The sequence below is a fragment of the Callorhinchus milii genome, unplaced genomic scaffold (genome assembly GCF_018977255.1).
Source record: "Callorhinchus milii isolate IMCB2004 unplaced genomic scaffold, IMCB_Cmil_1.0 Scaffold79, whole genome shotgun sequence".
NCBI classification, from domain to species: Eukaryota; Metazoa; Chordata; class Chondrichthyes; order Chimaeriformes; family Callorhinchidae; genus Callorhinchus; species Callorhinchus milii.
This window is the reverse complement of record NW_024704820.1, coordinates 158,787-229,773: the sequence shown is the minus strand read 5'-3', so window position 1 is coordinate 229,773 and position 70,987 is coordinate 158,787. Positions and strand designations below refer to the sequence as shown.

General features: G+C 42.2%; 1 protein-coding gene across 1 annotated transcript; it reads right to left on the bottom strand.

Moving 5' to 3' along the window:
- Positions 1-21,755: 21,755 nt before the first annotated feature.
- golph3a (golgi phosphoprotein 3a) lies at positions 21,756-63,542 on the bottom strand. The gene is made up of 4 exons (XM_007897162.2): positions 63,269-63,542; positions 40,381-40,512; positions 34,898-35,012; positions 21,756-24,351 (listed from the first exon to the last, which is right to left on the bottom strand). Exons 1-4 carry the CDS (start codon positions 63,458-63,460, stop codon positions 23,927-23,929), a joined length of 864 nt encoding a protein of 287 aa, XP_007895353.1. The 5' UTR covers positions 63,461-63,542; the 3' UTR covers positions 21,756-23,926.
- Positions 63,543-70,987: the final 7,445 nt, after the last annotated feature.

Here is a 70,987-nt window from a genome sequence, read left to right as displayed (position 1 = left end):
ATCCAGTTGTATACACTGCAGCCCACTAATGGAGAATGGAGAGCTGCCCTTCAGATGAAACATTAAACCACGGTCTCCACTGCATCATGGCTGCTATTTCAATAGAGAAAGGAGTGTCTACCCAAGATAAATCGTTTTGAGATCTTTATAACTTATATAGGAGAGTTCTTTCCTTCAAAATACTTTCTTCCTGGACGTGATGCCTCCGTCTCTTAGAGGTGAGTCCTCAGTCCACAGGGCACAGCCTGGCACAGTAAAATTCCCCACAGTGAGTCAGTGCCAGGCTTTGCCGTGGTCGTTTAATATATGGAGGCACGAGCTGACACCAACAGGAAATAAACTTTGCTTTGGCTCTGAGACAATGAGCTCTGAAAAGGAGAAGTCTCACAGAATATATTGTAAAGTGGATTTATTTATTTATTTATGAAGCAGAATATATTGAATATATACAAAATATATAAGAATATATTGTAAGTAGATGTATTTACTTTTTGTTTATCGTTTGTTTATTTTTTTATTTATTTATGAAACAGCATCTGGTTCAGTGGCTTCTTCCCTCCAACATTCTCCTCCTCTCAGTCTCTGCTACTGCTTCACTTTACAAAGATTTACAGAGAATGTACAGGACGGAAACAGGTCAATCAGACCAACCAGTCCCTGCCAGTGTTTATACTCCACACAAGTCTTCACCCATTCCTTACTCCCTTCCATACCCTTCTATTCACCTCTCCCTCGTGTGAAGTGACATGTGATAAGCTATGAACTGTTTTATGTTGATTTCCCTGATAGAAACAAAATTGGTTATTCTCATTATGATCAGCATTTTCTCCTGAAGACACTTCTTTAGGCAAACTGTGCTAAATATTGTACAGCCTCTCGACTTGAAAGGCACTTTCCAAATTGAAGGATTATTATTATTGTATATCAATAACATTCTAAAATATTTTATTTGTAGATTAATTTAGGAGGACAGGGGACAGCACTTGTACTGGAAATCTTCCAAAAAATCGAGTCATTTAAAGAGTTTGAGTAATAAGCAATCCTGTTTCAGCGCTTTGGAACGTCCTCCCGACGTGAAAGGGCTCTATAAATGTAATTTTTGTTGTTGTTGTTGTACAAACTATTAAAGTTGTGTCTGGTGTATTACGTGTAATATTAGTATTGATTCAGGTAAATCCCTATGCTGCCACTGCCTTTTAGTCCTTATTAACGATGCAGATCTTTGTGTTTTATTCTTATCATTTAAGGATTAGTTAATGTTGTAATGCCTTTAGAAAGATTAATTATGTAGGATATTTCTTCCAACCCTAGATTTATCTTTCCCTGTGTCCAGATGAGCTTTTGGTTACAAATTGGAATTTTTTTTTTGACACACGCGGAAACCATACTGTGCTTCAAGTCCAAACCAAACTAGAGTTTCACGCATCCCACTTACACATGGAGATTCCAAGATATTATCGAAAAAGAATGCCATTCTCTCCCTGAAAGGAAGCATCCTGCTTACTAATCTGGAGACTATTAGGTGAAGGCAGAGCCAGGCCTGGGGACCCCAGAGTGTGTGTCTTCACTCTAGAAGACACAACAAGTTGCCAAGAAAAGAGATGCACCAAGGGGATAAGGACAGGGAGCAACTTAGGGAAATTTTCATTATTAGAGAATTGGTGCTAGGGAAACTGTTAGCACTAAAAAGTGACAAATCCCCTGGACCGGATGGCTTGGATCCCAGGGTCTATTTGGACTTCCAGAAGGCATTTGATAAGGTGCCACATAAAAGGTTAGTCCAAAAGATAAGGGCCCATGGAATTGGGGGGAGCATATTAACGTGGATTGGGGAATGGTTAACGGGTAGGAAACAAGGAGTAGGGATAAACGGGTCCTTTTCAGATTGGCGGGATGTGACTACTGGAGTGCCACAAGGATCAGTTCTTGAGCCTCAGCTATTTACCATCTACATCAACGATCTAGATGAGGACATTGAAGTTAATATAGCTAAATTCGCGGATGACACAAAACTAGGAGGAAGTGTCAACACAGAGGACGACATTAAAAAAAATGCAGCGAGACATAGATAGGTTAGGTGATTGGGCAGGTAGGTGGCAGATGAAGTATAATGTAGGGAAGTGCGAAGTCATCCAACTAGGTAGCAAAAACAGTAGAGCGGGTTATTTTTTGAATGGGAGAGATTGGAATGTGTTAGTGTCCAGAGGGACTTGGGTGTCCATGTACACCAATCACAGAAAGTTAGTCTGCAGATGCAGCAGCAATTAGGAAGGCAAACGGTATGTTAGCATTCATTATGAAAGGATTAGAGTATAAGAGTAGGGAAGTCTTGCTGTAACTGTATAGGGCCCTGGTGAGACCACACCTGGAATACTGTGTGCAGTTTTGGTCTCCTTATTTAAGGAAGGATGTACTTGCCTTGGAGGGGGTGCAGCGTAGATTTACTAGGTTAGTACCAGGGATGAAGGGGATGAGTTACGAGGATAGGCTGACCAATTTGGGCCTATATTCTCTAGAATATAGAAGAAAGAAAGAAAGAAAGAAAGAAAGAAAGAAAGAAAGAAAGAAAGAAAGAAAGAAAGAAAGAAAGAAAGAAAGAAAGAAAGAAAGAAAGAAAGAAAGAAAGAAAGAAAGAAAGAAAGAAAGAAAGAAAGAAAAGAAAGAAAGAAAGAAAGAAAGAAAGAAAGAAAGAAAGAAAGAAAGAAAGAAAGAAAGAAAGAAAGAAAGAAAGAAAGAAAGAAAGAAAGAAAGAAAGAAAGAAAGAAAGAATTGCATTTTTATAGGGTTTATATGACTTCAAAACATCAGCAAACATCCAGAACATAATTAATCAAACATCAAAACATCATTCAAAACATCAAGCACTTTGAGAGGTCTTCCTGATGTGAAAGGCGCTTTATAAATGTAAATTGTGTTGTATTGTATCAACAGAACATACAGTAATTATTTTTAATTACGTTTCAGTGTACTGAATTTTGTAGGCAATTGAGGCAGCCACATTGGTTAATTCTATCTGGAGGTATGTTGGTCAAGACACCTTTTTGAATAGCTTCAAGGGATCTTCAACGACAACATGAAATTGCATTTATATTGCATCTTTCACGTCGGAGGGATTTTCCCAAGGAGCTGGACAATGAAGGGTTTACAAGAATGCTTCAAATTGAACCAAACCAACAAGGAGTATGGAAAAGTCTGTGGAAATCTATGTAAAGTGATATGATCTCTTAGGCTAAGTCTAGGTGGATTTTCAGGCCTCCTGCTTTCATATATGTATTTGTTACTAGCTACTCGTTTTCATAATAGCTATGGTAATATGTGACCACAACCGTGACAGATATATTGGGCATTTTTTTACCTTGGAGATAAATATATCTAAATCTAAATTAATTCAGATAATACAAGGCAGCATTTCTTAAATATTTCAAATAATATTTCACTCAGATTGACAGCTATAGCATTCACTCACAAACAAAATGGATATAAAATGACATAGAAATATCTGTCTGAAGATGAAATGCATTATCTTTCAAGTATCAACAATCAGGATCAACATCACAACATCGATAGATGCTTTATTCATCGAATTAGTGATTGGCTCTTTATTAATGTTTAACCTCAATCACAAAATATCAACAAATACAAAGCACAACTTTTCTATGTCCTATTGAAACCCGTGTATGATTTGGGTATTAAGTTTAGCACATAATCCGTGTAACAGGTTGAAATCCAGCTGTGGATAACTATCCGTACTCCTTGTCGGTTTAGTTCAATTTGGGAGCTGGACAATAGCACGGAGACAGGCTATTCAGTCCAACTAGTCCATGCCAGTGTTTATGTTGCACATGAGTCTCCATTCACTCCTTATTCTCCCCCTCCATACTCTTCAATTCCTCTCTCCCTCATGTATATATCCTGCTTTCTCTTAAATGCATCTATATTGTCTGATTCAACCACTACTTCGGACAACAAGATCCACATTCTCGCTACCCTTTTTGGTCAGCTAACAAAATACATTTTCTTGATTGAATATTTCTTGATATGCCATAAATCAAGAAATATGCAATCAAGAAAATACTGGAAACAAAACATTGATTTAAAAGAGACTGTGTCTTGCTGCACCCTAAATTATTGATTTAGAGTTTCCTTTTTCAATCCACTTTAAAATTTTATACACAAAAACATTCCCTGAGCTATCCTTGTGAGTATCTGTCCTGTAGCTCAGGGTTAGAGGACTCGCCTTGCAAGCGAGACACATGGGTTCAATTCCAGTCAGGGCGAAACCTTGGGCAAGTTTCTTTACTCCACACGCCTAATAATAATCCCTCCAAAAAAAACAATAATAAATTGGTCATTCTCAATCCACGACTGTTTGTGGGTCACTGCTGTGCGCAATTGGCTGCCGCGTTTCACCCACAAATATACAGTCAATTCACTTTACAGCATATTCTGTGAAGCACTTTGAGACCGAGAAGATTTGAAAAGCGCTATATCAAATGCAAGGATTATTATCTTATTCGATGTCCTTCTCATCATTGCCTCTTCTGCCAGTGGAAAAAGCTTCTCATTATTCAAAGAGGAAGATAGAAGAAAGTAATCTATTCGAACATAGCTAGCGTGAGAAAGTAAGGACATTGGATTAGGCAGAAAATATTAGTCTTTGGAGCGACTTTAAAAATATAGTTCATGACCGGTCTGCTTCATGTTCCCCGACCTATCTGCTCTACCATGGGTGGACAGACTATCAGCCATTCTGTCCCTGCCCAATGGAGTTCAATACCAGAGTCCTCTCCGACTCCTCCCTCCCCACATTTAACGCCCACCTCAAAACATACCTCTTTGATCATGTTTTTGGTCATCTTTCCCATCCCCTTCCATTCACATCCCAAGTTCAGGTGCCCATCCAGCTATATTGAGCACTTTGAGACATCCTCCCCAAGTGAATAGCTCTGTATAAGAGTAAATTTCATTGAATTGTAGAAAACTTTAGTGCCCATAATTTGGCAAATTCTTAAACACAGTCTTCTATTTAAGAACTACAGATTACAACAACAACAACAAGATTACATTTGTATAGCGCCTTTCACGTCAGGAGGACATCCCAAGGCGCTGGACAGAGTACGGCAATTCAGACCCGAGCTGGGGTCAGGGGGGAGAAGGGAGGAGAGGGGAAAGGGGGCGGCCTATGGCATGGTCGAAGAGGAGGGTCTTGAGGCGGGACTTGAAGGAAGCTAAGGAGGGGGCAAGGCAGAATGATTGGGGATGGAATTCCAGAGGTTAGGGGCAGAGTGGCTGAAGGGTGGGTCGGGGGACGTGGAACAGGCCAAAGCCGGCTGAGTGGAGGGAACGGGCGGGTTAGGAGGTCACAGAGGTAGGGCGGGGCGAGGTCATGGAGGGCTTTGTATGTAAGGACAAAGATCTTGAACTGGATCCTCTGAAGGACAGGGAGCTAATGGAGTCGGGCGAGAGTGGCGGAGATGGGGTCATGGAGTTTGGCGCCGGAGAGGTCACAGGCTGTAGAGTTCTGGATTATCTGCAGCCTGTGGAGGGAGGAGTTGGGAAGGCCGACAAGCAGGGCATTTGCATAGTCGAGCCTGGAGGTGATGAAGGCATGAACAAGAGTTTTAGCGGCCTGAGAAGTGAGGTAGTGGTGGAGTCGGGCGATGTTATGGAGGTGAGGGAAGGCAGAGTGGGTCATGGCTTGAATGTGGGGGAGAAAAGACAGTTGAGGGTCAAACAAGATACCTAGCTAAGTACTAAGTATTAAGTACTTAGCTACAAAGCTAAGTAATTCCTACTCCTAGGAGTCCTGTAGCGTAGTAGTTAAGCATTCAACTCACAAGTGAGAGGACCCCAGTTCGATTCCCAGGCACGACAAAACCTTAGGCAAGTTTCCTTACTCTACACGCTTCTGTTTACCAGTTATTAGTCAATTGGCAGATCGCTTTCGAAGGTTATAATCCCTTAAAAAAAATTGGGTCACTCAATCCACAACTTTTTTGGGATACTGCTGTGTGCAGTTGGCTGCCGTGTTTTGCTCACAATATATACAGTTAATTCACTTTACGGCATATTCTGTCAAGTGCTTTGAGACATCTCAACATTGTGACAAGGCTCTTTATCAAGGATTATTACTATTATTATTATTAAAACTGGATTTAGCAATTTGCCAAAGTTTGAGCTCTCTGAATTGCTAAGCAAATAAGAGTAAATCTAAACCCAGGTGGAGTTCCTCACCCTTAGTGCCAATGTTATCTCATGTATGTGGGATGGTATTTGCATACAAACTTATCTGAAGCTCAGAGGTCAAAGAAAATATATAGAGTTAGTAAGAAAAAACAAATGCCTTGAAAAACAGTGGTGATGAGTGAAAATGGAAACTAAGAGCTTTGTTTCAAAGGCAAATAAATGTTGACTTCTGTCACCTTCTGCCTAAGAAGATATTAGTATTCGAGTTTTGTAACTTGGCATAAAATGTTTAAGTCGCATTTTAGAATGTCCTGCATTTGGAAAATTGTTACATTGAGTCTTTGAAGTTGGTTTTCTGCAGTTTCTTTAAAAGAATAAAACAGCTTGAAAATGAAAGCTGTATTTAAGAAATTGGAAATATTCTGTAGACTCTGACATGTTACGTTAATAGAGTAAATCTGGACCCAGATGGAATTTCTACCCCGGAGAGAGAATACATAAAAAGGGAAGGAACTTAAGAAGAGATCATAGCAATAGCCAGCGTGTGAGAAACAAGGGAAATATGAAGAGGAAATAGAGGCAGACATTAGTTTAGAAATTAATGGTAAGCAGGTGGTAACCAAATAGTTAACCATATACCAGGGGAATAAAAAGTCTAAGTGGCAAATTACATGGCATTTGAACATTTTGTTTCCAGGTTATTTGTGAAATTACAGAATTTCTGAAACATTCTCCCAAAATTGGTCCAATTCCGAATACTGTGCTTTATCAGATTTGAATCTCAAGCCAAAGTCTTAATCTTAAGACAATTGTCTACACTTTGTAAAATAACTCAATTCCATCTTAACTTAAATAAATAAAATAACAATTTCATCCACGACTGTTTGTGGGACACTGGTGTGTGCAATTGGCTGCCGGGTTTCGCCCACAAATATAGTCAATTCACTTTACAACATATTCTGTGAAGCGCTTTGAGATGTCTAGAAGACGTGATAAGGCGCTATATCAAATGCAAGGATTATTATTATTATTAATGGACTTGGAAGCTGGTTCTTTTTAAGAGCTCTGGAAAACCGAGGGTTTCTGCATGTCTCAGACACCCAGCTGACCAACAAGAAATATCTTTTTAAGGGAGCAAAAGAGACCACTGTAAAACTAGAATAACTTGCACTGTTATGCACAAAACACTCCGTTAAAACCAAACTACAGTCGCTGGCTAATTCACAACGATTCCTCGTGTCTGAAACTGGAAATAACAATGTAGACAGTGGAGAATGCAAAAGGTCAAATAACTTTAATAGCCAGAGGATACTGTCTATGGCAAGACTAGAGAGGTATTTGTAAAATGCCATAGCCTGCCCTTAGCACAGTACAACAGTCAACATTTAATAGCTCAATGCTCCACATCCGTAAGATGTTTCATTAAAATAATTTCTTTCTTAAAAGTAAAATAGGTGTAATTAGATGTAGAACTTGAAGACACTATTGAGGTCAAGGCCGCTCACAGGTCCCTTTCTATCATTGATAAAATTGGAGGATTACAAAATTTGGGTTCTGACTTTACACAAATGCAAGAAGCAAACCAAGTGACATTAAGTGAAGTGATTGGTGGAGTTCAACAGAATTGCTATATAGAGGTAATTGCAGTCAAAAAGAGGATGCAACATTGAGCAATTCCTAGCCATGCACAAAGGACATGTACAACACCAGAACTGTAACACTGGAGGCACGTGAACCAATACAAACAGGTCAATTAATTCTCCTGTAGGTCATCAAAGTCCAATGTGTGAAATTTCTGCAACCATAGACCACCAAGAAGGTAGAACATCAGGTATAATTCTGCCATAATTTTAGCTCCTGAGTTAATAGAAGAACAAGAATAATACAATTTTCAGCACAGAAGGAGGTCACTTGGCTTATCGAGACAAGATTGGACCTAATTTATCTTTTGGAGGCAACTATTCTGATCCCAATTTTTAAAAAAATCCCTTTTAAGAGTTTGTGGATATATCTTCTGACCAACATCCCCGTCATGTGGAGTCCTGTAGCTCAGTAGTTAGAGCACTCACCTCGCAGGCGAGAGACCTGGGTCCGATTCCCGGCAGGGCGAAATGTTGAGCGAGTGTCCTTACTCCATGCACCTCTGTTTACCTCGCAGTAAGTAAGAACCCGGCTGTTAGTGGATTGGCGGATCACTTTTCCGGGGTTATAATTCCTTCAATGATACAACAACAAGATTCCATTTATAGAGCGCCTTTCACATCGGGAGGACGTCCCAAGGCGCTGGACAGTTGGGTCAGGACCCGAGCAGGGGGGAAATGGTCAGGGTGAGGGGAGGGAAGGGAGGGAGCGAGGAGGGGGTAGAGAGTCAAGAGGGGAGCTGAAGGCACGGTCAAGAGAAAGGTCTCGAGACCGGCCTTGAAGGAGGAAAGGGAGGAGGCGGCGAAGGCACTGAGGGATGGAGTTCCAGAGCCTCGGGGCTGAGAGGCTGAAGGCCCGACCACCGATGGTGGGGCGGGGCATGTGGAGCAGACCGGAGCCAGAGGAACGGAGGGTAAGGGCAGGTAGGTAGGGGATAGTAGGTCGGAGAGGTAGGAGGGAGCAAGGCCGTGAATGACCTTGTAGGTGAGGATGAGGATCTTGAATTCGATCCTCTGGGGGATGGGGAGCCAGTGGAGGCGAGCGAGGGTGGGAGTGATGTGGTCCTGAAGCCTGGTGCGGGACAGTACACGAGCTGCAGAGTTTTGAATGACCTGCAGCTTGTGGAGGGAGGTGCCGGGAAGGCCGGCGAGGAGAGATATGATAATGATGATAATTTGGTCACTAAATCCACGATTGTTTGTGGGATACTGCGGGGCTCTATTGGCTGCCCTGGTTTGCCCACAAGATATGCAGTCAATTTACTTTACAGTATATTCTGTGAAGCGCTTTGAGACATCTCATAGATGTGATAAGGCGCTGTATCAAATGCAAGGATTACAATTGTTTTCTTATCATTCAACACCAGGGTTTCCAGTGTAAATTCTAAAATTTTAAATTCAAAAATTCTTTGAAAGATGCAGATTTAGAACCCAGATTATAGGAAAACTGGAAGGTACAGTGGGTTTAATACATACAAGATCAAACACTGTCCTTAAGATAGTCACTACACAGTCACTACACTTCACATTAATTCATGTCTATGCTTCACACAATTTACTGTATTTTCTGTAGGGAAATGAGAAATGTCGGAGAACATAGGTGAATCTAATAGAAGCCATGCAAACAGTGAATGATTATATGAAAGTAAAGAGGAAGAATATACTGACCGATATAAATGAGTCAATGACAAGAAAGCATAAATTCAGGTTTATCCCTGGAAAACAAAGGGAGATTAAATCAGTCATCAAGGGCACGTATACTAAGGGCAGCATTTGGAACATTTCTTTTTAAAAACTGTGGAAAACCAGCTTTCATAGCAAGGCTGAACTTAAGAATTTTTCAAAATTCTTCACCATCTTAAACATTATAAAATTCTCCACCACAATGAAGCTGAGTCCATAACAGTAATTAAAAAGAAATTGTGCTCAGGTAAATATATTTAAAACAAACAGCTTTAAAGGGGAATGAGGAATTGCATTAATGCCTTTTTAAGAACTGCAGAAACTGATTTCCATATTTATTATAACAATAATAACTCTTGCATTTGATATAGCGCCTTATCAAGTCATTGTGATGTTTCAAAGAGCTTCCCAGAATGTACTGTAAAGTTTATTAAGATAATAGTAAATAAAATACATTGTAAAGTTTAAGATAATAATAAATAAAATACATTGTAAAGTTTAAGATAATAATGATGTTTAAAGTTAATTTATTAAAGTCACATAATATTTTATTATTATTGTTATTATTATGTTAAGACTTCAGCTAAAATTTCAAAAATCCTGCACCATCTTAAATCTTAAAATTAAGACCATGAGAAACTTCTTGCCTCTAATGTCTTCCCAGACATTGAGTGAGGTCAGTGCAGGGAGATATCCTTAATCTGCAGTGACATTTTGTTTATCATCCATTAGAACCAAGATGTATTGTGTAAATTTCATGTCGCATTAGATTGGAACTACACTTGACGTGGAGTCTGTTTCTGTGACCTAGAACAAAATGTTAAGAGATCTCCTTGCAAGGCATAAACTATACTTAAAATTAAATCAGTCACCAGCAATGTGTACACTCAGGTATTAAGCACGACATTTCTGTTATAAAAATTGCAGAAAACCAGCTTTCATAGCGAGGCTGAATTTAAGAATTTTCGAAGATTTTTAACCTTCCTAAACGCTGAGGTTAAAACCATGAGAAATTTCAGGCCTCCCTGACATTGCGGGAGGTCAGCGTGGAGAGCGACATCTTTAACCTGCGGTGACGTTATTTTTATCATCCGCAGCTGCAATGTGTAAATGTTATGTCACATTAGATTGGAACAATGCTTGATGTGGAGTCCGTTCCTGTGGTTCAGTACAAATATCACATGTTTAGGGACCTCCTGGCAGACAGAAACTATAATTAAAATCAAATTAGTCATTAATGTCATGTATGTGCAGTCACTAAGGCAAATTTATTATATCTATAATAAACTTACAGTAAACATATATGTAGGAACATGGGAATACACAGCATCGGAAAAGACCATTGTGGTCTATTCTCCTGGGCAGTCTCAAAGTAATGAAACAAAAATAAATCATACATTACTCAATGCCTCCTAAACCTCTAATCGATCTATTTCTCAACAAGCTATGTAATTACCATTTCTGACACAATCGTTTTCTGCATTGTCTCTTTTCTCTTGCTCTCTTCCACTATTTCTCATATGTGGAGTCCTGTAGCTCAGTGATTAGAGCACTCGCTTTGCAAGCGAGAGACCTGAGTTCAATTCCAGACAGGGCGAAACCTTGGGCAAGTTTCCTTACTCCACACAGAGCCTAATAATAATCCCTCCAAATCCAAAAACAATAATAAATTGGTCATTTTCAATCCACGACTGTTTGTGGGACATTGCTGTGCGCAATTGGCTGCCGCGTTCGCCCACAAATATACAGTCAATTCACTTTACAGTGTGTTCTGTGAAGCGCTTTGGGACGTCCTCCTGACGTGAAAAGCGCTATATCAAATGCAAGGATTATTATTATTATTATATACACCTCTCTCCATCTAATCAAATCTGAACAGTCGCCTCTTTTTGATATAAAATGTTACTGCGTCAAATTAGTTTCTCTGTGTCTTCCCATTATCTTACACCTCGCTCTTGGTTCCCAGCCTCCTCATGCTGGGATGTGGTTCCACAGGTGATGGTTGCCCTCAGCTACCGCTCCCAAGTGGCCAGTGTTCATGTGTGTGAGGTTCGGCTGTGAAGCCTGACATCTCCCTATCTGGCTGCCACATCAGGAGCAGGAACCCTGGCTGGTTGTCCTTCCCAACCCTGAGTAGATCAAAGCTAATTTTGCCTTCCCATTTAACCTGAGTTAAAATCGGTAAGCTCAACACGCATCAGCAAGCTCCCAGTGTGAATGCTGTTTCTAATATTTGTCCAATTCCCTTTTTAAATGCTAGTATGGAGCATTTTCTTAGTAATAATAATCCTTGCATTTGATATAGCACCTCATCACGTCTTCCAGACGTCTCAAAGCGCTTCACAGAATATACTGTAAACTGACTTTTTGTTTTGTGGGTGAAACTCGACAGCCAATTGCGCACAGCAGTGTCCCACAAACAGTTGTGGGTTAAGTCACCAAATTATACTTATTTTTGATTTTGAAGGGATTATTACTCCCAGAAAAGCAATCCACCAATCGACTAACAACTGTGTTCCTACTTAGTGCTAGGTAAACAACTTGCTGTATAATGTTTGCTGGGCCTCTCAGACAGACTATCAAGGGAAACATCTGGCAACCTCCGCTAGATGTTATTCCACTTAGAGCACGTGTGGTCCTAGAGACTGTGGAATTACTCATCATGTCTGAACACTTAAAATGTTTTTAAAAAAATATTTGCTTAAAATAACAATTATATTTTACATGTGTGGTATAAATAAATCATACCACTGTTAACAAATGATCATAGTGGTCCATTTAAAGTTGCTAATAACTCAACTATTGAGCGACACTGATGAATTATGCTGACAGCCACACTTGTGAATATATATATTATATATATATCATATCTCACTGGTGGTCAGATCTATCACACACAGTGTCTGTCACAACTCATGGAAATTATTTTGACACATCTAATACAGCACAGATCATCTTGCCATCCTTGCCAAATTAGGCAGCCCATTCGGACCCATCAGACATACAAGGAAGGAAAGAGAAAAAAAAACAGTAAAAATATTTTCGATTTGGAGGAACCTATGTGTTAATGTGCAATGGGCAGAAATTGGAAACATTGATTGGAACTACTTTAAACTCACGACCTTGCTTGAGAATTACTGTATTGAGCTACTTCAATCACAGAAAAATTCTCTTTACCCCCTCCATCTCCACCGCCCCACCCCAAACAAGCAGTTCCAAATGCTTCACAGCATATACTATGAAGTGTAGTATATGTGTATTTGTAGGCTCACAGGAACATCGCCCAAGCAGCTGAAGTGAGTGACCAACTTTATTTGGGGGATTGTTGGCCAAGACATTGGGAGAAACTCCCTTCTATTTTCAAATAGGGCCATAGGATCTTTAACATCCATCTGAACAGGCAGATGGGACCTTGGTATAACATCTCATTGGAAGAATGGCACCTCCGATAATGTATCACACTCCCAACACTGCACAAACCTAGACTATATGAATTCCAAGTCCTGGCGTGGGGGTGGAATCCACAACCTTCTGACTCATAAGCAAGAAGCTATTAAATGAGCCAGGCTGATGCATCTATTATGAACAAAAAAGGAAGACTGTTCTCTCATTTTAACAGTCTGATTCATTCTGTTTATTACATTCTTGACTGTGGGTCAGAGGGTCAAACACAACATCAGGACTTGTGCTCATAGTTGACCTGCAAGGTGGCAGTATTAGAGACATGTTAAATTGTTGGAAGGTGCCATCCTTTCGATGAGACATTTTACCAAGGATCCACCTTCCTAATCTCAGGTGGATGTTAAAGATCCTATGACTTTATCCTCCTCTTCAACCGTGCTTTCGATTACCCTGCTACACCCCCTGTCCTCCACCGTCCCCAATCCTGACCCCCCAGCTCAGGTTCAAAACACCGACTGTCCAGTGCCTTGGGACGTCCTCCCGACATGAAAGGTGCTAATACAAATGTAATTTTGTTGTTGTTGTTATGACACTATTCAAGAAAGAGATGGATGTTTCTCCTGGAGTCTTGGCTAAAGTCCTGGTCATTCACCTCATGGTTGTTTCAGGGACCTTATTGTGCACAAAATGGATGCCATGTTTGCCATCATTACACTCGATATATATAAGGCACTGTCAAAATACTAGAAATGGGAAGTGACATTTCCTAACTTGTATAAACACTGGAGGTTTCTCCCATTATATAGACAAAAGGATCACTATTCTTAGCAATGAGTGGAATATCATCAGTGTTTACGGAAAATTTAGAAAGGAACAAAAACACACTAAAATAAATAGGCTTTTGTATAAATAAGACTGGAATAAAGTTAGGTCTCAGTTCTGTGCCTACAAATAAAATTAGTCATTGCACTTTACAGTGAATCCTGTGAGGGATTTGAGATGTCCTTCTGATGTGAAAAGCACTACACCAAATGCAAAGATTATTATTATTTATTATGGAAGACAAAAACAGCCCATATCCTCTTCTACATAAAACAAAGTAGGTCTGAGAACATTCTAATTAGGCATTGATAAAAANCATAGCATATAAGGTGCGTTAACTTCAGTTTGCCAATGATGCAAAATGGGCATTGTAGATAGAACAGCAAATGGCAAAAATAATGCCCACCATCCAAACTATCCAGATAATTAGATGACTCTATAATCTCTCCACACATCAACAACAACAAAATTACATTTATAGAGCGGCTTTCACGTCAGGAGGACGTCCCAAAGTGCTGTACAGTCAGGTGTCGGGGCCCAAGCATGCGGGAGGAGTGGTGTAGGAGTGCGGGAAGGCAGAAAGGTGGGAGGGAGACCAAAGGCACGGTCGAAGAGAAGGGTCTTGAGACGGTCTTGAAGGAGGTAAGAGAGGAAGCAAGGCGAAGGGACCGGGGGATGGAGTTCCAGATTGTGGGGGCAGAGAGGCTGAAAGCTCGGCCACTGATGGTAGGGCGGGTCAGGCAGGAGACATGGAGCAGGCCGGAGCCCAATGAACGAAGGGAGCGGCAGGTTGGTAGGGAGTCAGCAGATCAGAGAGGTAGAAGAGAGTAAGGCCATGGATGGCCTTAAAGGTGAGGACAAGGATCTTGAACTCGATCCTCTGGGGGATGGGGAGCCAGTGGAGTCAGGTGAGTGTGGGAGTGATGGGTCAGGGAGCCTGGTGCATGAGAGTACACGAGCTGCAGAGTTTTGGATGATCTACAGCTTGTGAAGGGAAGAGTTGGGAAGGCCGATGAGGAGGGAGTTCCTGTACTCAAGCCTTGAGGTGACAAATGCATGGGTGAGGGTTTCGGCAGCCTGAGGGGTGAGGCTGTGAAAACATCCTGCTTTTATACACGTTAATGAAAATTGGGTAGTTGTAATTGTTTCTGCACTGAAGTAATGCATTACGACACATGCGTTCACTGTTCCAAGCAAGGGAATTAATCAATACCCTGTAACTGAGACGTCTTAAAGTGTTTCACGCAACTACTTTGATGCGACCGTTATTGGGCAAATTTAGCAGCTAATCTGTGCCAACAACATTCCACGAGCAGGAATAAGATCAATATTTTTTTCTGGTGAGAACTAATGCCATCGGATCTTTTAACATCTACTTGCTTATTAATAGGGAGATAGATCCGATCATCAGAAGATTGGCCTTTGAAACAATGCAGGATTCCCTCAACGCTGCACTGGAAAATCAGCTCAGAGTGCTTGTGATAACAATGGGTATTAATAACCAGAATGCCTGGCGAAAACAATTATTTTGTCTTTTGATAAAAAGACTTCACCTAATACCCTCCATCAGAAACCATTTTTGCTGTTGTAATAATCAGAGACAAAGGCATTAGGCCACCCCGAATAACTCATAAATCACGATTTGTTGCTGTCCTGGTTGGTAGCACTCTCACTTTGTGATGTGATTGGGGTTTGACTCCAACACGAAGACCCTAGCTCATAATTTGGGTTGTCACAGGGCATTAAGCGTAACACCTCTCGTGATGAGCACCACAACTGGCACCGCCTTCCATCACCTCCGGAATATCGCCAGATTACGGCACTACCTCACCCTCACGCTGCTGAACCCTGTTCACGCCTTTGTCACCTCAAGCTGACTATGGGAACTCTCTCCTCGCCGGCCTTCCCGCCACCTCCCTCCACAAGCTGCAGGTCATTCAGAACTCTGCAGCTCGTGTACTGTCCCGCACCAGGCTTCGCGATCACATCACTCCCACCCTCGCTCGCCTCCACTGGCTCCCCATCCCCAGAGGATTGATTTCAAGATCCTCATCCTCACCTACAAGGCCATTCACGGCCTTGCTCCCTCCTACCTCTCCAACCTACTATCCCCCTACCTACCTGCCCGTACCCTCCGTTCCTCTGGCTCCGGTCTGCTCCACGTCCCCCGCCCCAACCGCCCTACTATCGGTGGTCGGGCCTTCAGCCTCTCAGCCCCGAGGCTCTGGAACTCCATCCCCCAGTGCCTTCGCCTTGCTTCCTCCCTTTCCTCCTTCAAGGCCGGTCTCAAAACCTTTCTCTTTGACCGTGCCTTCAGCTCCCCTCTCGACTCTCTTCCTCCTCCTCGCTCCCTCCCTTCCCTCCCCTCACCCTGACCATTTCCCCCTCCTCTCTCCCTCCCCTCACCTGACCATTCCCCCTGCTCGGTCATGACCAACTGTGCAGCGCCTTGGACGTCTCCTGACTGAAAGGCGCTCTATAAATGGATCTTGTTGTTGTTGTTGATGTCAGCTGCTAATGGAACCATCAAAGGTGACCAGAACTTCAGCTCAACAGAAGACAAAATTCATGAATAAAATACTCAGCAGTAATTATTCAGGAAACATAATGCAACATTCATAGAATCTTATGTAGATGTGAACAATTAATGTCTAGGACCAGTGTTTAGATGCACATACTGTTTACGGATAACCTGAGCGATTTCTTTTCGAGAGAGGCACAATCTCATACATGGGCTTTTCAAGTGTGGAAATTTCTCACTGGATGTCAACCACTCACATTGCCAGGAAATGGAAACATGCTTCAAAAAGAAATTCTGCTGTTCTCTGCACATCTCCCCTGGAAAAATAGGAAGACAGATAACAGCTGTGTTTGCAATATATGTGTTTATACGGAATTCTGCAAGTTTATGAAAGCATGTAATTTGTTTTAGTTTGGTATGTTTTTACGAAACTTTGAACATAAAAGGCACACATCAGTTCATGTTTATCCACACATTCTTCTGTAACCAAACATGCTCTGCACTGGTACTTTTACTCTGGCAGTTCTGTTCCACTTAAGAGGAACAGATTTTACAAATGCTTCAGGAAACTCCTCCAATCCTAATGCATAAACATGCTACCTAATGTGGTTCGAATTCAAGATCCTCATCCTCACCTACAAGGCCATTCACGGCCTTGCTCCCTCCTACCTCTCCAACCTACTATCCCCCATACTTACCTGCCCGTACCCTCCGTTCCTCTGGCTCCGGTCTGCTCCACATCTCCCGCCCTAACATCGGTAGCCGGGCCTTCAGCCTCTCAGCCCCCAGGCTCTGGAACTCCATCCCCCAGTGCCTTCGCCTTACTTACTCCCTTTCCTCCTTCAAGGCCGGTCTCAAGACCTTTCACTTTGACCGTGCCTTCAGCTCCCCTCTCGACTCTCTACCCCCTCCTCGTTCCCTCCCCTCACCCTGACCATTTCCCCCCTGCTCGGGTCCTGACCCAATTGTCCAGCACTTTGGGACGTCCTCCTGACGTGAAAGGCTCTATAAATGAAATCTTGTTGTTGTCCTACAGCAGCCAGGGCAGGATTTGGGCTTGGGTCCGTGCTGAGTTAGGTTATCTTTGCCAGAGTGGCAGTCAGAGCACTATAATCGGCCTCAATATCAGCTAGGGTTCCACTTCCGATCCCTATTCAGTGGTTAATCTGACAGCATATAGATGAGGATCTGCGGTTCATTTGCATGCTCAACGCATTCAGTATTATCAACGAAACCCAACTGCAGAAAATCTGTCTCAAGCCTTTTATTTGTGTGGGCAGATCAGTCAGGTGTCTGACACATGTTGAAAATCATTTCAATACTCAGAGTATCCAAACCAGAGTTCCATGCATCCCACCTACACTTGGAAATTCCAGAGTTATTTATTGAAATGGAATGTGCATTCTCCCCCTGGAGGGAAGCACCCTGCTAACCTAATTTCAGAAAGTGTTAGATGCCGGTTGGCAAGAGCCAAGGCTTGGGGACCTGAAAGTGTATGTTGCGAGTACGTTTGGGAATCTAACTAGCTAAAAACCTTTTTTGGGGGGCATTTCGCCCACAAAATATACAGTTATTTTACATTGCAGTATATTCTGTGAAGCGCTTTGAAACATCTCAAATACGTGATAAGGCACTATATCAAATGCCAGGAATATTATTATTATTAAAACTGCATAGCTGGCCAGTGAAAGTATCTGGCAAGCTTTCCCACCGCTTGTCCAGCTTAGGACCATCTAGGGCTTTGGCTTACAGGTTAACAGATGAGTGGGATGACTCCCTGCCCCCACTGGTCCACCCTTCCATGCCTGCGAATGAGCCAGGCTGGAATATTAGGGCACTAAAAAGAAGGAATTAGTATTATTATAGGATTTTAGCACTTCAAAATATCAGGAAACATCCAGTCTGGTTCATCAGCAGGCTGGCTCCAGGGCCCTGAAGTACTGGCTCAGGAATTGTTCCTCTACAGAGGGCTGGGTTGAATTCTGACATTCCGTGGTCATCTTATAATAATCCTTGCACTCGTCTTCTCGAGTCTCAAAGCACTTCACAGAATATGCTGTAAAGTGAATTGACTGCATATTTGTGGGTGAAACGCAGCAGCCAATTGCGCAGCAGTGTCCCACAAACAGTCGTGGATTGAAAATGATCATTTTTTTTTGGAGGGATTATTATTAGGCGTGTGGAGTAAGGAAACTTGCCCAAGGTTTCGCCCTGCCTGGAATTGAACTCAGGTGTCTGCTTGCAAGGCGAGTGCTCTAACCATTGAGCCACAGGACTCCAGTTCAGCTCCAAGAAGATCCTGCTTACCTTTCCCCCACCACCTCCTTCCCACAAGGATAGTCACTCATTGGTATCTGACTAGCATGTGTTTATGCCCTCACTATGTGGATGGTAGGTACCAGGGACTCCCTGCAAGCTTCCCAGTGGCAACACAGCGCAGTATGAATGCATGAGCACATTGCCACCATCTTCCTGTCCGTAGCTCGGCCACACTAGTTGGGAGGTGTGGAGCTTCAGGAACAGCTGCTTACCTCTCTGCAAACCAATCAAGGTGGATTCCAAGTGCTGCTGCACAGACGCATGTTGACAAATTTGGTCTCCAGAGATCACCTTCCAGAAGCTGTAGCCTCAGGCCTCAGTTTCCTCAGAACCTATCAATACCTTTGATGTCGTCTCTTACAACAGAATACAAAATTACATTCGTATAGCGCCTTTCACGGCAGGACGACGCCCCAAGGCGCTGGACAGTCAGGGATTTGGACCCGAGCTGGAGGTCGGGATCGGGGAGGGTGGAGGGCAACCAAAGGCATGGTCGAAGAGGAGCGTTTTGAAACTTGCCTTGAAGGAAGTAAGGGAGGGGGCGAGGCAAAGGGACTGTGGCTCTTGAGCAACAACAACAACAAGATTCCATTTATAAAGCGCCTTTCACGTCAGGAGGACGTCCCAAGGCGCTGCACAGTTGGGTCATGACCCGAGCAGGGGGGAAATGGTCAGGGTGAGGGGAGGGAAGGGAGGGAGCGAGGAGGGGGGAAATGGTCAGGGTGAGGGGAGGGAAGGGAGGGAGCGAGGAGGGGGAAGAGAGTCGAGAGGGGAGCTGAAGGCTCGGTCAAAGAGAAAGGTTTTGAGACCGGCCTTGAAGGAGGAAAGGGAGGAAGCAAGGCGAAGGCACTGGGGGATAGAGTTCCAGAGCCTGGGGGCTGAAGGCCCGACCACCGATGGTAGGGCGGTTGGGGCGGGGGACGTGGAGCAGACCGGAGCCAGAGGAACGGAGGGTACGGGCAGGTAGGTAGGGGATAGTAGGTCGGAGAGGTAGGAGGGAACAAGGCCGTGAATGGCCTTGTAGGTGAGGATGAGGATCTTGAAATCAATCCTCTGGGGGATGGGGAGCCAGTGGAGGCGAGCGAGGGTGGGAGTGATGTGTTCCCGAAGCCTGGTGCGGGACAGTACACGAGCTGCAGAGTTCTGAATGACCTGCAGCTTGTGGAGGGAGGTGGCGGGAAGGCCGGCGAGGAGAGAGTTCCCATAGTCCAGCCTTGACGTGACAAAGGTGTGAACCAGGGTTTCAGCAGCGTGAGGGGTGAGTGCAGAACCATGATTCTGGCAAGAGCAAAAAGGTGCTTAGGTGAGTCCGCCAGCAGCACAATATCATCTGCAAACAGAAACCCTACAATCCAGTCAGAAAGGCCTAGAACAGATGCACAAAGTCCATCCCCCACTCAATGCCACCCAACATGTCATTGGTAAATACGTCAAATCAGGTTGGTGACAATGGGCAAGATTTGCCCGTGTATTCCCATGCCTTCCAGTTTCATCATGAGGGTCTCATGAGGCACTAGGTCGAAAGCTTGCAGAGGTCAATGAACACAGCATCGTGGGTGAGCTTCCTTTTAGCCTTGCAACTTTCTGCGATCTCAAACAAAACCACCACCTGTCCCACACATCCTCCGTGAGAAGCCAGCCTGTTCCTTCCTGATCAAACCACAAGCCTGCAATGTATGTGATACACCTGCAGTGACTCACCTAAGCACCACTTTAAGAGCTACAGGACATTAAGTAACACACATGCAGGGAATCCCATGTACATTGCAAACCCACAGGCTGCCTCAGTCCCCAAGCTGCCATTTGTTCAGCATGAAATTCATGGGCTCCCTGTTGAAGTCGCACTTTACTTCCTGAGACACTTTTCCAGGCTGTCATTTTCATTGCATAATTTCCAATCTACATATAGTTTCGATTTATGATTTTCAACCACCTCGATTCACAACCGCCATGCAAAGTATCGGAGCTTGGCAGGATGTATGGAACAGCACCTCATCACAAGTCAACACCTTCAGGAGTGGAAGAGTAATGGTGGGTGGCAGGAAAGTAATGTGAACCAACCCCCTCCCCCACCAAATAGCTTGCACATCCACAAAAGTTTTAAGAGCGTAATGGAGAACCTGTACTAAATAAAAATGTGAAAGGAGTAATATCACTTTATTCCTCCTCCCATCCCTCAATCCCAGAAAAAACCCTGTGCAACAATACTTGGTTTTAAGTATATATGATTATATATGGCTTTAAACGGCATATTTAAGACAATTTCATTGAAAGTACAAAAGCATCAGGGTCATTACACCATCACACAGCTAATAAAATGCTATAACATTTACTACAAAACACCAATATTAAACTGAGATCATTATTGTGAAGCATTTGCAGACAATACACCAGTCTTACTCAATTACTCTAGGCATGCTTGGCAGCCGACCTCTGTCACTTTAGAAAAAATATGCCATCCTGGTTGGAAAGTTGGACAGAATTTAATTTCTCATTATGCTGGTTGGCGTAACAGTTACAGTTCTTCCATTCTTTACTCACATGAGAAAAAAAACAGCAAGATTCACTTTCACCTGTGTAGAGGAATGCTGTACCCTTTTGAGGTTACAACTTCTTTTACTGGTACCCTGAGCACCACAATGAATAAAACTGAGTGAACCCAAGTGGCAATTGAAATAGGAAGTTTCTTTGGAAGAAAATAATCAAATAGACATGAGACTGACTGCAAAAGAAAAAAAAAACTTCACCTTCGAGAAGTTCACTGCCTAACCAAAAACAGATCGCAATGCGATTTCGTATTCTAATGAATTTTAAAAAAAAGAAATTGTACTTCTAGATCCACTGCCTCGCTGACAAGGTGGGGCAGACAGTTTCACAGTCATCAGTACAGCTCCATAACCAGCTAATACATTGTAAAGGATGGGACATGTCTTTCTGGAGAATATCCGCTTCCACAGAGGTTGATAGCACATCTTGTTCAATGGACGTTCCAGGCTAGTTCAAGCTGGTATTCCCTCCCCTTGCACGGAGTCCAGGATTCAACCAGAGATTGAATTGTGACACGAGTTAATCAACATACTTCCATAAGGGTCAGTGGTTCTGCATAATTTCAAACAGCACATTCCTACAAATATCCACTGATAAGGGTGAATCAGAACATAAATGATGTGCTCTATTTCAGGCACTTTCAAGATCATAGTTTATTAACCAGAAGATAAAAAGCTAGTATACAGATCAGGGATCCGTTTAATTTCAAGTCTACAATTCTGCACCATCTAGTATTTTTGTTTTGAATATTTTAACAAAAGTAATTCACAAACACCTGTAAGCCCCATCATTAGTATAGCACTATGTCTTGAATCACTGTACGTCTAAACAGCCCCTTGTTATATATACACATATGGTGAAATCAGCAGCAGTGAAGCAAGCAGTGAGAAGAGGTCACAGGTTAAAAAAAGCCAATAATTTCATAAGATGTGCTAAATCAACACAGTTATACATTAAAAATTTAAAAAAAAATCTGTGCCATAATTGAAATATTTCTATCCCACAAGCAATTCCCTCAATAATTACAATGGCTGTCATAGCTACAAAGAGTCCACATGCCATGACTTTTTTAAAAAAAAATGTCATTTCCAGAGATGGTATCAATTGGAAATCAGTAACGATATCTGAAAAACATAAATCGTGATTCTACATCCTTTTTTCGGTGAACAGAGAAAAGAAAAGTTGCATTCAACTTGCTATCATTCAAATGCTCTGAGACATGAAATATATTCTTTACAAATGACAAAGGACCACCTCATACTGTACACTGAATAACATAGTAAAAGGCTATGCAAAGTACCCACAAGATACTCGCCCACATACATCAACATCACATACAAGAAATTTGCACATGCTTTACAGAAGCCCCTTCCACCATACATCAGTGGCTACGAATAGAATGGGTCAGGTGTAGAATTAATTCATCATGTCTTGCAAAAAACTAGGATGGGGATTGGTAAATATACAAGTCAAACTATATACATAATATACTGGAATGTTGGCCATCCCAAAATTGCTTCCATTTAAAATTGTGAACTGCTAGAAGGCCTCCTCTGTCAAATACGTTGATGCCATTTAAAATGGAGATGCCTTACAAAAAGTTTATTTGTAACCAAAACACTTACAACTTACATAAAACTAACAGAACTCTCCAGGACTTTCTTAAGAGACGGTTAACTCTCATTTGTCCACAAAGGCAGGACTAAAAAGGTGAGAGGATGAAAGGGTGGGCGGGGGAAAGGGGAAAAAAAATGCACATACTCATGGTCAGGTCCTGAAGGATAAGGTGTGATTGAACAAACAACTAAATCAACTTGTGTAAATATTTTCCATGTTCCTTTCAGACACTAACCAGAGGCCACTGCTAGTCCTAACCAAATATTTTGAGGTTATTAAATGTGCGAAAGGTTTTGGAATTTTTAAAAACGTTTAAATTAGTTTTTCCAATTAATTTTCCTAATGCTCACTGTGAACAGCAAGGTCACAAAAGATCAATATTTTCACGAGATTGAAAATATCACTTCTGGCATTTTGCTATTCATGCTACACACACTCATACACACTTTCACAAGCATACGATAATAATGCACAGTTTTACTTAAACTTCTAAAACGTAGTGTGTACAGAATTCCTCTAATCCCTAACTGATTAGCTGACTTTAAAAGAAGAATCACTGGATGCATAACTCACTTTTGTAAGAAAACTGACATTATATAAACTGCGACAGAAATAGTGCAGTAGAAAGGCAGGTTTTGTTTTACAATGATAACAATTTCTGTGTAGCACTTGAAACTTTTTTCCCCTCTCTTTCCTAAGCAATTGTATATGAAGACTGTTTTACACGACAGTGCAGTTTACAGTCCAGATAAATGCATATTTGTTCCTCACATAAAGTTCGCCTTTCTCACTCATTCTCATTAAATAAAAATGCTGAGTGTAAAATATCTATGGACGAGATATGAATTTATCAGGATTAAACTGCATTTAATTTTTTGACATCATCAATAAATGCATACGTGCACATGGGGGTAGAATCCTGGGCAGCCCACAAAAAATATGTACCATATCTCTTTGGCTGTACTAAATGCAGCGTTTCATAGATAGGCCATTTGTGAATCGTTTTTTCCTACCTTAATGGAAAGCAAAGCCTTCAGCAAATTTGAAAGGAAAGGGCATTGTTCATGGAAAAAAAAAAGGACAGTTTAAGGAGATTATGAGACAGAACCGACAAGGAATAAAGTGTACTTGCACAAGTGGAAATAGAGTGAATATGAAAAGAGAAATTTCATACAATTCATTACAGTTTTTACTTAGTAAAGGCTGCCACTACAGACCAAAGTAATTCATTTGTATTAGGCTTCATAGATTCAACTTCAGGATCCAAGTCCAGCAGCTGTCGTACTCTTTTCATGGCTAAGTCATAATGTTCATCCAAGAGTGGGGCAAAAGCATTCTCCAGTACATCCGATGCATGGGCCAGGTAAATGAGGGCAAGCAAGCGTCTGTCCATCCGGTGAGGATCATTCACCCACTTGTCCAGCACTGCCTCCTGGACTTTTTTGATGAGACGCTGTTTAATAACATTGTTGGTGAGAGGGTGTGTCGTCATGTCGAACAGCAGGAAGTTCTGTTTCTCTGTAGTCAGTACACCTTTCTCCACCAGGTTCTTGGCCAATCGTTCCCGGACGTTTCGTAATTGATAGTGTAATTTCAATGGGTTCCATGTTTCACCTTGTGCAAGAGGAAAAAAAATACACACACACAATTAGTACGTCCATTTAGTCCAAAGATCCGAAATTTAATGTTGCAAGCTTCAGATTCTTTAAAAGTGATGTTTCCGTGAAACGCATGTGAAATCTTTTCATAATTTTAAACACCTCAATTAGGTCCACCCTCATTTGTCTCCAACCTGCCCAGTCTTTCCTGCTAGCTGTATCCACTCATCACTGGTAACATCTTAATGACAGTAAGATAAATAAATCCCAGCAGGGACCCCTTGTACCAAATAACTTTATAAATGCTGAAGAACTAGCAGACTGAATGTTTCACAGTAGTGCTGAAAAAGAACCACATTTTACTGTGGCCTCGAGAAGTTTGAAAATCAGTTAGTTTACACATCCTATAGTTTGCATATAGTCAATTGTTAAAGTTTGTTTTTCATCATTATAGCATTTATAGCCTACATATTAAATAACCAATCCCAGCAAATCACTTTCATCTTGATACATTTCTGCAGAAATGCTCTGATATCAGTTCCACAGGGACTGCTCTTCCTTAGAGGAACCTCACCTTTAGTACAGAGTATTGTACTCGGTCCAAATCCACTACAAACTTTCCAATGTTTAATTCATTGGATAATAGTTTATTTATAAACAATGACTGAAAATTTGTAATTGGCACTAGAGGAAAAGCACTTGGCGCAACATTTTCTCATGGGAAATCTTGATACATTTAATAAGGCTAGCAGGGAATATTTACAAACTAAATTAACTTGTAACCAACTTTGTTACGCTGTACAGTAAAACTCGCATAAAGTCTTATCGTTATAAATCATATAATCGCTTAAGTCGTATGTTCACCCGAGTCCCATTCAGTTTCCTATCAAAACCACTTAGTTTTGCAGTATTCGTATTAATCATCTCCTAACACGTAACGCTGCTCCCCTCCTCTCCATTATTCCCACACTTACCGGCTAAATCAAATTGCGGGAAATGACGTCCTGACCCGTCGACGGTGTGCACTTACCGGCCAACTGCAGGGAATCACGAGAAACTTAGTCTTGATCTGTCCAGGCATACACAGAAGAACTTCATTTCCCGTGATTCAATGCGATTCGAATGTTTACCAGTAAGAGAACATCTGGCAACGTTGCACTGTTACTACACGTTAATCAAGCCATTTTCCAAAATCAGATGCAGTCTACCGAAACTCACTGTAGATCACGTGACGAACATGTGATAAGAAACCAGAGGGTCCAAACCCACCTGGTGTTAGCCTGCAAGATCATTTAGGCTTAAAATTTAAAATCGCCCAGCTGTGTAACATTTTAGAAATCAATTTAGAAATCAAGGAGTTCTTAAAAGGACCGGCTTCCAAATGCAGTCTGAATTTAAGAATTTTCCACCATTCTGTGTGATCTTCATTTTTATGATTTTAACAGGCTAAGAATAGCTAAGAATTTTAACCCTTAAGAGATTACTACGATAAGAGTAGAGCAAAGATTCTTCCCCACCAAACGGACTCTGGAAGACATTTTTCTTAGAGGTATATGACCCTAAGACATTTATTGTAAAAATTGTTTATTTTAATGTTTTGGGAATATTCAGACACACCTCTCTCATTTACCATTGGAGTGGTTCAAATAAACATTTTCTTTTACAACAGATCGCACAGAGCTACTGAACACAATGTACTCAAGAGATAATTACTGTACTTTGGTAATACTTTAGTGACTGCGTAAATAAAGTACATTTAACAATTCCAGACCTACCTTTTGTAGACAGTATTTACTATCATCAAAAAAGAATCCAGCTATTATTGCTGAACAATTTTAGCATTAAGTAAAATTAGAGCTTATTTTTAGAAAAATGTTTAGATAAATACAAAAAGGTTTTGGAAAAGGACACAAACTGTTCTCACTCAACAAGAGCTGAATTATAAAAGGCTTGTGCGCCAACAGGACACACTGGCCTGTGAGCCAAAATCTCATGATGTCAAAAGCTACTGTAAATTCTAGAGGAAATGAAGCTCCTCAAAACATTTGAGAACAATTACACCACAGATTTTGGCCAAGACTTGGAAAAAAGAACACTGGACTGCCTCGATACTTTTAAAATACACATTATGTTCTTTACACTGATTTAAATTTTAAATACAGTCAATCCACTTTAATATATTCTAAGGCACTACATCAAATATTATTGTTGTTATAGAGAAATGTTTCAGATTCAATTCAATAAGCCTACTTCTTAAAACATGTTATTTGTACAATAGTACAGTGGACTCCACTTATTTCCTAGTTAGATAATTGCGCAGCAATTTCTTGATACTGAAAATTCACCATTGATTTGCATGTTTTTTTCACTTCACTCAAAACGCATATCAGAAATTGCATAATTTGCTTAAGTGCATGAAATATAGGCAGTCGATTTCATTTGTACATGTATAATTAGTTCAGATAATTGCACTGGTTGAAAAATTGACCTTGTGAGCTGCATATTAGCAAAATTCTAATTAAAAACAAAGAAAATGGCCTACAACGCAAGATACAAAAAAAGTATAACTTGTGTGAGAAATGTCACCCCAGAAAGGAACTGGGTAATTTTTGGGGATGTTGGGTTTGAAGCAGTTAGTTTATTATAGTGTGGGAGTTGTATACCCCATGCTGGCAGTCCTGAATGTTGTACATTTCATTTTCCAGCGTTGAGAACAATTTGCTTTACAATCAGGACTTGGGAGCATAGAATCCAGTTCCTTCCCACACAAAACCACAAAGCTTCCAGCATTTCCAATGGGAATTTTTTTGTTGGCTGCCTTCAGTGAGAAAAGTAATATCTAAGCATCAGTATACTCAGTTGGTTTAGAACATCAACAGTTCCTGCAAGCTTTAGTTTTAATGGCTTCAAAATATAAACTTAAAATCTGTTAAGCACTAAGTGGGAGTGAGAAATAAAATTCCTTTGTGTGTTTTGCCTAATTTAATTACCCACATAAATTGTTTTTCAAACACTAGTTTCAGGTCACAGCATTTCACATGATCTTTGACCTGGTTATATTTAATCATTTTCAACTTCCTGCTGCGTTACGACCCGCGGGGAAGACACTTAAAAATATAAACACCAGCAATTGCTTCAGAAGTACCAAATGCAAAGACATCGTACCACAAAATCATGTAGAGCTGAGCTTATGACCATGGAATCAAATAAATCCAGTTTGTGGGAGAAGAAAAATCTTAAGATTACCCTGTCTAATTGTCATTCAGCTAAAGGACACGTACCCTCACTACTGCACTGGAGTCGATTATTAGCTCAAGTGCAATGGAGGGGGAAGCAGTTTTCCTCCTCATACTTTCTCTTACTACTTCCAAAGGTAGTGACACAGAGGTAAATTCCCAGTCAACAGCAGCTCTCAGGTAACATTCATATGACATTTTTCACATTATCCTGGACAGGAACTGGCAGTCATTTGACTAGGTGAAGGTGAGTGTGGGAGAGTGGGGTGGGGGGGGGGGGGGGGGAGAGAGAGGCGGGAGCCAGAAGAACTGACTCAAATTCTGATTTCGCCCAACATCCACACTTTCCATCAGCGATTACTGAGCACTTAGGATTAATCCCTGGATTTCTGGACACTGAAGCTAATGATATAAGGCTCATCTGAAATACCAGTACACATTGGGTATTGGACTAACTAGTAACCGTGACTCAGTGCACTTACCCACTGAGGAGCCGAAAAATGTTCCTTTAAACTGTCACTGTAATTTACTTGGAAGACGTATCGTGAACGATGGTTCACTTAGGCTAAACAACCAGACCAAATGTTGAATTTTAAACAGCACTTCACTAGACTTAATTTCTGAATTTCTGTGTCTAGATAAGACATCATTATCCAAAGAAGTTATTTTTAATATCCAACAATTTATATCAAATCTAGAAAAACAACCAAAGCCTCATTACAACTGGAGTGAATTAACCTATTAATGTAATTTCCCAGTTGGTTTAGGAGCGATTTAAATAGTTCATAACTAAATAAAACTCAGAAGTACAAACAAGAATTTGCTTCCAAAATTAGTTATCTCTTCTGTAGCAAAACGCAGATGTTTTAATGCTAGCCAGTATTGAAAGTTCTGTGTCCAAGTTTACAACAAATAGTGGTGTATTTAGGCTGTAGACATCGAAATCTCTGCTCGAGGTATTTCAGTGGCAGCCAAGCATCTCTCAAGACCAATGAGACATCCAAGACTATTGGAGCATTAATTCTTATAACAGTCATCGGGAAAAAAAAGGTTTCATGGAAACAAGCCCTTTCCTCTAGAACGTGACATGAAATTACGATGGTTGAATAGGTAATGAAGGTCTGCCGGTTGACAGGATGAAATCCTATGTTTCACTGCTACCAAAACAGTGCTCTCTTTAATTGAAAATACTGTGAAAGATAATAAAAATAATAATCATTGCATTTGATATAGTACCTTATCAGGTCATTGAAACGTCTCAAAGCACTTCACAGAATATACTGTAAAGTGAACTGATTAGATTTTTGTAGGCCAAACTTTGAAACACGGTACACAGCGGTGGCCCACAAACAGTCGTGGATTGAGTGACTTTTTAAAGGGATTGTTACCACCAGGAAGAAAATCCACCAATCAACTCACAAGTATGTCCCTATTTACTGCTTGGTAAGCAGAGGTGTTTGAAGTGAGGAAATTTGCCTGAAGTTTTATGCTGCATGGGAATCGAACCAATGCACTACAGGACTCCCAGTTAATTTTGGAGGCAGCGTTGTATTGTCTACAACTGATTTTTAAAAAAACAATTTAAAGGTTATTGTTGCACAGACATTTTCCAAGTGTATAGCTCTGCTTTGAGGGAGAGAAAATTGTGAACATGTAGCTGTGAAACCAATATTACACCAAAGTTATTTACTTTTGGCTTAAAGAAGGATTACTAGCTGAGGGGGTGGGAAAGACTCGGGCTAACGACTTTACCAGGTTTAACCTGCTTAAGAAAAGTACACTTCCCTTTCCCTCATGCATTTCAAAAGTTATGATGCACTCGCCCCATAACATGCTGCTAGCATCTCTTGGCCTAGATGGATGCGTCTTGCTATAGTTTCCACAGGTCATTCTGTCATTCCAATAAGTTATCAATCTAAATACACCAGCAGTAGCCAGCAAGAAAGCCTTCAATATATAGAAAATATGACCAAAATTGAATTTCTGTACTGGATTTTCCCAATATTTTTATTTTCCAGCCTCATTCTCCAGAAGCTTCGACTGATTTCAAACTCTGAATTGGTATGGTGTTAATAGGATGCAGAGATAGGGAGAAGCACAACCGTGGAGGGCTTTAAAAGTGAGGATGAGGATTTCTAACCATACATGACGGAAGGGGGGGCAAGAAAGATATTGCCTCCAGCGCATCTGGACACATTAATGTTAAAGAATTACTCATTTTAAACCTTGCTAGATAGATCCAATTAGATGTACAAACTATCAAGCTATACTTTGCATACATAATGTGTTCTAGCATGGTAACATACCAAGCTGTACTTTACCTTGTGCAACTTACTAAGAGAAAACATCCCAGAAAGCACCTCCACAAAATGACATGATAAAACAGGATCCTCAAGGGCAATTACATATAAGAAAGATTGTGCAAAGTAGTTTGTCATTCTCCAAAGGGTAGAATTTTCCCTGAATCGAAGCAGCTGTAGAAATTCCACTCGTGTTCCTAGCTTCTTCAGAAGAAGTGAATTTTAAACACAGCTGCCTGGAGATATGCATGGTTACAATAACCCAAGTTAGTGACCTATACTGCTTGTTGGAATGTTATCCCACAACAGCTCACAATTTTCTGCAAAAAAAGTTTTATAACTGGTAATATCCCAGGAGAATTTCTACATTTTAACCCGCACAATATTAATATATCTCATGGTGATTTATTCAGTATGATTTACATCCTAATCCAACTTTTCCCCAGTCTAAACAGATATGAAAATGGTGGACCACATTCTAAATTATCAGTAATAATAATAATAATAATAATAATAATCCTTGCATTTGATATAGCGCTTTTCACGTCGGGAGGACGTCCCAAAGCGCTTCACAGAACACACTGTAAAGTGAATTGACTGTATATTTGTGGGCAGTAACTTTCCCACAGACCTTCAAAACCTTTCAGTGTTATTCAACAATTACAAGTTTTCTTTTCTTGATGTCACACTTGCAGCTTGCTTACTTCATATTTTGTAGCAATGGGTTCACATAAAATATTTATTCTGCTGTCATCACTCTTATCCTTAAAAAAAATCCTCCCTGGACCATTCTCTACTCCCCAACTACCACCCCATCTCCAACCTCACTTTCCTCTCCAAGGTCCTGGAACGAGTTGTTGCTTTTCAGTTTCGCTACTTCCTCTCCCACCACTCCCCTCTCGACCCCCTCCAATCAGGTTTCCATACCGTCCACAGCACAGAAACAGCTGTGGTCAAAGTGACAAATGACATTTCTGTCTATCTCCGACCAGGCCTCCCTCTGCCTCCTCGTCCACCCTTGAACTCTCTGCTGCTTTCAACACTGTCGACCACTCTATTCTCAACCACCACCTCTCCTCTCACCTCAACGGCTCTGTCCTTGACTGGTTCAGATCGTACCTCTCACACCCCCTGCACTTCATCTCTTCAAACAAGTTTTGCCTCTAGCCCCCGGACCGTCTTTTGCGGTGTTCTTCAGGGCTATGTCCTTGGTCCTCACCCCTTCAATATCTAAATGCTCGCTCTTGGTGACAATCATCCACAGACATGCTATCAACTTACACACGTATGCAGATGACACCCAACTCTTATCTCTCTGCCTCCACCATTGACTCCAGGACCACTGCTGTGCTGACAGAACGTCTGTCAGACATCAAGTCCTGATTGAGGGCTAATTTTCTTCAATTGAATGTCAACAAGACAGAGATTCTCTGATTGGCTCCTGTCAGCGCCTCCTCACCTCAGGAGCTGACAGCATCACCATCCATGGTTGCACACTCTTCCTTGCTAAGCCAATCCAGAACCTTGGGGTCTTGTATGACCCTCAACTATCCTTTCTAACCCATATTTGCACCATAACCCACTCTGCCTTCTCCCACCTTCGCAAATTTGCCTGGCTCTGCCACTATCTCACACCGCAGGCTGCCGAAACCCTCATACATGTTTTCATTACATCGAGGCTCGACTATGCTAACTCATTGCTTGTCGGCCTCCCCAACTCCTCCCTCCACAGGCTGCAGTGTCCTCTCCTGCACTATGTTCCCGCGACTCTATCACCCCCATCCTTGCCCAACTCCACTGGCTTCCCATCACACAGAGGATACAGTTCAAGATCCTGGTCCTCACCTTCAAAGCCCTCCACGTTCTTGCTCTTCCCTACCTCTGCAATCTCCATCCCCCTACCATTCTGCTCACTGCCTCCGCTCAGCGGGCTCCGGCCAACTTCACATCCCCCACCTTGCTCGCCCCATTATTGGCAGGTGGGCCTTCCGCCACTCTGCCCCCACCTTCTGGAATTCCATCCTGCAGTTCCTTCGTCCATAACTCTGTCTGCCCAGCGCCTTGGGATGACCTCCCAATATGAAAGGTGCTTTACAAATTTTGCTATTGTTGTTATTCTAATACATTAATGTCTCCCATTCATGGACTGTCTTATGTATTTATCATAGTACAGGAAATTCTGAAATTGCTTTAATGAAGATAGGCTTCGGATAATAGAGCTCATGAAAATGGTTCACCTTTGGTCAACAGGATAAAGGTTTCAATGAACTACACAAATATAAGGTAAGTTACTTCTAAGGTAATTTCTACATTCAACAAACTACAGTTCTATTACCACTGCATGGCAAATGGTTATGAAAGTTACAAGGTTGGAGTGTAGGAAGTCTTGGGTCAGTAGTTTTAAAAAGATCGGACTCGTTAAGACTCATATTGTGGTGGTGAAGGATTATAAATGCACATCTAAGAATATAGAAGAATTTGTAGGCCATTTGTCCCATCAGTCTGGTTCCGTCTTAGAAGGCTGAATCAGAAGGTTGTCGATTCAAGCCCCATGTGGGACTTTGAGCTCACAGGCTAGACTGGCACTTCAATGCAAGTATCCAAGACCTCACTGCAATCCAAATCTGTGATAGATAAAAAAAATGTAACTCATGTCCCGCCATGCCATGGCACCACTGGACTGAATTACTTTGATTTTATCCAATGTAACTGAGAAGCAAGTACATCAAGCTCCTATTCAGTTTCAGCAATCCAAGGTAGATCTAGCAAGTCCAAGGAATTACTCTGCAAGGCCAGAACCTCATATCTCAGGAGATAGAACACTTATCAAAGCACAATAAACTATTGTATATTTATTATTTGGGAAGTGTAAGAGATAATTTCCAGTATATGATTCACAATTCTGAGTAGTGTTTCAAGTTAGTAAACAAGGAACCCATTTTATGTACATATCTATACAAACTGATTAAATGTGCAAGTTCACATATTCAAATGTACTGCTAATGTTATGTTTAAGCACTCCCCCAAGGGAGAAAGAGAAATGATCATTGTAATGTCTATAACTGGACTTTGCTTTAGATAGTTTTCAATCAAGCGAACTTTTTAAAACACATCTTTAATAATTGCTGAATTTCCCCTTGATTCGCAGGGGGACATCTCTAAGCCCATTTTGCAATTTGTAACGGCCCTTTTATCTTATAGGCTACTTTTATAAACAATTCAAACAGAGCCGGTTCTGAAATAGCTAGAAGCTGCTGGTGTAGGCAGAAGAAACCTGAAGGGACTAAACACATGCACACATACACAGACAAAGTCCTCTACAAGCCTTGAATCTTTCAAGTCATGAACAATGCAAAACTGAGGAAGGGACTGTACAAGCAACAGGCTGTCAGGTTGTCTTGCGTGCTGTTCCCTCAATCAAAATAGAGCAAGGGCTGTTGTAATATACATAGGATAATAAAGAGGAAGATAAGAATAATTCATGAAGGAAAATTGAGTTTCATTTCAAATTAAATTATTTTATCTTTCAACTGCATAAAGATAATGTGAAATGATTAACATTTTACAGTAACTATATTGCAACCATTTACATGGAGGCATAACTTAAACACAGTTTGATGAGCATAAAATCTTAAGTTTCCCTTTAAATGAATTAAAAAAAATCAGAAACAGAAAAGTAAAAGGATTTAGAAAGTCAATACAGCTTTATCCATTAGAGTGAAATGCATACAAAAACATTAATGTTTTTCAATAAAGCCAGCCAACATCATTTATTTTCTTCAACAATGCCAAAGAACATAAATGAAGTGAAAAACTCAACTATGCTATAAATATAATGCATCTCATCACAGTTCTAATTAAACAATGAGGATCACAAACTGGACGGTTTCCCAGTTATACCGCTGATGTTTGGCGACACCATGTGGACAGTACAGAAGAATACACGACAGGAAAAAAAAGGCTATTACACATCCACAAACTTTAGGACACATGTAGAGGGAGGAAAGTAGAGAAAAACACACTTTAGTTGTAATTTGGAAAGTGACAGGGTATTGTTTCCAAAAATACCATCAGATATTTAATTTGGGGAGATGCCAGGGACAAAAGATTTTTTGTACCTGCCTACATAATTTTGTTAAAACAACTTATTTGATATAAAATACCTTTTATACCAGTTATATCGCCTTGTTGGTTTTGAATGAGGGGAGGTTGGGAAAGAGAAGAGAAACACTTATTGAGAAACCATAATAATAATAATAATAATAATCCTTGCATTTGATATAGCGCTTTTCACGTCGGGAGGACGTCCCAAAGCGCTTCACAGAACACACTGTAAAGTGTATATTTGTGGGCAAACGCGGCAGCCAATTGCGCACAGCAATAATAATAATAATAATCCTTGCATTTGATATAGCGCTTTTCACGTCGGGAGGACGTCCCAAAGTGCTTCACAGAATACACTGTAAAGTGAATTGACTGTATATTTGTGGGCGAACGCGGCAGCCAATTGCGCATAGCAATGTCCCACAAACAGTCGTAGATTTAAAATGACCAATTTAATTATTGTTTTTAGTTTTGGAGGGATTATTATTAGGCGTGTGGAGTAAGGAAACTTGCCCAAGGTTTCGCCCTGACCTGCCGGGGATTGAACCCAGGTGTCTCACTTGCAAAGCGAGTGCTCTAACCACTGAGCTACAGGACTCCACCATCTTTGCCACCAAAGAGCCATTTTGTCAAATAGTCAAGTACACCCCGGGAACACAATTAATTGCTTGGAGTGCAAATACACTTACAAGATGACTGCTCCCCTTGCAAAACATATTTCCTAAAACAGAAGGAAACGACCAACAGTTTTATACAGTTGCAAAATAAGATTGGAATTTATTTTGAAGCATCTCTACCATCAATAAAATAAATTTTATAGAAAGTCAAGTTTTGTTGCCCATTTTGTGCAACGTTGGAACTAATTAATTCACATTTTTGGGCACTGATATTTGGTATGGTTTGACTTCTTTTTCTCACTCACCACTGAGAAGTTCAATCCAGCTCTGCACCGTTTCCGGAGGCTGCGTTTCCTTAATGTGTTTCAAGGCTTCATCAAGCAAAACGTCCCCAGTAGGAGCATCCGACTTACAAATCACCTAGTGGAGATTAAACAAAACTACTATGAGCCAAAAGGTATCCAACATTCCCAAATTGTTGATTTCTTAAATTTACAAAAAATGACCTGTAAAATATCCTGCAGTAATTTCTCCATTGAAACGGTGGTTTGGCTGCATCTGGGGTATGGTACAGTCAGAGGCCGGCAATCTGGCAGAGGTAGAGGAAGGCGGTCCTGGTTAAGGACCGAATGTGGGGAAGGATAGCTGTGCGTCGGAGGGAAAGGCTGGGGAGGTTGAGGAGGTTTTATAAATATATTAAGAGGAAGAGAATGGTGAAGGGGAATGTGGGCCCGTTGAAGACGTAGGTGAGACTATAACGGAAAATAAGGAAATGGCTGACTTGTTAAATCAATACTTTGCTACCATTTTTAGGGTAGCGGATGAGGACAAAATACCAGCCGTGCAGGGGAACCTAAAAATAAGTCAAAGTGAAATGCTTAATAAAATGAATATAAATTTTAAAAAAATGGTAATGGAGAAAATAATGAGAATCAAGATAAACAAATCTCCAGGACCTGATTGTTTTCACCCCAGGGTGTTAAAGGAAATAGGAGAGGAAATTGCAGATGCATTTGTCAAAATTTTCCAAAGCTCACGAGATTCGGGAATTGTGCCCTTAGATTGGAAAATTGTGAATGTCACCCCATTATTTAAGAGGGGAGGGAGGGAGAAACCAGGAAGCTACAGACCTGTCAGCTTAATGTTAGTTGTAAGGAAAATACTGGAATCCATCATCAGGGCCAGAGTGATTGAACACTTGGACAGGTATGAGCTAGTCAGCATGAGTTTGTGAAGGGTAGGCCATGTCTGACTAATCTAGTTGAATGTTTTGAGGTGACTAAAATGATAGATAAGAATGTGTATGGATGTCTTTTATATGGACTTTCAGAAGGCATTTGATAAGGTTGGAATATTTTCTTAATGGGAGAGAGACTAAGAACTGTGGAGGAGCAAAGAGATGTGGGTGTCCATATCCACAAATCACTAAAAATGAGTTCCCAGGTGCAAAAAGTAATCAAAAAGGTGAATGGATTGTTGCCTTTATCTCACGGAGCCTGGAATACAAAGGGGAAGAAATGATGCCTCAGCTGTATAGAGCGTTAGTCAGACCCCATCTGGAGACTGCATTCAGTTTTGGGCACCACACCTTTAAGATGATAGAGAGATTCATTAGGGTAGATAAAGAGCAGCTATTCCTCTGGTGGGGAATCCAAAACAAAGGGCAAAGCCTTAAAATTAGAACCAGGCCATTTAAGAGTGAAATCAGGAAGCATTTTTTCACTCAAAGGGCGGTAGAAATCTGGTATTCTTTCCCCCAAAAGGCAGTGGATTCTGGATCCATTCACACTTTCAAGAGTGAGGTAAAGAGATTTTTGGTAGGTCAGGGTATCAAGGGATATGGGGAGAAAGCGGGAAATTGGAATTGACAGGATTAATTGAGGTACAGATCAGCCACAATCTAATTGAATGACGGAACAGGCTCGAAGGGCTGAATGGCCGACTTCTGTTCCTATGTTCCAAGGTAATAGGCGTAGGACAAAAGTCGTTGACGAGAACCGATGAGTATGGTACTAAAGACATAGTTCAACGTTTACATTTTCTAGGAAAAAAGTAGGATTATAAAATCATTCCAATTAATCATCTAACCATTTTGACATACAAGATAAACTATTTGGTTGCCACAAAATGTATTCTAGGTATTCTATCCTTTCAGTGTTGCATACAGAAACAATATTTGGGTAATTTTGTTTCATAGTTTGGTCATCACAGCACAGTTAGGCACAAATCTCTTAAATTTTACAATTTACTTTTCCTATTTTTATGTTAAAATGCTCATTAATAATAATCCTTGCATTTGATATAGCGCTTTACCACTTCTTCAAGATGTCTCAAAGCGCTTCACAGATTATAATGTAAAGTGAATTGGTTTTGTAACCTATGTATTTGTGGGAAAATCATTTTAAATAAGATACAAATATAAATGGTACAAAATACAAAAATAAAAGGGACCTCATTTTTTTTAAAAAATGAAACTCGTCTCACACTGTAGTGATTTCCAAAAAAATGGAGATTCTAAATTCTTTTTAAAGCAAAAATCTCATTTTAAAATCAACTTAGTATTTTAGACACAACAACAAAATTAAATTTGTATAGCGCCTTTCATGTCCGGAGTGGGTCTCAAGGCGCTGGACAGTCAGTGTTTCGGAGCCGAGCTGGGGGTCGGGAAGGGAAGGAGGGTTATCAAAAGCACGGTCAAAGAGGAGGGTCTTGAGATGTGTCTTGAAGGAGGGGCGAGTTCCAGCGGGTGGGGGGCAGAGTGGCAGAAGGCCTGCCCGCCAATGGTGGGGGGGGGCGAAGCAGGGGCCAGAGCAGGCCGGAGCCCTCTGAGCGAAGGGAACGAGCAAGATGGTAGGGGGTTAGGAGGTCACAGAGGTAGGGGAGAACAAGGCCATGGAAGGCTTTGAAGGTGATGATGGTGAGAGTCTTGAACTGTGTCCTCTGTGTGATAGGAAGCCAGTGGAGTCGGCCGAGGATGGGGATGATAGGGTCTCGGAGCCTAGTGCGGGAGAGGACACGGGCGGCAGAGTTCTAATTGCAACAAAGCTACTACCAGGAAAACACAATGTGGTTAAACAGCATGTGGATTATAAGGGCATTCTACATAAGAACATAAGAAATGTTTTGATAGGTAGACATAGGGAAGATGTTTCCACTTGTGGGAGAGACCGAAACCAGAGGCCATCAACATAAAATAATTACAAATAGATCAAATAGGGACATTCGAAGAAATTTCTTCACAGAGAGTAGTGGGAATGTGGAACATGCTACCGCAAGGAGTTGTTGAGGCAAATAGCATGGATGTATTTAAGGGAAAGCTGGATAGGTACATGAGGGAGAAAGGAATAGAAGGGTATGCTTGAAGGCTTAGTTGAGGAAGGGCAGGAAGAGGGTCATGTGGAGTATAAACACTGGCAAAGACCAGTTGGGTCGAATAGCCTATTTCTGTGCTGTATATTCTAATGTAAATGCTTGACAAAAGGATACACCATCTTAAATAGAAATGCAAGCAAAACATGGAAAACCCTCACTTGCAAAAGCCTTTGACCAAGGAAACTGGGAATTATTCAAAGAGCAATTAAAATGTAGTGAAATATACAAACCTGCATTTTTCACTCCATCTGTTTGGCTCAAATTACAACAGTCCTATTTTACAAAATAAATCTGTTGCTGAATGTTGGCACAACTTTACAGTACAACAGCTCAACTGAAAACTGGCTCCCCTGCAACTGTGTCTGCCAGCACCTTGGAAAGGAATGGTCTGACCACACATTAAAATTGTAATGGTATCAGAGTAATAAGGAGCCAACCTTAGGTCACTCAAAAACAGATCCATCTCTTTGTTGACCAAATTCTGACTCACCTTTTCTAAGTTTTTATTTGGTCAACCGGGTGTCCGACACATATGGAAAACCCATCACCCAGGACAATAGAAAAGTGCGGAAACATTTGCCTGAAATTGGGGGGTATTAGCCGATTTTGCGGAAAATTGTCGAGAGATTTTTGACAAATTTTGCAGAAAATGATTGGTGCTATTGATGTTTAATTTACTGCCAACCTACATTTTTTCATTTCATTGATAAAAACTAAACATGAGGAAATAACAGATTAGAATTTGCAAAAAATATTAATTGCTTCTTAATTAATTGCTAGTTTTGCAAAAACTGGGTGGCCTTTTGGGCGGGCGAGGGGGAACCAACGAGGCTACAGGAGCTCTCAGGACCCAGCACCATACACAGACCCAGACAGACACACACACACACACACACATATTCACAGACAGAGAGAGAGAGACACACACACACAGAAGCAGAGAGAGGCACACACTGAGAAACACAGAGACACGTATTCTCAAAGAGAGATACACACTTACACAGACATTCACAAACACAGAGACACACACGTAGACACACCCACAAACACAGAGAGAAAGGAACACACACACACATACAAATGCATATAGAGAGACACACACACAGACAATTATACACTCCCATAAACACAAAGAGACACACACACAAAGACAATCACAACAGCAGGGCCTCCGAGTGAAGCCCATTTGCCTCTTGCGCCGCACTGCGTGGGCACGTCCGGAGCTGCCCTGCCCATATTTCGCCAGGCGAACAGCCAGGAGGCCCGCGGGCCAGAAACTATATTTGTAGTGAGTCTGTAGCAGATGGTTTGTTTGTGGCGGATTCTGCGGGTAACTAAGAGTGTCCAAACTAAGCTGAGATTTCCATGCATCCCACCTACACATGGAAATTCCAGAGATAGATTGTTGGAATGGAATGTGCACTCTCTCCTTGGAAGGACGCATCCTGGTTACCTAATTCCGGAAAGTATTAGGCGCAGGCTGGCAAGAGCCAAGGCTTGGGGACAGCAGAGTGTGTGTTGGGACTGCTGGAGTCTAACCAGCTAAAACCGAATAGCATGTCATTGATATTGCTTGTCCAGCTAGGACCACCCTGCCCAGTTGGGCTTTGGCTTGTAGGGTTAATAGGAGCTGAGTGGGATAACTCCCTACCCCCAATGACTAGTCTGCCCTTCCAAGTCCTATCGATGAGCCAGTGCTGTCATCAGAATACTGTGGTCCCACCTATCCAGAGTGAATGCTAACAGACAAAGGTCAAGTACACAAAAGAAAATTTTGAAGGAATAAGGCCCTTCAGCCTCATCTGAACTTCCAGCTCATTTGCTTCCAACATAACATGTAGAACTACAGCTTAATCTGCAGAATCCATGTTATGCCTTCATGCAGGTGTGTGCCTCACTCCTCTTCCCTCTGTGTGCGCAGATGGGCTTGTGAGAGATGGGAGGCACTGCGCATGCGCGTCTGGGTTCCAGACAAGCCAGCATACAGAGAGGCGCCCTCATGCATGCACGGTGCCTTTCTCCATTCACAACCACTCCCAAACAGGGGAAAAGAGAGAGACAGAGAAAGAGTAACTCATGCACAGTTGGCGTCAGGCCATGTTACCCTTGATAGGGCTTTGCAGCGTTTATTGGATAAATACCGATTTCATTATTTTAAAGAAGTGCGTTTTCGGTTATGACCAAAATCAGAAGCCCTAATTATAAACACTGGAATTAACCCATTCATTGTATGTAGTTTTTTTTAAGAAAAGAAAATGCCTTGTTAACCTTGTGAGAAATAACTAATTTTTACAATAAAACTTAGGTAGAATTCAGCCTCAATAGATAAAAGCAGATAGTGAAATGGAAGTATTGAACAATTCCAGTCCTTGGAAATGAGGCAAAAGTTCTAAGTTAGAATTCATACAGTTCTTACCTTCCTAATTAGTAGACTTTTGCGTCTCATTCCACAAGACTCCAGTTGCAAGCGTCCTCTTATTGCCAATTCAATCAGCATGCAACCACGCAGTCCAGATGAAATACAGTCATTCCAAAATGAGGTGTAACCCTATAATACAAGGAAACACACTAGAATTAGCTTTCCATTAAGAAGCTGTGAATATGAATACACTGCAAATTGAGAGTTTCCATAATTGTATCATGTAGTTCTTCTCCAGAACCTTTCATAGGATCAAGCTGAAACCAACAAAATAAGAGTATAGGAAATGGAACCAATCATAACTGTGACCAGAATCCAAACCTGGAATGATGGAGTATCATTAATATAATAATAATATTATTATTATTATCATCATTAATATAGGTTTGCACAATGGGGAAGCCAAAAGCATACGTCAAGCAACCACCTCAAATCAGCAACCACCCACCATTAAGAATCACCCTGGAACAGCTTCTTCATAATTCTATAAACACCATTGAAACCTTATTCTAAGGCCACCCTTATATACAGGACATTTGGCCCAGTCCCCTGAGAAGCCGTTGAAGGCAGGTTTAGACTGTAGAATTTACACTTATATAGCATCAGGAGGTGGTTCCAAAGGACTGAACAATTCTGGCTGGTCACCCGAGCTGCGGGTGGGAGTTGAGGGAGGTAAAGAGAGGAAAGATGATCGAAAGCGTGGCTGAAGAGGTACGTTTTGAGGCTTAAACGCCGATTTACCTCACATTACGTAGGAACTCGTTTGTTAGTCGATTGACTTATCACTTTTCCTGTGGTAATAATCCCTTCAAAAATAATAATAATTTGGTCACTCAATCTACGACTGTTTGTGGGACACTGCTGTGCACAATTGGCTGCCGCATATCACCCACAAAATATACAGTCAGATCACTTTACAGAATATGCGGGGCAGGCTCGAGGGGCCGAATGGCCTACTCCTGCTCCTAATTCTTATCTTCTTATGCTGTGGAGCTCTTTGAGACGTCTCGAAGATGTGATAAGAAGCTATATTAAATGCAAGGATTATTAACAACTGACTTGGAAGCTGGTTCTTTTTAAGAACTCTGGAAAACCGAGGATTTCTGCTTATCAAATGCAAGAATTATTATTATATTCAAAGAGGGGAAGGAGAGAGCAAGTCAAAGGGCAAATAATGCAAAAGGGGTTCCTTAATTCTCCAAAACTCCCGTTTTGCTTATAAAATCCTTCCACTTTGTGGAGCTTCATCACACAGGAATACTCAACCTACAAAAAAAACTATTTTGTAGCATTTAGTTTTTGACAATCTCATTTCCAACATTTCTAAAAAGTTCACAAGAACTACAATGAAGCTGAATTCAAGTTATTAACAAGATTGTTGAACAGATGTTATTTTCTACATGCATTTTCTACAATTGCACAGCTATATCTTAATCATTAGTGGAACACATATCTGATGAACTATTGGCAAAAAAGTTCATAGAAGTACAACATAAGCCTCGTGCTGGCCTCATCCATCTGCAGAACAGGTGAAGGAATTCATCCCAAATGATTGCTAGAAATGTTATTTCTGTGGTTGGCAAAACCAGTGGAAGAAGCAGCAAGAAGGTTGTAAATCTTAAAATTTGAAGACGTTTTAAATGGGGTTATCTATTTATTGAAAACTGCTGCAGTATGGAAAAATTATATTGGTAATAATCACTTCCCTAAAATACATCTACGCTCTTCAAAATTTAATCTATAAAATTGGGCTACGCACCTGTGGCTAAAATTGAGAATCAATTTGTGCATTTTTTTAATGAACGTTTCACCACTTCCAAGCTCACTTTCCATCTTTTTCATCGTTCTTTGTTCCACGTTAACACTTTCAATCTGAATCTACTGTTATCTCAATTTACTGATACAGTTGCTGGCAGCATCAAAAAAAAATCCTTTTTTTTGAAAACGAGTTTCACACATGCGCTGCATTTTACGGTGATAAATAATTTAATATACATGTTTTGGCCAGCCAACATATGCGGAAACCCATCATCATGCTTCAAAACATCCAAACCAGACGGGAGTTCCACGCATGCCATCTATATGTAAAAATTCCAGTGTTTGAAATGCGTATTCTCTCCCCAGAGGGACGCATCCTGATTACCTAATTCTGGAGAGTATTGGGCACAGATTGGCAAAAACCAAGACTTGGGGGGCTCCAAATATCCATTGGGCTACTGCTGGAGTTTAATTACCTAAACCTGCAAAGCTTGCCATGAAAAGTACACTGGCAAGTTTCTACCTATGAGGGCTTTAGCTTCCAGGGATAATGGTAGCTGAGTGGGAAGAGGCCCCCACCAGAGGTGAAACATTCTGCTCTCCAAGTCTCACTGATAAGCCAAACGGGTTGGAATATCATCAGTAGTGCCCTGGAGTACTATGGAACCCCCCCACTCCCAGGCCCCGGCTAAGAACTGGACTCCCCAGATCACCAGAGGACTGCCTTGATTCCAACATTTGTTTTATAATAATCCCTGCATTTGATATACTGTAGCTCCTCAAAGCATTTCCTAGGGTTTACTGTAAAGTGGTGACTCTTTCTGTGGGTAAATACTCAATTTACTAGTTTACAGTATAAATTTATTCATTTTCAAGAAAATTCTGATTCCTCCTGATGACGTTTTCAAAATGTAAACGACATGTGGCCTACAAATATAGAATGCTGAATATAAATAAACAAGCAGAATAACGGAGATGTAGCAACGCATTTTGTGAACAGATTTTAAAGTCAGTGCTCTCTTTTGCTCAGGAACATGATTGCAGATCTGTACCGTGTTAAATTGCAAGCGACAAAAACAGGAACGAGATACTGACTGCCATGTACTCTGGTACATAAAGGCTTCTTTGTGGCAAACTGAGGCTCTATATTAGCTTTGGGTTAGTACATATATGAATAGGTCTTTGGTGAAATTCTAGAGGTCAAGTCAAACCATTAAATGGTTTGGAAACTATTTCCAGGAATTTTGGTCCTGTACAAGAAGGCTGTTGATTTGGAAAACAAACTGAACATTTATTGCACAAGAGTTAAAATACTTAATTTCCAGGCTTTCCAAATTTACTAGAATGTATACTTTATTTTCACTGCTGGTTTGATGCGTTATGTACAGCCTTGATGGCTTTCAGCTGGGACTTCCATCATTGATCACAAATTTGGTTACTTATCACCAAAAATCACAAAATGTAATTTAACAAATATTTTTTTAAGCAGCACAAAAACATGACAAGTCTGTACAACAAGAAACTGCAATCTGGGTCTAGATTCTCCCCAGCAATTTTTTCCTGTACCTTTTAGATTAGATTTACAACAATAAATCTTGCATTTGATAAGGTGTCTATATTATTGAAATGTCCCAAGTGTTTTAGAAGTGATTACTGTTAACTGTAGTGACTTTGTTTTAAACCAAATGTGGCACAATTAATTAATAATTTGAAGAATGATTTGCCTTGACACCAGATCTCCCTTGTCTTTTCAAATAGTGTCATGGGATCTTAACAATGAAGTGATCCCCCAGCTCAGATTAAGCTCTGAGCACAGGTCCCAACGCGAGGCTTGAACTACACGTGGGGATTCAACTGACAACCTTCTGATCCATTTTCACTCACAGCCAATATACAACCTTTGTGTCTTGTTTGACTCCCAACTGTCCTTTAAACCTATCAGTGCCTTGAGCTGCTCAGCTTTCCCTACTTACGATATATTACCCACTTCCACCACTACCTCTTTTCTCAGGCTGCCGAGACCCTCATCCATGCATTCATCATGTCCAGTGACTATGCCTACACTCTGCTCACCAGTCTCCCCAGCTCTTCATACACCAGCTACAGCCTACCCAGGACACTGAAGCCCATGTTCTTTCCCGCACCAGGCACTGCGGGTCAATCAACCCTATCCTCGCACAGCTCCATTTGTTCCTTGTTCTAACCCTTAAATGGTCTTGCCCTCAAACCTCACCGACCCAGTCAATACCTTCGCTCAGACACCAGCCTGCTTCACGTCCCTTTTCGTACCCACTCAAAGCTGCTAAAGTAGGAGGAGAACTGGACCTTCAAGCTTGTGGTGCCAGTTTATTACATTACGGCAGAAGATTCAATCCCACTTCGTATTTTTAACTATTCAGTGGCCCAGTGGTAGCACATCTCTTCAGGTGGACAGATCTCATGACACTATTTGAAAAAAGGGAGTTTCTCCAAGTGTCATGGCCAACAACCCCTAAATAAAAGTAGTCGTGTTCCATGGCTGTTTCTAGGACATGGCTGTGCGCAATTGTGTTGCCGCGTTTGCCTACAAATACACAATCACTCCATTTAGCAATAAATCTTGTGAAGTGCCTTGAGACATCCTACTGACGTGAAAATACGCTACACCAAATGCAAGGATTATTATTATTTCCCAAGTAATCCCCTTTTAATATCCCAATTAGTTTAGCACTATAATCTTTTTGGGCAGTATATTCCACCTCCTACTGGAGTCCTGTAGCTCAGTGGTTAGAGCACTCGCCTTGCAAGTGAGAGAAAAACGCTATATCAAATGCAAGGATAACTATTATTACTGTGTAAGAAACGGTTTCTTATTTCACTTCTACAACTAACCGACGAGGTAAAGAATGTTTCTCAGCTGAATATCTATATGAAATTAAATATTCTTTCTGAAAATAATTTTAATTTAAAGCAGCAACAAAATTACATTTATAGAGCGCCTTTCACATCGGGAGGACTTCCCAAAGTGCTGAAAGCAGAATAGTGCTCTTATTCTGCCAAACTAAGAAGACTGGAGCTCAATACATCAGTCATTTAACCTGATAAGGAGAAAAATGGGATCATGTTGACCTATTCAACATAAATGCTCAATTTTGCAGTGCAATCTGATCCTCTCACCAAATAAATTCTCCTATTTGTTTAACTTCTGAGTATATGTGCTTCGCAGTCCTGTTGATTGATGCACAAATTATGTGCTCACAGGCAACCTATGAACCTTGCAATGGTGGACAGATGACTTCAGTTCACAACATGTATTTGACATCCAAAAACATTCCTTTAATGCCAGAACCACTCACATTTGTTACTTGCATTTGTCAAGGTGAAGATGTGTACAGCCTAATGAAAAATGTTGTGATATTCTCTGACTAATATGGGAAGAAAACAAAATTAATGGCAGATCACTGATTTTCACCATATTTAGCCATACCCCATCCCCACCCTTGATTTTCTCCAAAAATAGACCTTGAAAAACATGTTTTTTAAATTTTGTGGGCAAAAATAACCGACTTAAATGGTGCTTAAAAGTGTTTCACTGACAGTTACTTAGGGAAAGCATTGAATTAAGTAGAATGTCAAGCATGATAAATTAATGTAGGCTTACAAACCTGCAGGCAATAAGGAGGGATAGAAACATAATCCCAAAAATACAGAACAAAATAGCTAGAGGCCAAAGTTCTGACTATGGAAATGTGAATTGCATCTTCCAGAGCGACACCAAAATGTAAATTTGATTTGACGTTTCTGACATTATGAATTAATGTGAATGGATTTATTTTCATTTTACTATCGTTCATAAAACCTTGTTTATTGTTCATAAAACTTTCTATTATTATTAATAATAATAAATAATCCTGGCATTTGATATAGCACCTTATATCATTGAGACGTCTCAAACAGAATATACTGTAAAGTGAATTGACTGTAAATTTTATTAGCAACCAATTGAGAACAAGTGTCCCACAAACAGTCATGGATTGAGTGACCAATTTATTTTATTGGAAGGAATTATTACTTCCGGAAAAAGCGATCTCCCAGTCAACTAACAACCAGGTGCCTACTTAGGTAATGCAAATTAAATCTTATTTAATGTGCATAAATGGAGAAACTTTCCTGGTTTCAACAATTGCCAGTAATCAGTAACCATGAAGAACTGTATTATGGCTTCGACATAATACATGCATGTACTGTAATATTCATTCTGAAGTACATTGTGTGCTGCCAATTAAGATTTCTCCCAAGGATTTTTAATCAGTTAGCAAATGAAGTTTATTCAATGTCAAAATTTAGGTTAAAAAAATCAAATTAAATTAGGTTAGAAGCAACATGGCAAAATGGTAGAGAGGAGAATGAGATTGATGTAATATATACCATAAAACATAGTGGAATATTTTCAGAATACTTGAACCCCAAAGGAATTCAGGAACTTGCTAAGGTCATTATACTAATTCTGTAGAATTACGCTCCCTCTCCCCCAATATCAAGGACAAGTGTAAAAGCAACTATCACATGCTATAAAAGAGATACAATTAATTTCTGTGGCTTCATTTAAATCAAACAGTTAAAAATTGTACAAATCTCTATATAATATATAACTTATATATTATTAAATCTTTCTTATACAACATGGAAGATCTAGCAGATCAAACACGATTGGAGAACAGTACAAAAAACATGCTACTGCCCAAACTAAATAGAAAACACAATAAGATCCACTTCAATCAGTATCAAGCCATGTTCATTTGTATCGTAGATATTTCAAATTAAATTTCATCTGCAGCTAAGTGTCGAGGAGCGAGAGAATAATAAAGACAATTACCGATTCATCATTTTTTCCACTTTCAATAACTTCAATATTTTTCTCTCTGTGCCATCCCATCTCCTTCTTCTCTCATTCCCCTTTTCCATACCAAAAGCACATTTGAATCAACAGGCTCACAAATCGATTTCAAGATCTTTATTCGCATACAAATCAGTTCAAGCCCTGGCACCTCCCTACCTTTCTAACTCTTTAACACCCCACTCCTATGTCTGTCCTGTTCGCTCAGCTAGCACTGACCTCCTGCACATCACTGGTGCCTTCAGCTTCACTATCGGCAACCTGCTTTCAGCCACTATGCTCCGAGACCTTGGAATTCCCAATCTCAATATCTTGCCACTTTCTTGTCCATCTTCAAATCACACCTGACGACCTTCCTCTTCAAATGTGTTTTCAGTCATTCACCTTCCTTCTCTTCCTGGATCAGCATCAGGATCCAGCCGTTAAGCGCTCCAAGACACTACCTTGCATGAAGAGCGCTATATAAATGCAAGTTGTTGTTGTTCACATGGGCTTGTGTAATATAATAATGCCCAATTACAGACTAAATAAATATATTGCATAAAGTAAGAAAATCATATTCACATAAATAAGTCTGCTCTAACTATGGCACCATCTGACTTTCCAACCAGCTATGCTTACAGCAATTGTGTATTCAGTACTACATTAAAGATATCAGTGCAATCAAGTTCTTCAACCATTGTTGGGTGAATTTACTACCAATCTACAAAAGAAAAACACTTGGTGATGGTTAACCCAAGAAGTACGCCCATATCAATACAATTCATTAATTCCTCCGCTGAGCATCCTACCTCAAAACAGACACTGGGGAGCTACAGTTTTGCATGTGGTAGTATTGTACATGTTCCATGTAGAATCTTGCAATTTCCTTACATTTAGGGATGTGACAAAATCTACTGCCAATATGCACAATATATAAATTCACCAACCACACAGAATTCTAGATGTCAATATGAACTACATTCCAAAGAAAGGAAGTGAAAATAATTAGTTGGAAAAACCAACTCAAGCTATTCAACAACAAGATTGCATTTATAGAGCGCCTTTCACGTCGGGAGGACGTCCCAAGGCGCTGGACAGTTGGGTCGGGACGTGAGCAGGGGGGAAATGGTCAGGGTGAGGGGAGGAAGAATCGAGAGGGGAGCTGAAGGCACGGTTGAAGAGAAGGGTCTTGAGACCGGCCTTGAAGGAGGAAAGGGAGGAGGCGGCGAAGGCACTGGGGGATGGAGTTCCAGAGCCTCGGGGCTGAGAGGCTGAAGGCCCGGCCACCGATGGTAGGGCGGTTGGGCGGGGGATGTGGAGCAGACCGGAGTCAGAGGAACGGAGGGTACGAGCAGGTAAGTAGAGGGATAGTAGGTCGGAGAGGTAGGAGGGAACAAGGCCGTGAATGGCCTTGTAGGTGAGGATGAGGATCCTGAATTCGATCCTCTGGGGGATGGGGAGCCAGTGGAGGCGAGCGAGGGTGGGAGTGATGTGGTCGGGAAGCCTGGTGCGGGACAGTACATGAGCTGCAGAGTTCTGAATGACCTGCAGCTTGTGGAGGGAGGGCCGGGAAGGCCGACGAGGAGAGTTCCCGTAGTCCAGCCTTGAAGTGATAAAGGCGTGGACCAGGGTTTCAGCAACGTGAGGGGTGAGGTAGTGCCATAGTCTGGCGATGTTCCGGAGGTGATGGAAGGCAGTGCCAGTTGTGGCGCAGATATGAGGGAGAAAGGACAGCTCAGGGTCGAACAGAACGCCGAGGTTCCTGACGGCTTTGAGAGGTGGAGAGTGCAGCCTTGGATGCTGATGCTGTCAGCGCCTGAGGTGCGGAGGCGCTGACGTGAGCCAATCAGGAGGGCCTCAGTTTTGCGCACATTGAGTTGAAGAAAGTTGTCTCTCGTCCAGGACTCGATGTCGGACAGACAGCCGTCAGGACATCGGGGGTCGTGGAGTTGAGGGTAGAAGAGGAAAGGTAGAGTTAGGTGTCATCCGCATACATGTGGAAGTTAACCCCATGTCTGCGGATGATGTCACCGAGGGGGAGCATATAGAGAGTGAAGAGGAGGGGACCGAGGACAGAACCCGGAGGGACACCGCACGAGACAGTGCGGGGGCTGGAGAAAAAGCCGTTAGTGGAGACAAAATGAAAACGGTGGGAGAAGTAGGACCTAAACCACTCAAGGACAGGGCCTTGAAGGTTGAGGTGGGAGGACAAGCGATGGAGGAGGATAGAGTAGTCGACCGTATCGAATGCGGCTGATAGGTCGAGGAGGAAGAGGAGGCAGAGGGAGCCCTGGTCGCAGATGGTCAAGATGTCATTGGTGACCTTGACCAGGGCGGTTTCCGTGCTATGGGCAGCATGAAAACCCGACTGAAGGGGTTCGAATAACGAATGGGTGGAGAGGAAAAGCGCAGCTGGGAGGCGACGACCCTTTCGAGAACCTTGGACAGGAAGGGGAGGTTGGAGATGGGCCGGTAGCTTGAAGGTTTTTTCAGTGTGGGAGTGATGGTGGCAGTTTTTAGGGGAATGGGAACAGAGCCAGAGGAGAGGGACAGGTTAATGGTGTCTGTGATATGTGGGGCAAGGAGGTGGAGCTGGGAGATAAGGAGTGGAGTGGGGGGTCCAGGGAGCAGGTGGTGGGTTTCAAGGACAGGATGAGGTTGGTGACAGAGGATGGGGAAACGGGTTTGAAGGTGTGTAGGGGAGGATGGGTGGGAGTGGAGTGTGGGAGAGCAGGGGTGGGGGTGGGTGGAAGTTGGAGGGGCAGTGACCGCGGAGCAGATTCCCTTGATTTTGGATTCAAGGAAATCCAGCATCTCATCGCAGTGAAGGTTGGAGGAGATGACCTTCACGCGGTGGCGGGGGGGACGGAGGAGTCGGGATGTGGTGGAGATCAGAAGCCTGGGGTTGTTCTTCGCCTCCAGGATTATCCTGGAGTAGAAGGACGACTTGGCCGAGGTTAGAGTGGAGCGGTAGGTTTTGAGGAGGTCCAGCCAGATTTGCCGGTGGACCATTAGGCCAGATTTCAGGCTGGTGCATTCAGCGTCCCGCACCTGGCTCTTCAGTGAGGGGAGATGGGTGGTGAACCAGGGGGAGGAGCGAGAGTAAGAGACAGTACGGGAGGTGATGGGGGCAAGAGTGTCGAGTGTGGAGGAGAGGGCGTTGTGGAGGAGGGTGAGAGCAGAAGAGGGGTCAGTGAGGGATGAAGACCAGAGGGAGAGGAGTTCAGAGGACTCCAAGGCAGCGGTTAGAGATTGTGGGGGTAACTTCTTCCAGGGGCAGTAGAAGATGGTGGTGGGTCTGGTGTAGGTAGGGAGGGGTGTGGAGGTGGTGAAGGAGATGAAGTGGTGATCGGAGACGGCCTTATTGGTAATGGTGACATCCGAGACACTGAGGCCCGGGTATTCAAGAACAACTTCCAACAGGCTTGCTAATATACTACAGGTATTTCACAAATCATCTTTTCCTTTCTGTGTGGAAGCCTAAAATAAAGCAAAAAATATAATACTAAATACTGAATCTACTTAAGACTAATACATCAGTGTACCTGAAAATTTTGAATATGATAATGTTCAAACTATTCCATATTCTTGTACTCAAGCCATTATCAAGTATAGAATCATAGAATCCAACAGCAAGAAGGAGGCCATTCGGCCCATTATGCCTATACCAACTGTTTGAAAGAGATATCCACTCCCCACTCTTTCCTGATAGCCTTGTAAAAATTTTTCTAGTTAATCAGCAAATACAATTGCTACAATAATAATCCAACTTTCCCTAATTGCTGCACTGCAATAGCAAGCATGAGTGTTACTAAGAATAATTTTTAAGCTTTTTTTAAAATTATTTGTAATTTGATTTAAAATGATGTTTACCTATTGTATTATATTGAAAACCAAGGCTCTCGTCAATCCTGTGAGAACCATATAAACACAACAAATGTAGTATGACAACTGATATCTGTGATTGTTGAATTCGTTAGTGTTTCTGAGATCATGGAAACCTGCTGTAATCCACGTTTCTCAAAGATACTGTTGCACATGCCTTATTTAATAAGATGTGCTATCCAGTGGAAGGAATCAGCTTGATTGACCAAATAGACAGAATATGATTTATTTACGGATAATGGAATTCCCATCACTTTGGGGGGGTCAAAGGGGTGTCTTGACACATGCGGAAACCCATCACCGAGCTTAAGAATATTAAAACCAGACTGAGAATCCAACATACGTATGCCACATACATGTGGAAATTTCCCCGTGTCTGGAATGGAATGTACACGCATTCCCCGGAGGGATGTAACCCGCTTACTAAATCCAGAAAGTATTAGGCACAGGTTGGCAAAAGCCAAGGCTGGAGGATCCCAGAGTGTGCGTCGGGTTTCAACATTCTATTGCCAAGCACATTACCTCAGCCCGAGCTCTGCTCCCAGGAGACCCCACTTACTTCAATCTCAGTGAGAATAGTTACTTGTTAGTCATTTGACATCCGAGAAGTACAGGTTTGAGACCTCTGGTAACTTTGGATGCCCACCACTAGTTTACCACTTACGCCTGCTGGCAAATACTTTCTCCAAACATAAAATTATGAAATGAAATATCCATCAGTGTGACAACACTACAAAAAAAGTTTAAATATGTCTTTTTAAATCATTTTCTTTGCATGTAACAATCACACGAATGGTGATTTAGGGATAATGCAGAAATGTCCTTATATAAATATAATGGATGGCTACCATCCAATATACAGTATCCGTATAAGGACGCTGGGTCAGATAGAACTTTACATTGCTTCCAATAGGTATATTTGATATGCTGCAACACAAATGGATTCTCACAGAGTCCTACAGCACAGAAAGAGGCCATTCGGCCCATTGTGCCTGTGCCGGCTCTTTGAAAGAGCTATTCAATTATAGTCCCACTCCCCTACTCTTTCCCCATAGCCTTGCAATTTTTTTTCTTTTCAAGTAAACACCCTTTTGAAAATTATTATTCAATCTGCTTCCATCACCCTTTCAGGCAGTGCATTTTGTTACGTCTCTACCACAATCCGATTGCATATATATATATATAAATAACTTAGTATTTGTGAAGGGAGTAGATATACAATTTATAAATACGAGGATTCTTAATTGTTTTTTAAGCATGTGTAGAAGGATTTTCAACAGGATATTTATTTAAAAGACATCAGCGTTCTGCCAACATTTTATTGAAACTAGTCAAAGAATAAATGTCAATATATTTCAAAAAGCTGTCAATATATTTCTAAGCATGTATGTAGAAGAATATACTGCCGATATTAATAAAAAAATGTCCCTTAGGACATAACATACACCCATAAAATACACAGTCTCAACAACGTGATAAGGCACAATTTTAAGGATAATTATTGTTATCAGGACAAGTAGACCCTACCACCATTTTGGAAGTTTTCTTGGAAAAGGCACGTGCTTGTGAATTGGCTACTCCATTCTGAATCACATTTCTCCAACACTGATGCATTAGGTCAAGAGAAGTAGCCAGCCATTATTCAAGGGCACCCGAGTGAAGAGGTAAGAGTACTCTTAAAAGGGAATGAAAGATTGAGATTTTAGGGAGCATAATTCCTACCAATTATTTTTCCAACTGACATGCTAAAAGGTATGGCAACGTGTACTTTTACCTTTAATACAAATCTTCCAGTTTCTTGTCCAATAAGAACCTCTTGTTACACTCAGCTGCTCCACTGTAATCATTAACTAAGAAGAACTATTGACATTCCACAGTAGATCCGTTCATAACAGTAAGAGTCAACATTTCCGATGAACAACTGGGAAATAATATGGAGCCTCTAAACTCTGGAAAACATGGTACCACTATGTATAGCTTACACTCTTTCTCTTTATTAAGCAACAATGGACATTCACTGAACTACTTTCTTAAGAGAACAGAAAATATAACCAAAATAGCCCTGGTCAACAACAACAACATTGTAGCTATACATATTTCACGTCGGGAGGACGACCCAAGGCGCTGGACAGTGTACAGCATTTCAGACCCGGGGCCAGGGAGGGAGAAGGGAGGGGAACGATGACACGGTCGAAGAGAAGGGTTTTGAGGCTATGGATGGGGCGAGGTGGAGTGATTGGGGGATGGAATTCTAGAGGTTGGGGGCAGAGTGGCTGAAGGCTCTCCCGCCAATGGTGGGGCGGGTGGGTCGAGGGACGTGGAGCAGACTGGAGCCAGCTGAGGAGGAGGAGCGAGCGCGTTGGTAGAGGTAGTGTGAAGCGAGGCCCTGGAGGACTTTGTAAGTGAGGACCAATGGAGGGAGGAGTTGGGAAGACTGACAAGCAGGTTGAGCATGAAGGTGATGAAGGCCTGACAAGAGTTTCAGTGGCCTGAGGTGTGAGTTAGTGGTGGAGTCGGGCAATGTTTCAGAGGTGAGGGAAGGCAGAGCGGGTCATGGCTTGGATGTGGGGAAGAAAATACAGTTGAGGATCGAACAAGACATCTAGGTTGCTGACTGACTTGGTAAGTTGTAGTGTGGAGATTGATGCTGCCAGAGGTGCTGAGGCGGTGGCACGAGCCAATCAGGAGGGCCTCAGTCTTGTTCACATTCAACTGTAGGAAATTTGCCCTCATCCAGGACTTGATGTCCGACAGGCAGTCTGTCAGGACAGCAGTGGTCCTGGAGTTGAGGGTGGAGGCAGAAAGATAGAATTGGGTGTCATCCACATACATATGGAAGTTGATGATGTCACCAAGGGGGAGCATGTAGATATTAAAGAGAGGGCCAAAATTTGGTCAAAGTGACAAATGACATTCTGTCCATCTGCGACCAGAGCTCCCTCTAATGCCTCGTCCTCCTTGACCTCTCTGCTGCTTTCGACACTGTTGAACACTCTATCCTCATCCATCGCCTCCCCTCTCACCTAAACCTTCACAGCTCTGTCCTTGACAGGTTCAGATCGTACCTCTCACAACACCTCCACTTCATCTTCACAAACGGTTTCTCCTCTACCCCCTGCACCATCTTGTGTGGTGTTCCTCAGGGCTCTGTCCTTGGTCCCTCCTCTTCAATATCTGGATGCTCCTTCTTGGTGACATCATCTGCAGACATGGGGTCAACTTCCACATGTATGCGGATGACACCCAACTGGAATTCTCTGCCTCGATCCTTGACTCTAGGATCAGTGCTGTCCTGACAGAATGCCTGCCAGACATCAAATCCTTGATGAGAGCTAACTTTCTTCAGTTGAATGTCAACAAGACCGAGGCCCTACTGATTGGCTCCTGTCAGCGCCTCCTCATCTCAGGCACTGACAACATCACCATCCATGGTTGCACACTCCACCCTACTAAGCCAGTCCAGAAACTTGGCGTCTTATTTCACCCTCAACTATCCTTTCTACCCACATCTGTGCCATGACCCACTCTGCCTTCCCCCACCTCTGCAGCATTGCCCGGCTCTGCCACTGTCTCACACTGCAGGCCGCCAAAACTCTCATACATTCATGCATGTTGGCAAACTCCTGCTTGTCAGCCTCTCCAACTTCTCCTCCATGGGCTGCAGATCATCCAGAACTCTGCAGCCATTGTTCTCTCCCGCACCAGGCTCCGTGACCCTATCACCCCCATCGTCACCCAATTCCACTGGCTTCCACTGACTCCACAGGATACAGTTCAAGATCCTGGTCCTCACCTTCAAAGCCCTCCGCGGTTTGCTCCCGCCATCCCCAACCATCCTGCCTGCTCCCTCCGCTCAGCGGCTCCAGCCTGCTTCACGTGCCCCACCTCACTCACTGGCAAGCGGGCCTTGTGCCACTCTGCCCCCACCCTCTGAAACTCCATCCCACAGTCCCTCTGCAATGTCCCTCCCTTGTCTCCTTCAAGACCCATCTCAATATCCTCTGCTTGAACCATGCTTTCAATCACCCTGCTCCCCCTTTCCGCCCTCCGCCCTCCCGAATCCCGACCCCCAGCTCGGGTCCGAAATTCTGTCTGTCCAGCGCCTTGGGACGTCCTCCCGACGTGAAAGGCGCTATACAAATGTAATTTTGTTATTGTTGTTAACATTTCTCAACTTTCACCATAAGATTTACAGTAAAATCTTATGAAGAGCTTTGAGATGTCCTCCCAACATAAAGGCACTATATCAAAGCAAAGATTATTATTACTGCTGCAACACATGCTAGTAGTTTAGCCGCACCATGAATTCAGTACCAAAGAATGATATTTAAATCAGTTCCATATGTATTTAAAACAAAGTACAGTATTCCACCTCTACATTGTTTGAGGAAATTCCAACTTGGACATGATCAAATCTCCAATCTCTTTCCCCCCGCCCCTCACTCAAAACTAACTTTGAGTCCTGTAGCTGAGAGGTTAGAGCACTCACCTCGCAAGTGAGAGCACCTGGGTTCAATTCCCGGGCAGAACAAAACATTAGACAAGTTTCCACATGCCTGTGTTTACCAAGCAGTAAGTAGGAACCCAGTTGTTAGTGGATGGGCAGATCGCTTTTCCGAGGATAATAATCCATTAAAAAAAATTAGCTTAGTCACTCAATCCATGACTGTTTGCTGTGCGCAATTGGCTGCCCCGTTTCGCCCACAAAATTTACAGTCATTCTGTGATAATTTTAATCTAATCAACTAATTTTATCTTCAGAAAATCTAGTCATAAATGATATGTGTGAACGCGGGAAGTGAAGGTACAGCACAATCTGCTAAATTTAGTCGTCCTTCATTCACAAAGAACCATCAATGGTCCTGCAAAATTAGTAATTCAATGAACAGTTTAGACATTTACAAGTTTCCTTCCAGCAAAACTTTACAACTGTATCAAAACCTTTTGCAAGGCTACCTGATGACACGGCTTGCAAAGAAAAAACAGCCATTTTCCTACTGTTGATTGCTATCAGTGACCCTGCTTTAAAAAAGCGCAGGTAGGTGGACATGTCAAAAGAACATGATTGGTCTTTGCTGAGAAGTAGTACATAGTTGAATAGTTACCTCCCACTTGTAATCCAGGTTCAAAAATAAAAGGGAACAAAGTCCTCGTAGGCTGAGATATCCATTAGCATTCTCTACCTCACATCAAACCACTTTTAGCGGTGACAAACATAATAATAATAATCCTTGCATTTGATATAGCGCTTTTCACGTCGGGAGGACGTCCCAAAGCGCTTCACAGAACACACTGTAAAGTGAATTGAGTGTATATTTGTGGGCAAACGAGGCAGCAAATTGCGCACAGCAATGTCCCACAAACAGTCGTAGATTGAAAATGATCAATCAATTTTGGAGGGATTATTATTAGGCGTGTGGAGTAAGGAAACTTGCCCAAGGTTTCACCCTGCCTGGAATTGAACCCAGGTGTCTCGCTTGCAACCACTGAGCTACAGGACTCTACGTGAAACATGAAAATGAACTTCTTTTTTTAAAAAGGTTTTACAAATACATGGTTCACCTGATACCATTATACAATGATAACAACAACAAATTACACTTGTTCGGCACATCAAGGCCCTTCAAATGTTCGAGAATGCAGTGGGAAAGAAAAGGTGTCTAGAGCTGAAAGTCAGTACTGACCAGTTGGGTGTCAAGACTTTAGCAACTCAAGATAAATGTGACCACAGTATGTTGAGGAAAGAATATCTGAAACAAAGGCATTTGCAGAGTTTGGTCATCATTCCTCATTTGTAAAAATAAATTCCACTGTAATGCCAAAGAAAAGTTGACCTTACACAACTTTCACAAATATCCTTGAAGCTATTTCTGCAGTGCTGCAAACAGAGAAAGATAAACTATCTACAACAACTGCCTCAGCAAACTTGCCCAACAAAAATCACCAATGTAAAGTTCTTTCTATCCAGACATTTACATTTACAGACATTTACGTAATTCATACATAGTATGAAAAATATTTGTACTTCCCATGTGTACAATTGAAGCTTATAGTTCTATGCCAATCAATTTCCAGTCCAGAAAGATCAAAGATATGCATTTGTGTGAACTTTTCTAGCAGAGAGCTCAACTTTTCCACAACTATTTTTTAAAGTCAGAATGAAAAATAATAATCAAGTTACACATTAAATTGCAATTTTACAGCATCTGTTTAAACATATTTCCCCACATGAAGCTAAAGCAATCACTATAATAAGCAAAACACAATTGGCTCTAAATTATATATTGTAATATTGAACTATCGTAACATCGTCCGACTCCGCCACTACCTTAGCCCTCAGGCCGCTGAAACTCTTGTTCATGCCTTCATCACCTCCAGGCTCAACTTTGCAAACCCCCTGCTTGTCGGCCTTCCCAACTCCTCCCTCCACAGGCTGCAGGTAATCCAGAATTCTGCAGCCCGTGTCCTCTCCCGCAACAAACTCCGTGACCCCATTTCCCCTATTCTCGCCCGACTCCATGTCCTTCAGAGGATCCAGTTCAAGATCCTGGTCCTCACATACAAAGCCCTCCATGATCTCGCCCCACCCTACCTCTGCGACCTCCTAACCCCCTACCAACCCACCCGCTCCCTCCGCTCAGCCGGCTCTGGCTGCTCCACGTCCCCCGCCCCACCTGCCCCATCATTGGCGGGAGAGCCTTCAGCCACTCTGCCCCCAACCTTTGAAATTCCAACCCCCAGTCACTCCGTCTCACCCTCTCCTTAGCCTCCTTCAAGTCCTCAAGACCCTCCTCTTCGACCATGCCATCAGCCACCCCCTTTCCCCTCCCCTCTGACCCCAGCTCGGGTCTGAAATGCTGTACACTGTCCAGCGCCTTGGGACATCCTCCTGACATGAAAGGTGCTATCCAAATATAATCTTGTTGTTGTATCGAAAGATACAAACTTTTAAACCAATTTATCATACTAAATTGAATCATACAGTATTTTGCTTCTGAAGTCACATTTAATTAACTGAAAAAAAGTCACTTAAAGGGATTAAAAGTCTACAAAAGCCACCTAATCATAAGCAAGAATGCAACCATATATAATTTTACTGTAGTTGATCTCTTCAATTACGTATTGTTAGGACCTTGATACGTTGAATTCACAGTAAAGAGGGCCTATGTATGTATATATACACACACACATGCATATACATACATATGTGTATAATATTCACTTCATATGCCACCTGAATAGAAGTTCTACCTTTAGATTGTTATATTAAAAACACACGTTTTATGCTGTCTGTTCAGCAAGAAGTTTTGTGTAATTAAGAAAAATCTTGAATTTTCACAGCATGTTAAAACAGCTCAATGAACTTTGCAGTAACTACTTATTGGGTTTTTGCAACCAAACCGGGCAGGTACTTTCCACCCAACAAAGTCTTCGACAAACAGCCACAAATTTGGGTGAATAATAATAATAGCATTTGATATTGCACCTTATTATAACGTTCAGACATCGCAAAGCTCAAATTCTCAAATGAATAATTAATTCACCTAGAGCATTGCTGGACAGGGCAAATTCCCTTTATTTAAAATTACAGTTAAGTTGCATCATCAGCACATTTTTAAAAATCTTCAGTGATCCAAGAGGTAACATATTGCACTAATCGAAGGAAACATTGCTACACAATGAAGTAAATTTCACTTGAATAATTTACATTATATAAGTCTAAAATGTACAATATTTTAAAATAGTTTCACCGAGAAAACATAGTCGATCCACTTTACAATCTATTCCGTGAAGAGCTCTGAGGCATCTTGACGACTCAATAAGGCACTACATCAAATGCAAGGATTATTAATATATTTTAATGTACAATAACCTGATTTTAAAAAGGCAAGTGGTTTTCAGTTGATTTCACAAGCATTAGCCCTTAGTTCCTCTTGAATGAATGAAATACAATCTTCTCTCTGGCATCTAACAATGATGTACTGTAACGAGTTACCAAAAAGAGTAAGTAGCCATGTTGATCCACTGTTTTTTCTTCTTTTCCCTAAGGGGAAAGCATCTCCATTCTGCACCTGGTTGAGATCATAAAGACACCATTTCGAAATTGCAGCCATAAACCCCAGCTCCCAATTAAGGATTATCCTCAGTATTCAGCTTTAACCACACGTACATACATCTAAAAGACAATGTGGAACCTCTTTTTCATGTTTAGTATTTAATGGTGCATGTTTATTGCACCATTATATTAACACCTTCTATAGTAGAAACAAGGCACGGAAACATATGGTTGGGCTGATGCTGAGGACTCTGAATGTGACTTATCTAACAAGTCAAGATATTTAGAAGAGTCTGGATGTTAGAGCACATTCACAACACCTGTTCTGAATCACTGTGGGAACATTCGAGGTTACACTAATTTTCTTTCAATTGCCTAGTACCCAAGCCAAAGCAGTGCTGCAAACATAATTAAGATTTAAAATAGATAACTATAAAAGTATAAGACTACAAAAAGTAGCATTTCAAATCATAAGAGTTGTACACCACAAAAAGCGGCCATTCGGCCCATCGAGTTTGTGCCAGCTCTTTGAATAGAGATATTAATGTCAATCCCACTCCCCAGCCCTTTCCCCATAACCCTGCAAACCCGTCCTCCTCAAATACCCGTCCACTGCGTTTTTAAAAGTAGTTATCGAATCGGCCTCCACCACCCTTTCAGGCAATGCGTTCTAGATTCGAACAACTCGCTGCGTGAAAAAATTTCACCTCACCTCGAGTCACCAACACACCCACCAGTGGAAACAGTTTTTCCCTTTCTAACCTATCAAATCCCCTCATGATTTTGAAGACCTCTATTAGGTCTCCTCGTAACCTTCTCTGCTCCAATGAGAATAATCCCAGCCTCTCTAGCCTTTCCTCATAATCAAGGTCCCTCGTTCCTGGTACCATCCTCGTAAATCTCCTCTGCACCCTTTCCAATGCCTCTACATCCTTCCTATAGTGTGGTGCCCAGAACTGGGTGCAGTATTCTACCTGAGGCCTAACCAGTGTTTTATATAGGTTAATCATAACCTCCTGACTCTTGTACTCTATGCCCCTACTTATAAAGCCCAGTATCCCATATGCCCCTTTTACAGCTTTATCTGCCTGTCCTGCCACCTTCAAGGATTCATTTACCTGCACCCCCAGATCTCTCGGTTCTTTTACCCCCCTTAAGATTGTATTACCCGCCTATATTGCCTCCCATCATTCTTTCTACCAAAATGCATTACCTCGCATTTCTCCACATTGAAACTCATCTGCCTGTGCCTGCCCATTTTACCATTCTGTCTATGTATTCCTGCAGTTGGCTCCTATCCTTCTCACTGTTTTACTACCCGACCTAACTTTGTGTCGTCCGCAAACTTGGAAATGCTACTTGCTTTTCCCAAGTCCAGATCGTTTATATATATTAAGAAGAGCAGTGGTCCTAACACCGATCCCTGGGGGATGCCACTGTACACTTCCATCCAGTCAGAAAAGCCGCCGTTCACCACAACTCTCTGCTTTCTGTCTCCCAGCCAGTTCTGGATCCATGCTGCCACTGTCCCTTTTATACCATGGGCTTCTTTCTTTCTTACAAGTCTTTCATGTGGCACTTTGTCAAATGCCTTTTGAAAGTCCATATAAACTACATCAACTGCACTACCTTTATCCACCCTCTCCGTTACCTCATCAAAAAATTGTATAAGATTTGTTAGACAAGATTTGCCTTTAACAAATCCATGTTGGCTGTCCCTTATTAACCCATATTCTTCTAAGTGAAGATTTATTCTGTCTTGGATTATAGTCTCCAGGAGTTTCCCCACTACTGATGTTAGGCTGACTGGCCTGTAGTTCCAAGGTTTATCCTTCTGTCCCTTTTTGTACAGAGAAGTCACATTGGCCACTCTCCAGTCCTTTGGCACCATTCCTGTGTCCAGGAAGATTGAAAAATTGTAGCCAAAGCCTCCGCTATTGTACCCGTGCCTACCATAGTAACCTTGGTTGCATCCCGTCCGAACCGGGCGACTTATCTACCTTCAGCGCAGTCAACCTTTTCAGTACTTCCTTTCTGTTTATACTTAACCTACCCATTTCCTCTACCCTCTCCTCCGATACTGTGGCATTTGGTGCATCCACTTCTTTTGTGAAGACAGATGCAAAGTACTTATTCAGCACGTCAGCCATGCCCTCTGCCTCCACAATAAGATTTCCCCCTTGGTCCTTAATTGGCCCCACCCTACGTTTGACTAACCTTATTTTCTTGATATGCTTGTAAAATATTTTAGAATTCCCTTTAATGTTACCCACTAACTTTTTTTGTATAATCTTTTTGCCCCTCTTATTTCCTTTTTCAAACCTCTTCTGCACTTCCTATATTCTATTTGGTTGTCTTCTGTATATTGGGTTTGACATTTATAATAATAATAATCCTTGCATTTGATATAGCGCTTTTCACGTTTTCTTGATGTCTCAAAGCGCTTCACAGAATAGACTGTAAAGTGAATTGACCGTATGTTTGTGGGCGAAACCCGGCAGCCAATTGTGCACAGCAGTGTCCCACAAACAGTCGTAGATTGAAAATGACCTATTTATTATTGTTTTGTTTTGTCAATCCAAGGCGGTGCTGGGAATGTGCTGCATTGTTGGGAGGTGCCAGCCTTCAGATACGACAGATGTTGAACCAAGGTCCCACCTTCAAAAAGTGAAAAGAGTTTCTCCCCGTATCCTGGCCAACAATCCACAAACTATAACTAATGCAAGGATTATCATTTGTTAAAAGATCCCATGAGAATATTCAAGAGAAGAAGGGATTATCTCCCAGAGTTCTGACGGCTAATATTCCAGATTAAACAGTCATCTTTGCTGGCTCAGTTTGGTTTCGATATTCTTAAGCATGTTAATGGGTTTCCATGGAGTAAGGCGAGTTGGATGAAACTTAGTGATTTGTGTGAAACAGTGATTTGTGAAAAACATAAGTATGAATAACATTTGAAAGAGGATATTATTTAAGTTTTAACAGCACCATGTGAAGAAACATGTGCTTCAGCATCCTGCCAAATAATAATACAAAATCAACTCTAAATTCATGGAACAAAAGCGGATGGCTGAAAGATACATATTTTTCAAAAATATATAAATTGGGTGTTTCAAGTTCATGTACAATTCAAGTGCACGCACTGACTGACCACTAGATTTTTTTTTAAAAATGAGCAAAGGGCCAAGTCTTAAATTGCATTGAAAAGCCAAATCTATTCCAGGGAAAAATAGAAGAAAATCCAGTGCATACAAATCCAGGTCTTAATTTGCTTCTGGACTCAGATCAACAAAACAGTGACGTGACACTAAACTCTCAGCTGCAAATAACTGATTGACATGTTGTACTTTTTTTTTTGGGGGGGGGTGGGGGCGGGGAATTAAATGCAGCAAACAACTAGTGCTCCACACTATCAAAAAAAAGTTTGCTTTCCGAAAGCAAATGTAATGCTGCAGACTGACGAAAAATGTTGCACAACGACTCATGCAGCAAAGTCTTTCTTTGTCTGGCGCACCTCCACACTGTCCTCTTGAGTCACTGACTTTATGGAACTCTACAATATTTGTGTGTGTGTGTGTGGGGGGGGGGGGAGGGGGGGTTACCGGTTGCTTTTTATGGTTACCATCAAATCCACAGCTGTTTGTGTGGGACACTGCTGTGCCCAATTGGCTGCTGCTGCTGCTGCGATTCCCCTCCCAGCAAAATTACAAAGTCACTACACTTTTACGACATATTCTGCGAAGCGCTTCGAGACGGTCTCAATGAGGTGAAGAAGGCGCAGTGTCGAACGCAAAGATTCTTATTAGTGCGATTAAGCTACAGCACTGCTGCCCGCGATTGCGTGTTTACCAGGAGCAGCGCTTCAGCTGCAGCCCATCAGCCGGCACTGACCTGGTGCCCACTTGGAATTGAGGCATTGTGTACCTCCTCTCCGCCCCCCCACCAACCACCCGGAGTCAACCGCACTTGCTACCGGAAGTCCCGCCCTTCGTCCGGCCCCGTTGGCCGAGCGGAGGACCACCCCGGCCTTCCCACGCTGCCCATTGGTCAACGCGGGCGTCACTCAACCCATCAATCACGCCCACCCGGTCCCCCCGCCCCCCCCCACCGCGAGCCGTGACGGTTTGATTCAAGTTAGGTCGACTCGCTCCAGACTGCAAACTTGCGGCCTACTTAACATTTTTTTTAAAAAAATCTTATTTATTTTTTTAAAAAAATGTGAATCGGAACCATTTCTTTTTTTTAAAAAAAAAATCACACGCGGAGGGAATAATGGGACGATTTTAAACCCTTTCCCCCTTCCCCCCCAAAAAAAAATCGTGTCAAACCTCGCGGTCCTTCAGGCCCAGCAGCAAGACTTCCTCCATCAGAGTCAGGCGAGTCTCCTTACAGTCGCCTTTCTCCTCCTCCTCCTGCTCTTCCCGCCGCTCTTCGTCGTCGTCCTGGATTTTCTCCGCGTTCCTCGACGCCTCGGTTTTTCTCTGGACGAGGCCGGAGCTCCTCTGGGTGAGGTTGGACATGGCGCTCCGGTCGAGAGGAGTAGAAAAGGGAGCAGCTGAGCTGTCCACAGCCCCTTTTTTTTTTCCCCCTCCCCTTTAATGTTTGGATAGTAATTTTTTTTGTGTGTGTGGGGGGGGGGGGGGAGGGAAGGGAAGGGAAGGGAGGGGGAAAAAGGGAGGGCGAGAAAAAAAATCAGGAGTGAGGCTTCATCAAGTCCTTCTCTCTCTCCCTCTCTCTCTCTCCCCCACTCACACTCTCCCCGGGAACCTCTCGCTGGAGAAGCCGCCGCGTAACTCGCCGATTCTCCGCCAATATGGCGGCGGCCTCTGTGTTACGTCACAGTCTGGGAGGGCGCCTGCACTGAGCAGGCGCGAGGAGGAGGGGAGGGAGAGAGAGAAGGGGGAGGGGGGGGGAGAGAGAAGGGGGAGGGGGGGGGAGAGAGGGAGGGGGGGAGGGAGAAGGGGGAGGGGGGGGAGAGAGAGAAGGGGGAGGGGGGGGAGAGAGGGAGGGAGAGGGGGGGAGAGAGAGAAGGGGGAGGGGTACCTTCCCATAACAACAACACATTACATGTGTATAGCATCTTTCATGCCGGGGCGTCTCAAAGCGCTTAACAGGAATGCACTGAGTTGCAGCCCATACTGTATTTGTAATAATAATAATAATAATAATCCTTGCATTTGATATAGCGCTTTTCACGTCAGGAGGACGTCCCAAAGCGCTTCACGGAACACACTGTAAAGTGAATTGACTGTATATTTGTGGGCGAACGCGGCAGCCAATTGCGCACAGCAATGTCCCACAAACAGTCGTAGATTGAAAATGACCAATTTATTATTGTTTTTGGTTTTGGAGGATTATTATTAGGCTCTGTGTGGAGTAAGGAAACTTGCCCAAGGTTTCGCCCTCTGCCTGGAATTGAACTCAGGTCTCTCGCTTGCAAAGCGAGTGCTCTAACCACTGAGCTACAGGACTCCAATTTGTAGCCCAAATTGTGCACAGCAATGTCCCAAAACCAGTCTGTAGTAACAGCAACAACAAAATTTATAGAGCGCCCTTCACGTCGGGAGGACATCCCAAGGCGCTGGACAGTCAGGGCCACCAATGGTAGGGCGGGTCGAGCGGGAGACATGGAGCAGGTCGAAGCCCACTGAATGGAGGGAGTGGGCAGGTTGGTAGGGAGTCAACAGGTCAGAGAGGTAGGAGGGGGCAAGGCCTTGAAAGTGAGGGCGAGGATCTTGAACTCGATCCTCTGAGAGATGGGGAGCCAGAGGAGTCGGGTGAGAGTGGGAGTGATGGGGTCACGGAGCCTGGTGCGTGAGCGTACACGAGCTGCAGAGTTTTGAATAATCTGCAGCTTGCGAAAGGAAGAGTTGGGAAGGCCGATGATGAGGGAATTTCCATAATCGAGCCTTGATGTGACGAATGCATGGGTGAGGGTTTCGGCAGCCTGAGGGGTGAGGCAGTGGCGGAGTCTGGCAATGTTGCGGAGGTGGTGGTAGGCAGTGCCAGTCATGGCACGGATGTGGGGGAGAAAGAACAGTTCAGGGTCAAACAAGACACCCAGGTTCCTGACTGGCTGCATGTAGAGCTGTGGAGGCTGATGCTGCCAGCACCTGAAGTGCGGAGGAGCTGGCGCGAGCCAATCAGGAGGGCCTCGGTCTTGCTGTTGTTCAGCTGGAGAAAATTGTCCCTCGTCCAGGACTTGATGGACAGGCAGTTGGTCAGGATGCCAGTAGTCCTGAAGTTGAGGGTAGAGGCAGAGAGATAGAGTTGGATGTCATCCGCATACATGTGGAAATTTACCCCATGTCTGCGGATGATGTCACCAAGGGGGAGCATGTAGAGGGTGAAGAGGAGGGGACCAAGGACAGAGTCCTGAGGAACACTGCACGAGATGGTGCGGGGGCTGGAGGAGAAGTCATTTGCTGACAATAACAACTTGCACTTATATCGCAGCCTCAGCGCAGCGTAGCGTCTCAGACCGCTTAACAGTGGCGGAGCCTGACTCTGAGCCGGGGGAGGGAAGGTGTCCGTAAGCACAGTCGAAAAGGAAGGTTTTCAGGCGGGATTTGAAAAAGGGGAGCGAGGGGGCAAGGCGGAGGGATTGAGCTAGAGTACTCCTGAGCTTCGGGGGGTAGTGTCTGAAAGTGCGACTCTCAAAGATAGAGCAGAGGGTGCTAGTGACAAGCAGGAGGCCGGTGCCAGTCGAGCGGAGGCACGAGGTGGTGGATTGGGGAGTCAGGAGGTCGGAGAGGTGGGGAGGTGCCATGGAGTGAATGGATTTGAACACGAGTGTGAAGTGAGTAACCAATTTTATCTGGAGGATTGTTGGCTAAGACACCAGGTGAAACTCCCTTCTCTTTTTCGAACAGCATCATGGAATCTATATTGTCCACCCGACCCTAATAGGCAGACGGGACATCGGTTTAATTTCTCATCCAAAGGATAGCACCGCTGACGAAGCAGCTCTCACCCAATACTACATTGGAATGACAGCCTGGAGTGAGTTCAAAGTTCCAACATGGGGCTTGAACACACAACCTTCTAACTGGGGCAAAAGTGCCACCTAATAATTAAGCCAAGCTGACACCTAAGTAATACTATAGTAATAATAACAGTAATCCTCGCACAGTGCTTCACTGGGTAATTAATTATAACCCTTACATCTGATGTAGTACCTAAATGTCTCAAAGCACTTCACAGGTAATTATTGTTTGTGGTATCCCTTGGGTTTCATATAAACATCTATGTTGAAACATCGCAAAGTACTTCACAGGAAAGTACTTTCAAGTATTGATTGCATACTTGTCAGCAAACTTGGCCGAGCTGAGACAGCTGAGAATCGAGTGACTAGTTTTATCTCTGGTCAGCTGAGCTGTCTGAAACATGTAGAAACATCCACCACCATGCTTAGAAGTATTGTGCACAATTGGATGCCACGTTTCGCCCAGAAAATATAGTTAATTCACTTTACAGTACATTCCATGAAGCACTTTGAGACACTTCAACTACATGATAAGGCACTTCAAATGCAAGGGTTATTTTATGATTTATTATTGAGTGTCAACTCAACAGCAAATTGCATTTATGCTACATAGCACCTTTCTGGTCAGGAGGACGCCCAACACACTAGCAAACGTAAATGGAACAATTATAAAGCTCACCTTCCCCTTTCTCAGCATCTGCCCTGACCTGAAGCACTCCGAAATGTTATGCCTTTGTTAAGGGTGTTACATGAATGCAAGTTGTTGAAGAACAGCAACTGACAATACGGAACTACTTAAATACTGCAATGGAGTGTCATTTTAGACTGTGAGCTCAAAATCGCAACATGACGCTTGATCCCACAAATTTCTGACCCAGAGGTGAGAGTATTACCACATGAGTCATGCTAACACCTAATCTGTACATTGTACATTCTGGTTGAATACATTAACAGGAAGTCGAGGATTTTTTGGGTGGAATTTCATTAAAAGCTTTGCTCCAGCCTGGTAAATGTTTTCAAGGATGAACATTTGGCATTTGAGAGGGTGGTGGGAAGCAGTGAGGTGTTGGCAAGGCTGACAGACACTCAATAACAGTGGAAGGACTCACTTTATTTTAAGTTAAGTGTGTGTGTATCAACTTTAAGGGTACTTCCCTTTCTTCACACTTATGTCTGTCTGTTCCGCCCAACCCCCAACCAACCTGAACCCTTTGCCAAGCCGAAACTTCTGTTTTCAGCATCAATTCAAGTACTGCCCACCACTGGCTGAATGCAAACTAGAGTGCATTTCCCATATAAACCCTTCTGTGGCCTATTTATGAGCCTGCCAATAAGTGCTGAATCATGTTCTTTGCCTAGACGCTCCCAACAAAAACTGGGCTGAGACTGCCCACAATTACTTCACGTAGGTCTCATGTAGTCCAAAGACAAAGGAGACTTTCATTACGACCAGCCAGTGAGATTCCGATCCATTCCTCAGAGGTGAAAGGACAAAGTGCTGCTTATTCATAATATTTCTGTGACTGAGGCTTCTCCTGAGTTTTACAGATACTGTACAATGGAGGGAATGTGTGAGCCAGTAGGACTGAAATATTACAGTATTTTAATTTCTTTCAATCAGGACAAGTTCATTAATATAAGTTCTCTCCAACTTTTTTTCCTGTCAACCAGGTGTCTTGACATATGTGGAAACCCATATGGTGCTTAAGAATATCCAAACCAGACTGAAAGTCCCGTGCATCTCATCTCCTAATTGACGTATTCTATAATAATAATAATAATTCTTGCATTTGATGAGCGCTTTTCACGTCGGAACGTCCAAGCGTTCACAGAACACACTGTAAGTGAATTGACTGTATATTTGTGGCAACGCGGAGCATTGCGCACAATGTCCACAAACAGTCGTGGTTGAAAATGACCATTTATTATTTTTTTTTTTTTTTTTGAGGATTTTATTAGCTCTGTGTGGAGTAAGAACTTGCCAGTTTCGCTCTGCTGATTGAACTCAGTCTCTCGCTTACAGCGGTGCTCTAACACTGAGCTACAGACTCATGGATATATTCTGTGGATATAGTAATAATTAATATCACTCCTGCTCTATTTGCTTCAACAGCCTGTTTTTTCACATCATGCAAATATAGCTAGGAGTGATAGCCTGAAGGGATTTGAAGGCAAATACAAGGGATTTTAGAGTCAATTTACTAGGATACTGGAAGGCAGTCAAGCTCGATGAGTATAAGAGTAGTGAATGTACATGGTGACCAAAAAGTCGTGATATCTACCCTATTATCTAAAAAAAAAGCATTTCTTTTAAGACTTATAAGACATTGTAATGGTATCACAACTTTTTGGTGACTTTGTACAAAGAGCAGTGAACGTGAGGAGGTTCGCGCACAGCACAGACTGCAGAGTTTTAGATGAGCTGGAGTTTATGGAGGGTGAACGTTTTAAACAAATAAATGCCACATTTCAAACTACTACTGGCTGAGTTCCAGTGAAGTTGAATTTAACAAGTTCATCTGTTAGATAGCAGCGAGACTCCCAACCAACGGGTGTTAATCACTCAGGCACTCAAACGATTGATCTATTGGACCATGAACGAAGGGGAGAACAATGGTCTTGTACAACACAGGTCATTTTACAAGAAACAGTGTCAAAGTTACATCCTGCTAAACAATCAGGTGAATTGCCCAGAAAATTGTTGAGAGTAATGAATTACTATACAGTATGTTCATGTAAAATGTATGTTGAGAACATGTTCTCAAAAATAAGGGAACTTTGGGAACATGTTATCAATCTACAGTTATTCAACTTTTTTATGACTTGTATTGTACTGTAATTTCAAGAGGCAATGCTCCAAAGTAAATTAAAGTGTGACTTTGTTAAAATGTCTACATTGTCTCTGAATTTATAATATTTTTTAAAAATTCAGTTATCACTGATTATTTAAAACAGTGTAACCAGGGATATGGTCTTGTCTCAGTTTAGTAAAAAATTTTTGGATAAAGGATATCCTTTGTCTCTGTACCTGTAAAACACTCTAAAATGTTAAAATCCAAGGTGAAAGTCAGAAAATATTCCGCCAAATAGATGCTTAAATTAAACATAGTGCTGCGTTCAAATAGAATCAAGTACTGTATGATTAGTTTAAGTTTGTTATAAAGAATTCTGTGACTATAATTGCTTTAGGCCATGCATGAAGTAATAGCACCATTAACACTCTAGGTTACAGGGCTAACTATTGCCCAGCATGAAAATAAATATCATTATTGTGGAGTCGTGTAGCTCAGTGGTTAGAGCACTCGACTCGCAAGCAAGAGACCTGGGTTCAGTTCCCAGCAGGGCAAAATGTTGGGCTAGTTTCCTTACTCCACACACTTCTGTTTACCTAGCAGTAAGTAGGAACCTGGTTGTTGGTCGATTGGTGGATCGCTTTTTTGGGGATAATTATCCTTCAAAAAAAAAACTAATAATTTGGTCATTCGATCCTCGGCTGTTTGTGGGACACTGCCGTGCGAAATTAGCTGCCATGTTTCGCTCACAAATATATGGTCAATTCACTTTACAGTCTGTGAAGTGCTTTGAGATGTCTAGAACAACAACAACAGAATTACATTTGTATAGCGCCTTTCATGTGGGGACGAGGTCCCAAGGCACGGACAGTCAGTGTTTCGGACCCGAGCTGGGGATCGGGGTTGGGGAGTGTGGAGGGCAGGTGGGGGAAGCATGGTGATCAAAGCACGGTCGAAGAGGAGGGTCTTGAGATGGGTTTTGAAGGAAGCAAGGGATGGGCGAGGCAGAGGTACTGCGGGATGAAGTTCCAGAGGGTGGGGGCAGAGTGGCAGAACGTCAGCAGGTGAGGCGCGGTTGTGAAGCAGGCCAGAGCCCGCTGAGCAGAGGGAGCGGGCAGGATGGTAAGACGTGAGAAGCACTATATCAAATGCAAGGATTATTATTATTACACATAATCAGTACATCATTCTATTATGCGTGACTAAATTCCTCTTGTTCCACATGAAAGATGCAAATTTGACAAATCCTAAATGGGGTGAACCTCACCACGCACAAATATGGAAATCCTAGTCGTTTGGTCAGTGATGGGCTGTGACACATCAATAAAACCGAAACTTTCAACCCTTTCTAAAATATACAGTAAGGGCAGATATAGATTAATACAACATTCACCCATAACATTGCTGGAAGAAAAATCTGATAAGGAATGCACGCATTTCCTCCTCCTTCCCCCACATCTTCATCAGATCCTGCTCATTAATAATATTAATCATTAGTGTGTTTTGTGAGAGAAACTCGGCAGCCAGTTTGTGCACAGTAGTGTCCCATAAACAGCCATGGACTGAGTGACCAATTTTTTTATTTGGAAGATTGTTGGTCAGGACATCGTGAGAAACTCCTTTGTCTTTTCGAATAGTGCCATGGGATCTTTAACTTTTACTATTACATTTGTATAGCACCTTTCATGTCAGGAGGACATCCCAAGGTGCTGGATAGTTAAGGATCTGCACCCCAGCTGGTGTTTGGGAATCAGGAGGGGTAGGTAGGGGTAGAAGGATGACCAAAGGACACACCCTCAACGCCAAACCTAAATAGGAAGGGCAGCCCTAGCTCAACCAGGCATGTTATTCATTTTCATTATCTGCTCTTTAATCTGTTAATTCAATAAGTAGCATTACTTTCCAGTCCCAGTGAGCCTCCTAACAAACTCTTCATGTCCTATGGGCTGATTCCAATCTATTAATCTCCCATGCCACTGTGTAAAACATTTTTAAGTTTTGCCAAAACACATTGATCAATAAAAATATTATTTGATCACATTTTGAAAGTTTTATTTAATTTTATCTGAGAGTCTGAAATCCTTTGAGAGCCGGTGCAAATTTGGGTTGGATGGCCTCCTTCTATACTATAAACATTTACGATTCTGTGATGATCTATTCATCTCCCTATTAAACATTCCAAATGATTCTGCTAATTGATCTTAGTGTCCACCTCACCAGAACATTTACCCTTGGGAGTTATAGATGTATTTATTCTTAGGATTTTAATA

Bases quoted from the DNA above. Each gene is read 5' to 3' on its own strand.
- golph3a (XM_007897162.2), bottom strand. From the start codon at position 63,460: ATGTCCAACCTCACCCAGAGGAGCTCCGGCCTCGTCCAGAGAAAAACC. The intron at 40,513-63,268 runs GTTTGACACGAT...CTTGTATTATAG, and splicing joins TGGGCCTGAAGGACCGCGAG to GGTTACACCTCATTTTGGAA. The intron at 24,352-34,897 runs GTGAGTGAGAAA...CTCTTGCACAAG, and splicing joins CTGGATTGAACTTCTCAGTG to GTGAAACATGGAACCCATTG.